Here is a 54,577-nt window from a genome sequence, read left to right as displayed (position 1 = left end):
CTCTCTCTCTCTCTGTCTCTCTGTTTCTCTCTCTCTCTGTCTCTGTCTCTCTCTGACAGTGTCTCACTACACAGCCAAAACTAACTTGGGACTCACTAAGGAGCCCCAGCTGGCCTGAAGGTCACAATCCTCACCATGATTCTCCTATCTTGTCTCAAGTACTGGGGTTGCAGGCATGCCCCACCATGCACAAGTGGGAACCCATATGGGGGAGGGGGAGGTCTGTGCATGTCTAACCTGCAAGTGCTAATGTTGAATTTGCAAATAAGTCTTTGTAAGAGGAAAAAATCAAAACCCAAAATCAATAAATAAGGCATGTGGACAGAACTTTATTCCCTAGGAGAAAAATAATTGCAGAGCCATACTGTAAATGATGTAGATAATGGGACTTTCAAACACTAGGAGAAATAGTATTAAATCTTGGGGCCCATCTTATACTTAGTGAATCAAAGTCTGTGCTTCAGATCCAGATATTCGTATGTTTGGTCAAGTCTGAGGATTAAGGCTCTTCAAAACCGGAGGTACATCCATGCCAACGCTGGAAGTTAACCTAATGGCTGGAAGTTGAGAGATTACAGATGATATGTATGTAAGGTGTTTGGGGGAGTCTGAAGTTCTACGGGGTGCTAGGACAACTTCTCTAAGGTGAAAGACATATTGTTGCCATCATGCATGCTTGGTGACAACTTTCCAGTGTGAATGCTTTGGAGTCACTATACTCCTTGCCAATAATTCCTCCTCCATGTTCTGTAGCTAAGCCCAGCCATCTCATTGGTTTCCCAAGGTAAACTTTGGTGGGATTGTATTTGGTTTGCTATTGGGATCTCATAAGGAGGCAAACATGGTTCATGTCTACCTAGGAAGAAATTCTCATGGCAGGTAGATAAGCATGTGTGTGGAGCATTAGCCAAGCAGTAAGAGGAGAGACACCGTGTAGAACTTCAGGAGTCTGGAGCAAAACAAGTTGTCGGAAATTCCTCTGGCATGCCAATCAGCCCCAGTAAAGACTGAGAATATAGCAAGCACCACAAGAGATGAGAAAACTTAAACTGCCCATCATAAGCCAGACATTGCCAGTCTTACCAAGTCACGATGTTAGGCAGACACTAGGCAGCCGATCGTCAAATAGATAGGAAATAGTCAAGGGAATGGAAAAGCCATCCAGGTATAAAAATAATAGCCAGAACATGTGTGGGAGAGTTGGATATTCCCCAAGAATCTCAGTATAATAACATTCCCCCCACTTCTTAACTAATCTCTCCCGAATTCCTTCTTTTGGATACAGAATAGTAATATGTCAGGTCAAAATTCTGGAGTCATGAATTTTGATCCTACATATCAAAAAGGATTGCTCCTTGTAATAGACCTTTGCAATCTGCATCTGCCTCTATGCTACCTTAATTTCTCTTTTGCATTTCCTACAGAGTTGATAAGTGGTATCTCTGCATACATGATCGTGCTATTCCCTTCCCCTTTGTGATACTGAGATGGAATCTAGGGCTTCATGCACGCTAGACAGGTGCTCTACCATTCTGCTACCTCTCCGGCACCATTCCTCAAACAGTCTTTGAGAATCCACTGTGCGTTGAGGCAAATCCTAAAAATGTGAAGAAAATGAAAATATTATTACATCTGGCATCCTAGAATTTAGTGTGATAGAGAAGGGACATTCAAAATGCCGCTTAAAGCCCTTCCGTTTGTATCTATTCTTAGTACATTATCTGGCTCATCTTTCGTAGTGGCTCCGCATTTTTCTCAAGCAAAACTGAGTATCTACTTATCACCTATATCGATCACCTGCCTATTATCTGTATCTCCAGCAGTGCAAAGCGGATAAGGGCAACATATCACTTCAGTATCCTCACAAAGAAACAAGAGGACCATAAATGCAAGGAGTCAACCTCTGGCTTGGCTGCCTTCTGAAGGCTAGCAAACCCGTGCCTCCCGCAGAGTGGGAATCCGTGACGCGCCCTCTAGAGTTCTGGTTGGCATTGCAAGAAGGTGAGAGCGCCTGCAAACACGCGGCCCAGGCCAGCATGAGCATGTAGCGCATGCGTAAAACTCGGGTGCTGCTGGGGCAGGGAGAGTCCAAGTGGGAGGGGAGCCCACTGTAGACCCTGGCTTGGTTTTTCCCATGTAGTAGGAAATAGTTCATGTTACACAGGTTTATCTTATGAATTAACTAAGACTCTAATATTTGAATGGCTCCTCCGTAGGAAGAGGCTAAGAGTCCGGGGTGGCGCAACTGCTTTTGCCGACCTCCCCCCGCGGGGTGGCGCCCGGATGGTTCCGTCCGAAGCGCGCGGGGGCGGAAGAGGCGGCGGCGGCGGCGGCGGCCGCTGTCAGAGCTGGAGAGCGGCCGGCGGAGCAGTCATGGAGGGTCAGCGCTGGCTGCCGCTGGAGGCCAACCCCGAGGTGAGCGCGGCCCGGGGCCGCAGCCGGGGCCCGAGCGAGTCGGGAGGCCGGCGCCGGTTCGCATGCGCGCGTCTCTAAACCCTCTTCTGTCTCGTTTCAGGTCACCAACCAGGTGAGTGCGGTGTCCGTCCCCCCCGGGACCCCGGAGTCCTTTCTGCCTTCCCCGCCAGCCTCCCCGCTGCTGGCCTTCGCCTGCACCCCCGAGGGAGGATTCGGGGATCTCCTCCCGGGAGCGCCGCGCGTCTGCGGCCGTGGGCGGCGCCGCCCCTCTCGGGCCACCACCTGGCTGCTGGAGATGCTCGTGCTCCTTCCTCTGTCCCCATTCCCCACCCCCGCGGGACCCCAGGTCACCAGCGCTGCCTGGGGCCTCGGGGTCCGAGGTTTGGTTGACTGTCACTCGGAAGCCCCTTTCCCCTTCCCTCTTCGCTTGTCCCCTTGCGTTCCATCACGTTCCCTGCCCCTGTCCCTTCTAGGTGACTAATTTGCCAACACTTCCTGACTCCCGGCTCTGTAAACTTGCCCACCCAGTTCTGGTAATTCCATCCACCAACCTGGGCAGTGCAATCAGCTGCCAGCAATCTTCTCTTGCCCCATCCAGTTGCTCCTCTTCCCCGCCACGCCCCCTTTCTCTAACCGTGGACCAGGGTGTAGTCGCCTTTTGTACCCTACAAAGCCCAGTTTAATCGGTGGCGTGCAATTCTTCGTCACCTGCTTTCTCTTAAAAGTTTGGTTTGGATACTGAAGATTGGGACTGTGGATGGCAAGTTGGGGATGCCTTTCAGTTCCCGAATTCGAAAAAAAAAAAAGCTGTTATAAGTTTTTTTTTATTATTTGCACAGGTATGTATTGTCTTAAGACTTTTTTTTTCCTGCTTTCAACGTTTAGTTCACCTTTGACCACGCTGTCGGTTTGTTATGTAATTTTCCTTCTTTCCTTCCATCTTTCTAATCACCAAAGGATAAAGATACATCATTTACTTTAAAAAAAATATTTTGAGGCCAAACATCGTGGCACATGCATGTAATATCAACGTGTGGAGGGCTGAGGTAGGAGGATTTTGAGTTCTAGCCCAGACTGAGACTGTGTCTCAAGCCTGCTCTCCACCCTACAGTTACTGGGTTTGTTTTGTGTTTTAATGGTTTTTCTTTTTTTTCAAAGCTTTCTAGCAAGTCCCTTATATAAAGCACGCAGATTTTTTTTTGGGTAGAGGTGACATCCTTTGTCTTTTTCAAAACATTTTTTATTACATTCATTTATTTTGTATGTGGACGGATGACCTGCCCGTGGAGAGTCAGAGGTCAGCATTCTAGACTCGGTTCTCTCTTTCCCCGGTGACTCCTTGGGATTAAACACAAGTCCTCATGCTTGATGGTGGCAAGAGCCTTTACTCACTGGCTCAAGTCCTTTTATGTTACTTGAGTTTATTGTATGTTTCTGTTACTGTCTCGGTTCTTACCTCCTTTGTGAGGTGGCTATGCAGAGTTTAAAACCCTGCACTTACCGTTTATTTTGTTGTGCTCAGTACCTTTTCCCGGGAATGTCAGCTTTATTTGTTCTCACCTCTTTGAAATTTGCCCATCTCTTTTCCTAACACATTTTATTTTCTTGGTCAAGAGAAAAAGCGCAAGTCTGAAGAAATCGGAATTTGTGACTTTCTGTACATAGAAAGAAGTTTTTTCCAGCTGTAATCCAGTTATTTTTATACTTTAATGATAAGTAAATATCTTTTGTTTCATTGGTCTCTCTCTTTGCCACTGTTATCCTAATTATTGTGACTTGCTAAGTGCTCAAATAGTATGAATCCAACATTGTACCTTTCACAATTGTTTAGGCTCTTCTAATTACTTTACCTGTCAGATAAATCTTTGAATCCTTGTCAGTTTCTATGGAAGTTGATGGTGAACGCGCCATGTGGATAGTTGTGTTTTGAGGATTGTATCTTTATTGCATGGGATCTTGTAGTCCCTGAAGGAGGTGTGTATCTCACTTAGGCCTTTGGTTTAGTTCATCAGTGTTTCATTGTTTGAGCACATCACATAGCTCTTGGAAAATCTTGTTAGGTGCCTACGCATTTGATGGTTCTGGGGTGCTCTTGTAAATGGTATTGCTTGAAATTTTAATTTTTGAGTTCTTTGCGATGTATAGAAATCTAATAAAACAGCCTTTACCTTGCTAAGCCCATGTGTTAGATGCAGTGAGTCTCTCCCTGTTTGCAGTCTCTCTGAGGCTCCTCTGTCTACGAAGACGGTTGTGTTCTTCAGTCAGATGCTTACTCCCATTCTGAACGCCTCTATTTCTTTTTCTTGTCGAATTGCACTTGGAAGTATCTTACATTTGAGTCTGAGGTGTCCTCTTTCCTATTTTACTCGAGGAAGCGTGTACTCTTTCATTCTAAACGGTGGCAGCTGTAGGTATTTCGTAGAGGCTAAAGAAGTTCCCACCTTTCCAAATTGGTAAAGATTTTTATTAGGAATTAATGTTCAATTTTCCCTGTGTGATTTTTTTTTTTAGCATCTATTGAGATGACCATGTAAAAAGGTAATACAAATTTTATATAAAAATAAAGGAGCAGACATAAGGCCACACTGGGCAAACCATAAGAAAATTTGCAGGCTTGTATTTCTTGTGAAGGTGACTACAAAAGCCTTCAAAAATAGATTATAAAAACATAAGAACATAACCAAGAGCAGCTTTTCCTTATGTTAGAATGATTACCATTCAAAATCAGTGTAATTAGCCTTATCACGTGATTAAAAAGACTCTAAAGTGATGATGTTTGTTGTTTTAAGCAATCAGTAAATAAGTTTATATAACTGGACTCTTAAAGTCTATATGACTCAGCTGATGTAGTACCTCATTCCTAGATGACTTTGATGAATTACAAAATGCATTTACTTAGTATTTTGAGGTTACCTTTGCATCACCAGTTGTCTGGAACTAGTTATGCTTTGGTGCTTAAAATATTCCTGTTTTTCTGTTTTGTTTTGTTTGTTTTTTGTCTGATTGGGGTGACCGCTCACACTCAGAGGCTTAGTCCCTTCTCACTGTGGTGGGAAGCAGGGCAGCATGCAGGCCTGGCTGGAGCTGAGAGCCCTTCATCTTGATCCAAAGGCAACAGGAAGTAAGGTGTCTCACTCCGCATGGCTTGAGCATATATGAGACCCCAAAGCCTGCCTCCACAGTGACACAGTGCCTACAAGACCACACCTCCTAATAGTGCCACTCCCTTTAGAGGCCATTTTCTTTCAAACCACCACATGAAGTAACTGCTATTGCAGTTTACTGGTGATCATGCTTCTGACGTACCCATGGACTGCCTTTTTGTCATTGTGTCTCTGGGCCTTCTAGTGGCATTGGAAGCACAACCCGTTCCATCCTTCTTGAAACACCATGCTTTCATTTTTACTTTCTAATAATTCTGGGTTTTCTAATTCCCGTTACTTCTTAGGACACCTCCCTTCTACCTTCTGTGGCGTTCCTCCCAGGAATTTCTCTGTGAGGTTAACCGTGGTTGGCAACTTGGTTGGTATATTTAAGATGAGGACTTTCTAGATTGGGTTTCCGTATAGCTTTGCTTTCTTCAGTTAGCATGTCTTCTACAGTGAATGCACTCCAAGACCATGGCTTGGGGTCTTTTAACCAGTGCAGGCTGCCATCCTTGACTTTGCCAGCTGCTGTGGACATCTAACTACCTGGGCTCATTTTTCTGCCCTACAATCCTTTGTGTGCTGTCATCTCCACTTCTGGTTGGTCTTAGAAGAGTGCACACTGGTAATTTTTTGCTTCAGACACTAATGACCTTCACTGCTTGTTTTTAGAATACAATTAAGTGCCTCACTGAGGCCAGATAAAAGGAGGGCCCACTTGTGTCTGCGCAGGCTGTGCTGCAGTTTTAAATGCCCAGTCTCTTCCTACTTCTGAGTGTTCACTTGTTTTATCCTTCCCTTGAGTTGTTTGACTTGAGATATTTCATGGCAGCTTTTTTTTTTTTTTTGTCATTTATGGCTCAATTTCAAGATGTACCAGTTTTTTTTTTTCCTTTGGTGGCATTCTTGTTTTCTTTCCTCCTCCTTCCCCACCTCTACTCTTTTCTTGTTCCTATTTTTCTTTTTCCATATGGTTTTGTGATGTAGCTGAGGCTGGCTTTGAACTCAGTCTTCTTGCTTCAGTTAAGATTGTAAGCATGAGCTACCATTCCAGCTAATTTACTTAAATTTTTTGCTACTTTGTGTGAAATTATCTTGTTTGTTTCTTTTCTTTTCTTTTTTTTTTGTGCTGTTTGTTTTTGAAACAGAGTCTCTCTGTGTAGTTCTAGCTGGTCTGGCACTCGTTATGTAGACCAGGCAGGCCTTGAACTCGGAGATCCTCCTGCTTGTGCCTCCTGAGTGCCAGGATTGAAGGTTTGTAACACCATGCCCAGCTATATGTATATTTTCTTTGCCACTAAAACCTAAGTCCTTTGAGAGTAGAGAGCTGTTGGAAGTGCCATGAGTGTTTTGTAGCCTTCAGGAAGCTTCCAGTACATGTCATCAAGTAATGAGCAGAGCCTATAGAGTCACTCACTTACCTGCTCTGGGACAGTTCCCTCAGAATTTAATGTGGAAATGCATCCTTTCCCCGAATGTCAGTGAACAAAATCCCGTCTTCTAAAGCACTTTAATTTTATTATAGCAATGAGAATAGCATTTAATTAGTAAAGTGACACTTATTCTTACTGGAACAAATTTTGCTGTCTTATAACTTTTAATTATTCATCACTCCTTCCATTTAAAGCATCTAGAACAAATCTAATTGTTCTTCCTTGGTAATACTAAAACTGAGGCCAAGGTTCGATAATTTAAGTCCTATCTGAACATGCCCATATGTATTAGTTACCTTTCTGTTGCTATGATAAAATGGCATCACCAAGACAACTAAAGACAAGTTACAGTTCCAGAGAGACGAGTCCTTTTGGGGAACGTCAGCTGCAAATAGCAGCATGGTGGCTGAGAGCTCACATCTTAAACCATAGAGCACAAACACGTAGGGCGAGAGTGGAAACACTCAAAGCCCACTTCCTGTGGTGCATTTGGACTGCACTCCAGAATCTCCCCAAAGTCACTGCCAGCCGAGGACCCAGTGTCGAGACACGTGAGCCGGTGTGGAGCATTCTTACTGGAACTGTCACACCATATCCTCTACGTTGATGTTTCTCTGAATCTTACTGTCTCTGGTCCTTGTCTCTGGGGTCCTCCTCTTGCTGTTAGAATGCTGTTCATAAGCTGTATCATCTTTGTTGGTATGGTGGGCTGTTGCTAGAATGATGATGCTTCTGAGACCAGCATTGTGTCTCCTTTTGGTAATTTGAACTTAGTGCATATTGAGCCTGTAGTGAAGTAAATCTCTTTTTTCACATAAAATACTTTCAGTGACACAGTTTGCTTTACTGCATGTGTACCCCAAACCAGTTCAGACTGGATTGGCCTTTCCATTCTTTATGTGAGCTGTGCATGCTAACAGTTGTTAGGTACATTGTTCAGAGAAAGGGGTATATGTACAGTGCACACAGTAAGGGTCTCATGCTGCCAAGTTTGTCATCTCAGGAGGGAGGGGATAGCCCGCCCTGAGTGGAGTCCCCGGTTTGCTGAGCTCTCCATGCTTGCCTGCTTTGGAGATGTCAGTCCTGTCAGGGTAGTATGTGAGTTGATGAAAGTAAGAGTGCAGATAAGGAGCTCAGTGTCCAATTTTCTTTAACTGGCAGGAAAAGGAGTATGCAAGTTAAGCCACTTGCAGACATATAGATGCCAAGGTTATCTAATAAAGTGTATTCGTTTCCATCCAAGCAGTACTTGGTTTGGCCACGTACAGCCCTTAGTTAGCAATGGGAAAAAAGATGAGAATTTCTTCCCTTAATGCTGAGCCTTTTTCTTAAAAAATTTTTTTCTTCTTTTTTTTTCTGTTTGTAAGTAGAATTGAATATTAAGACTGACCTAGAACAGTTCATTTGGAAGAAATGAAGAAGAGAAAGGGAGATATTCTCAACTATGCCTGTGAGCTTTACTAAATCCTGACATGGTTAGTAATGTGAAGAATGGGCATAGTGGAGAGACTTGTTTTCTGTAGTTCCAGACCACGCAACGTGGTGGAGAGGTGAATGTGATACATGCCATTCACTTCCCAAGAGAGCCTTACCTGCAGTTATTATTTATCTGTTTATTTATTTTATAAGTGCTTGCATGCATGCATGTCTGTGCACCATGTTGCTTTTTGCTTGTTGATAAAATGCTTAGCTATCTCTCTTTAAACTCCAGGAGTTACTTTTGGATGTCAGGATAAACTGTTGATGTATTAAAATAATTCAGTGTTTAATTGATGCAGTAAAGGCTGGAAGTAAGTTTTTAAGGTGACTTGTATGTATTATGTAAAGTCCTGGCTAACATATTAAATGCCAAAGTAATAGATTTTGAGAACAGATTTGTTGAGTATGTTATGATTTTTAACTGTTATGTGATACAAATTGCTCTTGTAATACCCTGTTCATTGTAGACTTGCTTTGCTGTGTCGTCTTTTCCCCTCTCAGACTGTGGTACACTTGACAGATAAGGATTATATGTATGTATTGTGTGTATCCTGTGGGTTGATAGTGCTGCCTTCTCATTCTTACTGAACATCAGTAATGCTTGATCTCAGTCCTTTCTGAATACTAGATATGTGGTGCACACACTTGTGGATCGCTCTCCTGTTAATATTCCACAGGTTTTCCTTTGCCACTTAACTTTTGCTGCTTTTTCTTTTGCTAGTTTCTCAAACAGTTAGGCTTGCACCCTAACTGGCAGTTTGTTGATGTGTACGGAATGGAGCCGGAACTTCTGAGCATGGTACCACGACCGGTGTGCGCAGTGTTACTCCTTTTCCCTATTACAGAAAAGGTAACTAGAGTGAGCCGCGTAGCTTCTGACCAATGCGGAGTTTGATACTGAGGAAAACTAGTCTTTGAAATAGATAATGACGTTGTTGCACATAGTCAGCAAACTAAGAAGCAAGGGAATCTTACTGTCATATTAAAAATAAAAGATTTAGATTATAGATTGACAATGAAGCCCTGTGTTGGTCTTTTACCTTCAGCTTTTTTCTCTTAGGAGATAATGGTTCGATTGCCTCAGCTTTAGTTTAATGTAGCATTTAATAGCGTTTGCATGAATATTCTTCAATTTTTGTTTTCAAGACAGGGTTCCTCTGTGTAACAGCCCTAGCTGCCCTGGAACTCGCTCTGTAGACCAGGCTGTCCTCAAACTCACAGAGATCTGCCTGCCTCCGCCTCTCAAGTGCTGGGATTAGAGGCGTGCGCCATCACTGCTCAGCCTTAAAATTATTTTTAAGCATAGATGCATTTGTTCTTAGAAGTGCTTATCTATTGTTTTTAGGTTTATTTTGATTTTATGTGTATAAGTGTTTTGCATGAATGCCTGCTTATGCAGTGTTAATGAGCCAGAAGAGGGCGCTGGAACTGCTGGAACTGGCGTTCCAACCACTGGTGAGCCACCATGTAGGCTCTGCGAATCAAACCCAGAACTCTGGAAGAGCAGGAAGTGCTCTCAGCTTCTGAGCCATCTCTCCAGGCCCTAAAATCACTTTTTAAACTCTGGATTTTCTGTAGATACTATTGGTATGCAGATCAGAAAAGATGCTGTAAAGAACTCCTGTAAAAGACCAAATGATAACATTTTTGCCTTTACTGTAGGCATCACAGTCTCTCACTTCTCACTTCTGGACGAACAGCCATATCAGTACATTAATCAATTTTTATTTAATGAAAACGGGAGGGCAGGTTTTGTGGTGTGTCCTGAAGTTTGCTTACCTCTACTCTCTTGGCTCTCCGAATTATAGAAGCTCAGTTAACAGAAGCACTCCTCTTTCTGCTTCTCACTCAGTTTTTAACATAAAATGTAGTCTTTTTGTTTTATTCAGTGTGCGTGTCTGTGTCTGTGTTGCTGGGAACTGAACATAGGGCTTCATACGTGCCAGGCCAGCACTGCTGTGGAATTACACTCCCATCGCTATTGTACACTTTAAGATTGTATTTTAAACCAAGCTATTACAAACGTAGTCGTTTGTTAGGCGTTGTGAACATTGAAAGTGTTAACACAGATGGCTCTGTGCCTCCTACTGTGGTGGTGACAATGACTACTTTTAACAATGGCATATAAAGCTCCAGACCAACCTGGGCCACACAGGGAAACCCTTGTCTGAAAGCAAGCAATGAGTAAAATAAATAATGCCAGGCTGTCCATTTTCTCATTGCTTTACCGACACAGCTACTATTGTCAGTCTTTTGTCAGGCAATGTTGATAATGTGGTGATCTTACTCTAAGTCCTGTCAGATTTTAATCTAAGTCTCCTCATTTCATAACCTTTCCTGTACAGACTTGAGTGCTCTTTTTAGTGTATGGGTTATTTTGCATGTGGACTGTTGACTTTTTTTCCCAATAGTATGAGGTGTTCAGGACAGAAGAGGAAGAAAAAATAAAATCTCAAGGACAAGATGTTACGTCATCAGTATATTTCATTAAGCAGACCATCAGCAATGCCTGTGGGACAATTGGACTAATTCACGCCATTGCGAACAACAAAGACAAGATGCACTTTGGTAAGTCCGTCTCTGTTCCAGTTTTTCCCCAGCTGTGTTAACTTATTGAACAGGAGGGGGTGCTCTAACTCTCCAACTGTAAAGCCGTGCGTCTCTTCTTTTGTTAGGGGATGTATGTGGAGCCAGGAGAGACGTTAATCCTTCCCATTTTTCCATATTGCTGATGAACAGGCTCAGCAAAAAACATTTGACTTATTTATCCCAGGAGTCTTAGATTCTTATCAGTTAAAGGACTTTTACCTAAGAAAATGCTGTACTGCTTTTGTTATTTTTTTCTGTAATAAAGTTAAATTTTTAACCATTTTTGACATTTTCAGAATCTGGGTCAACATTGAAAAAGTTCCTGGAGGAGTCCGTGTCAATGAGCCCTGAAGAAAGAGCCAAGTACCTGGAGAACTATGACGTCAGTACCTTGTTTCTGTCTTGGCCTCATCCATGGGCTGTGTTACAGGGTTGTGGGCTCTGTTTAGTGGTTTGTCTTGAAACTGTAGTTTGGGAAAACATCATTTGTCAGATCCTTTGCAAGGGCTTTGCTTTTTCAGGTAACTGTACATGAAATATCTATAATGTTGTTCTGTGTCCAGGGTAGAATGAACAAATAGTTTGCAAATTAATAGCTGCACTCTCTAATCCATTTTGCAATGATTGTTCTAAACATTTGAGTTTTGAAATTATTTTTCAGAAGACTTTTTGCCTTTTAGTAATATCAATAGATGGTGTTCTTTGAAATTAGAAAAACAAAGTATTACATGTATTAATAGTGTTTAGTGTTATGAAATACTTTAGTTGCTTTAAGTTTTACAAACTTGGAAATTTCATAAGAAATCTTTATTTTTCTTAAAAGTAAGATAACATGACAGTTGCCAATAATTCCACCAGTGAAAGGTAGCTACCATTGATATTTTTATAGGGAACATGTATGTATATACACAATATTTTTTAAAATTTGATCACACTGTAATACTGTTTTATAACTTGCTTTTTTCATTTATCACAAACGTATTAACATCAGTAAGTATATATTTAACATTTTTCTAATGGCTGAGTAGCTTTCTGTTGTATATTATATTTAACCAGTAAAATGTTAGAAATCTGTCTTCCCTCTTTTTTCACTATGTAAAATGATTATAACTTATATTTCTGTGCCCGAGGTTTTAGAACCATCTTTAATTTCATATAATCACATACATTAAATATATCAACATAGTAACTCCTAGAGGAGAAATTGCTGATCAGTTTGCATGTCTTTAAGGCTTTAATACTTAACCACCAAATTGCTATAAATAACAGTACCACTTTCACCCCTGATTTTCTGTTGTGCGCATTTTTCTCCATCTTTGATAATGACGGGTATGACTGGAGCATTTTGAAGTGCAGATAACTGAATTCTCTAGCTTCTCTCTCATAATCGCATGCCTTTTGCACCACGTTTCTAAGTTGCCTACTGAAATGCATGACTAAACATAAAGTAAGCCAGAGCTGCAGGAGCATGCACCCTGGAGGGACGAGATGAGGTGAGCTTCTTCAGCTTCTGTCTGTGAGCTGCTCACTTTATTCCAGTCTCAAGGGAATAAAGTGTTAAGTGTGGCCTCTAACAGTTAAGGAAGCTAAATGAGCCTCTACTTGCACTGTGCAAATTAGAAGCTGTCACCTAGTCGGTTTCCTAAAGCGTAAGCAATTTGTGAGGAGAGGGGACAGAGGCTCGTTTGCTTACCTAGCTACACTTTGGAAAGGTTCAGTGCTAAACTCCTAAATTCTTCCAGTTTCTGCCTCATTACAGGATTTTACATGGTAAAACTTAGCTGTTTTCATTTAAAAGTTGGGTATGATTGTTCTTTTTTGGAAACCGTTTATGTTCTTATTCCAGGCTATTCGAGTTACTCACGAGACCAGCGCACATGAAGGTCAGACTGAGGTATTCACATTTCTTTAAAACTGTTTGTGTGTACATTTGACCTTACAGTGTGGGACCCATGGCTTTGGAAAAGGTCTTGACTGTTTTGGTTTTTCCTTTGAATTTGCGTATGCAACTGCAGCAGTGATCAGCACAGGTGTTTTCCCCAGGCTGCTAATGGCTGCACGAATGTCTGCTTTACTTTGCCGGATCCTTTCCCAGGTTGCAGATTGTGTATTCTTTGTTTTACCTAACAGGTAGCCTGTTTCTTCCCTCTCAGAGTCCGGTGACTTCCACACACATCCAGATTTTAGCCTGTATGATTTTTTTCGGCATCACTGTCATGCCTAGCTTTCAGAAAGAAAAAGCCAGGTGTTGCTCAGTGACCGTCCGTGTTCTGGGCCATCAGATTGATCTTCAAGTTTATGCTGCAGCAGATTCTGCTGGGTCACTTCCGATCCTTCTCTTGTCTCTCTATGTACTTTATTCATTTCTCTTATCCGTCCCTTCTCTCCACTTTTCTCAAACCCTCACTCTCAAAGGAACTTTGTCAGAAGATAGTCAGAATGAATAGAATCTTGTTAATTTGGTTGGTATATTTACAGCACCAGGAAACAGGACATTTTCTTCATATGTGACTTGAAATCTCCTTTCAGCAGGGTGATTATTTTGGAAGAAGGGAACTAGCGGAAGGGAGGTGTGGGGGCAACGAGGGAGCGTGTGATAGGTACAGTACATGAAGTACTGTTGTGAAAATGTCATAATGAAACTCGTTCTTGTACACATTAATTTATGTTAATAACCAGGAAAAGTCACATTTTCACATATAGGATCACATTGCTTATTGGCTTTAAAATACTTGGGGAAAGTGCATAATTAAGAAATTGATTTTAGATTATTATTAAACCCTTTTTAAAGTGAGATACTTTGGTAATATGATATAGCTGTGATTATTCTTCCTTCAAACTGTATGACTGTGATGTTTGACTAATTGAAACACTAAGTATCCTTCTGATTGTCCCTTCTAAGCTGTTCTCAGTCTCTTCTTTCGAAGTTGTAGACTTGATTTTTACATACAGCAGGTAGCTTTGAAAATAGATGAGTGCTCCTGTTTTCATGCTTGTGATGCTAAACAGTGTGGGTTACAGTGTCGCTGCATTAACGCTGGTGATAAGGTGGGTCCGTATAAGATTACTTCACTTCCAGAGGATTTGCCTTTGTGGTACCTTTTTTTTCAAGTCCTGTTGGAACCTTCATCTGAGTTATGGCTTTACTACTTGAGTGGTAGTCATGTCTCTTTCTGTGCAGACTGAAACTTTGTCATCCTTTGTGACAGCGGATACCAGCTGGCTGTCGCGGGAGCCACCCACTGACATTTTAGAAGCACTGTCCCTGTTTGAGCATTACCTGTGCCTTCATTCCTGCCCTTCATTTTCCCAGTTTTAATTCCATTGCCTTTCCTGAAATGTAATTCAACTGGTGACTCAAACTTTTGTTTTCCTACTGCGATGATTCTTAAAGTATAGTGGAAGGAACGCAGCATTTTTAGAGGGTGTTTGCAGGCCTTACTCCCAATAAAGTTAATCTCTTTTCCCACTATGTCTCTCTCAGTTGAGAATCATTGTTAGAGCCATATCATTTATGTGCATTATGACTCTAAGGCTTAATTGTGTTGAAAAAACCAGTTTGAGGACCATTCCTCCAGTTCCTGTGTCAATTTCATTTAAAGCTTCTCCTAACCCTCACTGCTTTGGCTGTCTTTCTGAAAATGTTTCTCTCTACCAATCTCTTATTTTATTGCTATTTTTTTTCTTATAATTTCTCTTTACGAAGTAGTCCTCTCAGCATCCACTTTTCTGATTTCTGCTTAGCCTTCAAACTAACTTCAATGTGACCCTTTACATAAAGCACTTCTTATAACCGGGTTATATGTGATCTATTCTGTGCACTCTTCCATGTGACTGCAGTATTTGCATTGATTTCTTTTCATAATCTTTTTTAACTATTTAAAATGTATTTCTTCCAAGCCAAATGTGGTGGTATAAACTTAGAATTTTAGCACTTAGAAGGCTGAGGCAAGAGGATCAGCAGTTTGAGATAACTTGATCTACACATTGAGTTGCAGGTTCATCTAGGCTGCATAGTTAAGACCCTGTCCAAACAAACAAACAAAGATGTACATTTTCTTACATTTTAATAATTCTAGAATTAGGACCTGTTTGAACTGTTGTCGTAATTTACTAGCTATCATTTCTATCTTAGTGGTATATTAAATGCCTCCTATTAATAGATGGCACCTTAGTTTATGAGGTAGGGAATTTTATCTTTTGTTGTGGTTCTTAGGCCTAGGATTGATGCCTGGTTTATTTGCACATTTTAAATTATTTAGAACTGTTTTTTACACATAGGCTCAATACATATTTACTACTTTCAGTTTTAGGTTAGAAATGTCTTTGGTGATATAAAAACTTAAAAAGAGCAATCATAGGCTAGGGCTACGGCTCAGTAGTTAAGAGTTCTTACTGCTCTTCAGTCTTCCAGACACATACCAGCTAGCTCACAGCTACTGTTGCTACATTTCCAAGTGGTCTGATGCCTCCTCCTACCCTCTGTGGGTACCTGTGTGCATGTGTACAGATACCTACAGTCAGACACACACCTTTAATCTCAGAACTTAGGGGAGGTAGAAGCAGGGGAATGTCTGAGCATTCTAACCCAGCCAGGTCCACATAGCAAGCTCCAGACTAGCTAGGGATACACAATGAAACAAAACCCAAAGACACATTCTTAGTTGTTTTTGGAGTTCTACACTAAATATTTTCATTAGCGCATAGTTAACATTTTTATATGAGTTCAGTTCCTTGTTTTGTGCATTTTGGGAGTGGGTGGGGGTACAGAGGATAGAACAAGAGAGAATGAGAATGAATCTGAATGTATTTGGTGTCTCCTTCCTTGTAAGGATTCTAATTATACTATCCTGTAACCTATCTGTTTTAGTTTACTTTCTGTTGTCATGATAAAGACACCGATCAAAAGCAACTTTTGGAAGGAAAGGGCTTGTTTTACCTTTACAGCTTACAGTTGATCATGCAGGTAAGTCAGAGCCAGAAGTAGGGCAGCAATCTGCAGGTCCCATGACTTGCTCAGTCTGCTTTCTTAGACAGCCCAAGACCACCTTCCTAGTGATAGCACCACCCACAGTGGGCTGGGCCCTCACACATCACTCGTTAGTTCAGAAGATGCTTGATGACAAACAAACAGATAGAGCCATTTTCTCAGTTGAAGTTCCTCTTCTCAGATAATTCTATCTGTGGCAACTTGGCCAAAGACAACTAACTAATGAGGACGCTATCAAATAATAGAGATTTGGTAGGAGAACTTCAGTTTTAGAATGAAGATCAACCTAATGCCATATTTGGACCGTTTTTTATAACCTAGTAAACACAGGAGCCTTCTGGTACACCTCTTGTTGCAGAGGTGGTGTGGCCCTTTCTCATCTTTGAGATCTCATCTTGAAAGGCATCTTTTTTCAGGGAGGGCTTTGTTCGTCATCTACCTGTCTGTCTTTCTCTCATAAAACACCATTTTCTTCCTGGTCTTTTAAAGTAGTCTATAGAGTTTCTGCTCCCTTTTGTTTGTTTCTTCATTCTGCTCAGTTACAAAAATGTGAGTTCCATGAGACCGCACACCTTGTTTGCCATATATACTGACTGAAATAGGCTCCAGTAAAAAATAATGTAGGTTAGGACATAAGATGTAGGTTTCATACTGACTCATCTGCTTGTTAGTTTGGGCAAGGTATTTTCCTTGTGTAAACTACAGATAGTACTGCCTACCATATAAGATTGCTATGAAGCTTAATGAGTTGATCTCAAAAGCTGTCTTAGAATACTGCCTGGCATTTAATGGGCAGTTGGTAAATATGGATGGTGATGCTATTTTACTAGGCATTGAGAAAAACTAATCTGAATGACAATGAAAGTGAAGCCAGATCACAGGAAGCTTGGACTTTATTGGCATTTTAGAGCTGCCAGAGATGCTTCGTGTAGTGTTTATCAAATTGGGTTTATGAATTGGGTTCAGATCATGAAATTGTATTGACCTTATAGTGGAGTGGAGTGTTTTTGACCTGTGGAAGGCACTGAGCTTATATGTAGAAGTCTAAAGGTCGTGTAGTTTTAGTCTTTTATGTGTGGGTAGAAGCTTGTGAACTCTCGGGAGAATAAGGGTGAGGCAAAAAGAAGCTCCAGGGTCACGTAGGTGTTAAAGCGAAGAGGAGCTGGTAGTTAGTAATAGTGTACACTGAAGGTGATTTCGGACACCGATGGCATCCTCTCTACACTCACAGCATGTTGGTGGGAACAGAGGGGTGGTGGGTGGACCGATTACTGCATGCTGAGATTTTCAAATAGATGAGAAATCCATTACATTGAATTACTGGTATTCAGTGGTTTATCCAGAAGATTGGCTGTGGTCTGTTGCCACAGTGGAATTGTTACTTCAATGTTTTTCCATTAACTCATCATTGTTGTCAGTCAGACATTGACTAATTCAGAAATTTGGATGGTAGGCCCACTTCATTAGTTTTGTTTACTGATTGAATGATATTGATAAAAAAAAAACTAAACTTAAAAAAAAGTGGGATAAGAGTAATTTTCAGTAGAGGAATCTCTCTATCCTTTGAGTTTTTAAATTTGCTTCTTCCTCCTTTTCCATTCAACCTACATAGTAAGAATGAAAGTGTCGGTAGGTGAATTTCCCCTAATCAATGCTATAGAAATGTGTGCTGTTTACTTTGTAGGAGCTTTAGGGTTACAGGTATTGTCTCCCTTTACAGATGAAGCAGCTGCCGCACAGTGAGGTTCAGCTACTGCCCCCAAGGCTTAGCCAGAACTTGAACTCGGGCAGTCTCCCTACTTCTAGTCCTGCCAGCCAAGTGCTGGGATTGCAGGTGTGTGCCCCCGTACCAGGCCACACAGCGCAGTAAAGCGTCGGCAGGCGGACTGTGCAGCCATTTACGAGTTAAAGTGAAGATCATCCTACCTTGGGTGGAAATGGACTGAGTGAGAAACAGTAAATTGTCTTCAGTTGTACTTGAATTTCATCTCTCCAGTGATTTTGACTTTTTCCTTTAAAGTGCCTTGTTAGAAAAATTAATGAGATTATGTTAAACAAAGTTTCCATCAACAAAAGTGTTCTCCGTATTTGTTACAGTGATATGTGGCCCAATGCTAAGTACTGCTAAATATTTTAGTAGTTACTGATTTGAAATGACTATAATTAGCTACAAGCATTTTTACTTAATTGAAAAAGGACTCTTAGGTATCCAGTCTAAGTCCTTTCAGAATGCTGGCACAGGGCTCCAAGTTGATGTAGCCTGTGCATCTACCAGATTACCTGGTAGATTAAAAGATTCTGTTCAGACATGATGGTTTGGATATCATGAGTATTTTTAATTGGTAATGTGTAGTTCACAGTACAATAATGGAAGAAGTCTGCAAATCATACATGAAGGCAAGGAAGAAAAATCCAAGTGCTCTTTGCCTTCAAACTCTACTTTCATGTCATTTGCCAAAGAGCCTCCATGTAAATTATAATACATATTTTTACTTTTAGCTTGCAAAAGCATATTATTTTATTATGATTTTAAATAACATGCCAAAATTGAAAGTATATCAAAAAATACATTTAGCATTTAGTTACATACTTAATTCCAGCCTTTTAGCATAATGTAAACAGTAGAGAAAAAGGAGCTTTCCTTAATATTTTAGTATGCATATTTTCTTATTCAAAACTTTTTCAGAATAATTCTTTGCATACTTTCGGGTGAGTAAATCATAATTTACTTTCCAGTGCCTCGATTTTGATGTTTATATTTTTAGTTTTCCAACTTAAAAATAGGCTTTATTAAATATCATTTTTTATGCAAGTGTTTATTGCACTTTCTCCCAAAGAAGTTTCTCTTATGTGTGATTGAAGGGATGGACATTGCTAAGGGTTTCAGTTCATAGTGCAAATTGTCTTTCCTTCACTTGGCTAACTATGCGCTATAAGCATGAATAAGAAATAGTTTTTGGCTGGGAGTTGGTGGCGCACGTCTTTAATCCCAGCACGCGGGAGGCAGAGGCAGGCGGATCTCTGAGTTTGAGACCAGCCTGGTGTACAAGAGCTAGTTCCAGGACAGCCTCCAAAGCCACAGAGAAACCCTGTCTCGAACCCTCCCCTCCCAAAAATAGTTTTTGTTTACAAAGGTCTTTTATTTCAGTCACTAATGTATTTGAGCATAGCCAATAGTAGTATTAAATTCTTCAATGTTCCCTTTTAAAACTGATTTTTTAAGCAGTTTCATACATAACAGTATATCTTGAAACCAGTGTTAAATTTTTTTTTGTTGTTTTTGTTATTTTGAGACAGGGTTTCTCTGTGTAGCTTTGGAGCCTGTCCTGGAACCTCTCTCTCTATAGACCAGGCTGTCTTTGAACTCACAGACCTTCGTCTGCCTCCCAAGTGCTGGGATTAAAGTTGTGTGCGACCACCACCTGGCACAGTATTAAATTCTGTTTTTAAATTTTTGCTTTTTTGACAGAGGGAAATGTTTCTTTTCTAATGACTCTTGAAAAATCTTTAGTAAGTTTATGAAATGAATTTAAGTCATAAAATCAAATTTAATGTTTAATGAAATTACAATGTAATGTGGCCTGCTTTGTGTTATTGACTTTTAAAAGCAAATCTATTTAATCATTGGATAAGGTTCTGATTTCAAGTGTATAGTGACAGATAGGTATATATAATTAAGGATATACCACACACAGTTGTGTCTCTCAGTATTTCTGTTGGACAGATTGGTTCCAAGAACACTCATAGATAGCAGATTCCTTATATAAAATGTTTATGTAACTTTTATTCATTATTCATTTTATATGTCCTTTGAGTAGAATGGTTTAGTTGAATATAATATGCATATCCTCTTGTATTCTTAAGATCATCTGTAGATTACTTATTAATAGATATTTATGTTAGAAAATACTAAGAATATATAATAAAATTTTCAATCCTTGATCGGTTAAATCAACAAATGGAGTTCATAGCAACATAGCTGTGTGTGTGTGTGTGTGTGTGTGCGCGCGTGCGTGCAGACAAACCCAGTTAGGATCTTTTAACTTAGCCAGTTCATATTGTCAGTGTAGGAGACAAGCTTAATGTTATATGTTTATGAATTATGTAGAGTTTATGGCTTCATTACAGACTGGCGAAGATGATTATAGTTTTAAAATATCTTTATTTTTTTGGTTTTTCGAGATAAGGTTTCTCTGTATTGTTTTGGAGGCTGTCCTGTACTCCTGTCTCCTCCCCCTCCTCCTCCTCCTTATTCCTCTTTCCACCCAGCCATATCACTCCTGTCTCAATCCCATGTAGCCCAGGATGGCCTTGAACTCAGAGATTGATCTGTCTCTGTCTCTGAGTGCTAGGATTAAAGGTGTGTACCACCACTGTCTGGCCTCTGTGCCTAACTAGTGGCTTAGCTCTACAGTCTGATCTTCAGGCAAGCCTTATTTGGTATAGCATGAGCAAAATATCACCAGGTCACAACTCAAGCATACCTAAAACCCTCTTTTGGCCTCCTTGAGTATCCATACTCGCTTGTACACACCCCCACACAGGCATACACATACTAAAAATGAAATGAGTTCCTTTTAATGCTTGAAACTAATTTTCTGCTCGTTTTTAAATTTTACTTTACTTTCCACACACTGTTGCCCTTACTTTGACAAGGCTGGAAGTAACGTTTTGAAGGCAGTTCCATCGTGTTCTTCACGCCGAGAGACACTGGACTGCCAGCCTCGGCTCTTGCCTTCCTCGTGGTCTCTCTTTGCAGTCCCGAATGAAGGCCTCACGCCCCTCTCGCCTCCCTTGCACTAGCCCTCCTTCTTTTCCAGTCTCAGAAATGGGAATGCACAGCTATTCCTTTAAGGGAGACATCGGTGCTGACGTCAGCCGTTCTCTTCTCAGAGCTAGCGAGCCATGCGTCCTCCATCTAAAACTGCCCTGGGTATAGAGACAGACTGACGTATATGGAGATGGTAGGGGTTACTCTTCTGAGTTCTGATTTTACAGAACACAGGACAGTGGTAGAACAGGAATTCACATATTTGGGGCTACTCTCAAATCATATGAAAAGAATTTCTGAAACTTAGTTTAGGTGACTTGACAACTGCGAGTGAAAACTTCATGTGACATCAAAAAATCCAAACTGAGGTAACAACACAGTTGTTTGACCTCTGTGGGAGAGTGAGTATCAAGAAGGAATGCCTGGAGGCCGTGGGGCGCCTGCTCCATGTGTAGAAAGGTAACTGCGCATGCCTGTGGAGTCTGCAGTGCTAGTTTGTATTTTGTTTCTAGCTGGGCTTCATTTCATATCTTTGCCAACTGAACAGGGATAAGTTTATCTTTTGCATGTGTCTGATCTTTTCTATTTGAAACTCCAACTTCAGATTTCCTCTAATCCAGTCTATTGTGCTGAAATCTAACCTGAAACTTTCAGGAATTCACTTAGAATTAAGTTAAAAATTTGATTTTAAGGTTTAGAAGCTTTATATGAACATAGCTCCACACAGACACGTAAGTGTCTTTAGAGCATTATATATTTATAATTTTGTTTTTACTGTATTCAACATCGCCAAAGAGGTTTTGGGTTTTCTTTTCATGTCCTATTTTTCTAAGACTCAGTGGTAGTTCTAATATTAAAAGAACACTTCGTGGCTCAGAGTAGGTCAGAGGTTAAGAACACTTACTGCTCTCCCAGCGGACCAGCATTTGGTTTCCAGTAACCATATCTGAGGTCACTCCAATGTAGAGGACCAGATACCCCCTTCTGGCCTCTGTGCGCATTGCACACTCACGTGACATACACTCATACAGACCCACATACATGAAAATTAAAATAACATAAAAGAAAATGTTTTTTAAAAGTTACCAAAAAATAGCCTGTTATACTCAAATTATGGGCAAATGCATAGTTTATTAATGAGTCATAAGCATGATACAAGACTTCTCTGGAAAGAAATAAAATCATAAAAAGAAATCAGTGTTGGTATGTAACACAGTGGTAGAGCTTACCTAGCAAGGCTTTCAGTTTAGTCTCCAGTACCAAAAAGAAAAGCAAGTAAGTAAATAAGATAGAGGAGTAAAATTTTATTTCTTTATGCTATCTAATGTGTATGAGTGTCTGGTTTGCATGTATGTCTGGGAGGTCAGGAATGGGCATTGAGTGCCCGGAACTGGAGTTACGGATGGTTGCATGCTGCCATGTGAGTACTGGGAACCAAGCCCAGGTCCTCTGGGGAGCAAATGCTCAGCTCACAAGAATGAGATAGGAAGAGCCTGAGGCCAGCCTAGGGATGCATGTACTGAGACCCTGTCTCAGATTCCCTCCCCTCCCACCTCCTGCCACAGCACCCACAGGACTTAACCATAGTTCTTCAGTACTCATGTTACATATGCTTTGGAAAATAGTATTTAAGTAACTTTCAGATTCAGGAAAGGACATGGTATAACGTAATATAGACATAATGACAAGTTTAAGTGAACAAAATGCTTTGGCTATAAGCTAAGTCAACATATATGTATTTTATTGTAACATTTTATAATAATTTAGATGTCTTTCAGACATTTGGTTTTTAACTGGGAAGTACTTTTAGGCAGGTCCTCTGCCTCCTTTTAAAGTTCTGGGTAATTTCATTTTCGCCTTTGTAGCAGTTCTAATTACTTAGTTTTAAGCTATTAGAAGAATACATTTTTTAAAAAAAATGTGTATAGTGTGTGCACATCATCTGTTAAAGGAAATTTTCCCTTTTAGGACCTGGGATTTATGCTTTTATTTACCTCCTCCCTGCAAATAGTTATAAATTTGACAATCAGAAAGGAAATTATGTTTGGAAAATGCAGGTAGAAATGATAAGATGCATCTGTGAATCAGTTAAATTATTGACATTGATGAAGTGAGGTAGCTATTCATATTATGGAAAATATTGATATTGATGCCAGTGCTGCAAATTCAGTTTTGGGATTTGCCCCAGATAGCTTTGCCACCCATATAACATTGTTATTAGATTACCCAGAATTAAGTAGTTATAGTCGTTGTCAGGTAAATCATCATTCCTAGATTAGCCAGAATTAGAGTAATTCTAGCCATCATCATTACCCTTCTCTTCCTTTTCCCCTTAGCTGAGTTTAAATAAGAATCGGAATGTTTGTTTTAAAATCAAGTGTCCTTAATGCCATTCTGTTGGAGAAGTAGAACATTTTATCTTTATAAAGTCTTTGGATTTCTACAAAGTGTCTTCTGGAGAACTATAATTAAGACAGAGGTTTACAGGTTATACCTTGTTTCTCTCACCTTAGTGGTTTTTTGTTTTTTAACTAAAGGTTTGTGTCTGACAACATTGTTTCTCAACAGTTCAAATTATTGTTAGCATTTTCACCACAAAATATTTTAATTAGGATTTGTATATGATGCATTTAGACATAATGTTATTTGATACTTAATATACTATAGCTACTAAAAACATGACTTTACATGTACTGAACAATAAAAAATTGCAGGGTTTATTTTCATTTTATTATAGTAACCTGGAATCAAACTATAATATCTTTGAAGTATACATTATCCTTGCCTGTTCTATGTAGAGTTGTGTAGATAAAGTCTCATCGCACCATCAAGATACCAATGTAGTCTGCCAGTGGGACTTAGAGTTCTGTTAATTCTTTGTACACACTGGTACTGTTAGTACTTTTAATTTGCTTATAAGAGAGATTATCATGAGCTATAAGCAACTATAGAGTGAAAATTTAGAGTTATTGCTTCAGTATTTAAAATTTCAAACTTTTATTTATTAGCCAAGCATGGTAATGCATACTTTTAATCCCGGCACTCAGAAGGCAGAGACAGGATCCCTGAGTTCACAGGTCTACAGAGCAAGTTCCAGGGCACCTGGGGCTATACAGAGAAGCTCTGTCTCGAAAAATAAAACAAAAAAGTTACTTATTAAGCCCTTAAGGCTGGTATAGAGGCAGTAAGACCCTGAATAATAGCGTCACTGTCTCAGAGCAATTTGAAATCCTAATCCAAGTTCAGAATCTGAAATGGGGTGCTAACCAGGTACAGTTTCAATTTCAAAAGCTCTGAAATTGGAAACACTTTTGGATAAGGGATATTAACCTGTTGTTACATTATGGGAAACAAGGCAGTATAATAATATATTACATAAGTTTTAATACTGTAGAATATTAGTCACACATACAAATATAGACTTCTTGGTATTTGAAACATACTGTGCTGGGATTATGACCCCCCCACTCCTTCCTCTGTCACATATGCTTACACTGAAAAATATGTGCAGAAAGAGCTAAAATTATACATTAATATCATGGCAATGTTTAGGCAAAAAACTCTTAACTTCATGTTTAGAAATAATTGTAATTCCTATCTTGTGGGATTGTTGTAAGAATCCATAGCCTTTGTAGTTTAGGACATCTGGTATGCGCTATTGAATGTTAACTGTGGCTACTGGTGCCTGATCATTGTATATGGATATTTGTGTGAGTGCATTCATTAGGCCATGTTTATAGTTACAGAAGACCAGGACACTCTAAAAGTGCAATGTCTTCAAGGTGCATCATCTCAATGATACAGCTCTTTAAAGACTAGCATGTTGTATTGGAAAATGTTGTGGAAATCTTCTACTACTTAGGGAATCCTGTGCTTTGATGTACAGGAGCTAAGGAATTACCAAAACAGACATTGAACAAAAACAAAGAAAGACTACATCACTACCATTAGACAAAGCACCTTAAGTACTAATGTGAGGATAAGGGAGTAGCATGAACAAAGACCTCAAGCACAAGCTCTGGTAAAGGTGTAAAGCTTTTCATGGAACAAGAAGTGAAAAAGACTCCACTAACCCAGTGGTCAGTCTCAGCACAACAGAAATGCTGGATTTTAACCCACTGTTGTACTGAGGGCAAGACTATGGAAAGCAAAGCCAGACAGCTCAACCTCTGGACTAGAAGACTCATTCCTGGACGCTGACATCTTGATGAGGCATGCCCATTCCTAAATGTAGATACTGTTTATCTCTGTCTTTAGTACACTATATAATTGGATCAAAAATTGCAAGAAAAAGAAAAGGTACATCAACACTCTGTTAGGAGGCAAAACAATCAACAGACTGAAACTTAGATAAAATGTAGATGTTGGCATGTGTAATAATGACATTAAAGGTTCAAGTGGACAATATGGGAAACATCAACAGATGGAGATTTTTAGCAGAGTTGAAAACTATAAGAAACAATTAAATGGACATGCTAGTATCAAAAATCAGGGCCAGAAGTGAAGAATGCCTTGAAACAATTCTCCCGTAGTGTCAGAAAAACTGAGGAAAAATAAAACAAAACAAGGCTCATTGCATTTGGGCTGGCAAGATAGCTCAGTGGATAAAAGTACTTGCTCCTCAAGCCTGAACTCCACAGAACCCAGAGAGAAGTCAGACAGTCATCATGAGTCTAACAGTCCCAGTGCTCCTTGGTGAGATGGACGGCAGACAGGGGAGTCTCCAAAGCTCGTGAGCCCTAGCCTGGTGTACGGAACAAAATAACAAAATGCCTCAAACAAGGAGAAAGATGTAGACGGATGACCAAGGTTGTCTTCAGTCATGCCCATGCGCATCACAGCACGCATGTGTGTGAATTCACACGCATTTAAAAAAAGGCTCAGTGAACTAAAAGTTACTTAAGTACAAAAGTACTACAAAAAGAAATGAAAAGCCCATTGGGCAAGGAAAAACAGAAGAACTCTCAGAGCTTTGGGCAGTCTCAAATGGTTAATATGTGCAAGTGGAACTCTAGAGAAAGGGGCTGAGAGGTAAGAGAGAGACAGTGGGTGAGTGAGGACTTGAGATATAAAACATCAGAAGAATTGATGGTTAACTGTTTCTTCAAAAATAAGTGAAGACATCAAGAACTTCAGAGTTTGTAGAATAAATATTCCTGTCATGAGACATCCTCCCAGATAACAAATATTCATATATTCATACTTAGGAAAACAAAAGATAAGTAAAAAAAAAAATCTTCAGTCTACTCAGAAGACCCAGAAGAAACAGGTATATTAGATGTCAATAAGCAAATAATTATGGCAGATTTGTCATCAGAAATTATGCAAGTTAGAACACAGTAAGTTACTACTTTTAAAGTACTGAAAGAATTGGTGAAAAAAGCTTTTTAAATGGAGAAACAAAACCTTTGTAAGAAACAAAAATGAAGAGAACTTATTTCTAGTTTATTTCCATTATAAGAAATGTAAAAGAATTTCTCCATGTAGAAACATTGTGATAACAGGAAGAAATTTGGACCTATGCAGCAATTGGAGATGGGACAAGTAAAGGTAATTAAAAATGTATTTTTAAGGATTTATTTTTAACCCTGTGAGTGTTTTACCTCTGTGTGTGCACACACATGTGTGAGCATGCATGCCTGGTTGCAGGTGCCTGCAGAAGCCAAGGCATCAGGTCCCACTGGAACTAGAATTGCAGGTGGTTGAGAGCTGCCTGATGTGGATGTTGGAATGAACAAGAACAAGTAGGTATTACCACCTGAGCCGTCTTTCCAGCTACATTCTTCTTACTTTTAATTGTACTAAAAGGTAATTGTGCAGCTGGGCACAGTGGCACTCACTGGTATCCCAGCAGTTAGGAGCTGAGACAGGAGGATTTCAAGTATGATGCCATCTTGGGCTTCATAGTGAGTCATTAGCTCCAAAAGCAAAATTGAAGCCCAGATTGTCTAAATAAACAGTAACCAAACATTAGAAATTTATACCATATGTAAAAACATTTGATGATCGTACAAAGAATACGAGAAAACACTTTGATAGTATTGTGAGGTTAATATAAAGTATCAAGTTGTGTGCTGTTATTTGAAGAACACAGCAGCTGGGTGATGGTGCACACCTTTAATCCCAGCGTTAGGGAAGCAGCGGTAGGTGGATCTCTTGAGAATTCAAGGCCAGCCTGCTCTACAAAGCAAGTCCCGGGACAGCAGGGCTACACAACAACATAACAACAAAAAACACTATGACTAAAGACACTTAACTATAAATCTTAAGACAATTGCTAAATAGATTTTTTAAATATATAAATATGCCTATAGTAAAGATAAGTAGAAACAAAAAATTTTTTTTAAAAACACTGTAACAAAGAATAAATGGAAAAACAAAATTAACAATACAGATTGTAATCCAGCCATAGGGGAAAATGACATGCAATTAAAATGTGGAAGTCAGTTAAATGTAGACCTGTAAGTTGGAAGAAAGATTATCAACTTAGTTGAAATACATGACTCTACTATGTGTCTATAAGCGGGTCATTTTAAATAAAATGCACAGAAAAATGACAGTTAAAATATAGGAAAAGAAGGCTGGAGAGATGATGGCCCCATGATTGAGTGCTTACTGTTCTTTTAAAGGATTCTCAGTACCCACGTCTTAACTCTTGCTCTAGGTATCCAACATGCTCTTCTGACATCTGTGGGAAACTGTATATATGCCATGTACACTCACTCACATACATAATTTAAAATTACAAAAATATTAGCAAATGTTATGTTGTAAAGATAAAGACTTCTGTCTGGAAATCCTGTCTCACCTCCCTTCCCCAAAGTGCCTGTGCGATTTGCAGATATGTTTTCATTATTCTTTTTTTTTTTTTTTTTATTGTGTATAGTGTCTTCTGCCTGCATGCCAGCAGAGGGCACCAGATCTCATTCAAGGTGGTTGTGAGCCACCATGTGGTTGCCGGGAATTGAACTCAGGACCTCTGGAAGAACAGTCAGTGCTCTTAACTGCTGAGCCATCTCTCCAGCCCCTTTTCATTATTCTTTAAATGATGCAGTGCAATACCTTTCGATGGGTTGAAGTTGTATTGGATGTCATAAGAAGTAATTGAGGTGACTGAGTATGTGGGGAGATGCTTGCAGGTTATATGTAAGTACTATTATAAGATTTTATGTAAGATATGTGAGTATCCACAGATTTCTCTATACCAGCATTTCTGCAGCCATTCCTTCATGGATATGAAGAGGCATTTGTGCTTATGGGTGAAAATATTGGATACCACACCCATAAATGGGTACTATTTGCTCTCAGGAAGAAAAATTATAAGGAAAGACAGCGTAAATACACATGATCAAGCATATGATGTATCCAAGATATATCGATATTCCATGAGCCATTTGTGTTTTTGTAACTTCATAAGCTTGAAATTACTAAAATGTTTTTAAAAACAGAAGAATGAGGCTATTAATACCTAAAGGCGTGCATTAGTAAGCATCTGAAAGGAATGGGAGTGGCGGCCTCCAGGACAGGGTGCTTGTTTGCCCACTGCCTGCTGTAAAACGGTGGCTCCCTCCAGTGTAGCGATCCTCTCCTCCATGCAGCCTACTGCATGTGTAGCACCCTTCTGGGTCCTCTTTATTGTCCTCTGTGACTGCACATAGATTGTCAACCCTCCTTGTGCCATGAATGGTATATCTAACCTAGAAATCCCATGGCTTTGTCAGCACCCATGGAAAAATGACACTTGACTTACTAGATTGAAAGATAAAAATCAAATCCCAGATCTATTCTTGAACATGCTCTACTTGTTCCTGTGTGTGTGTGTTTAACATGAAATCTTGATCCAGAATTCCTTATTCCATCTCATCTCTGCCAACCTCCTATCATTATTTTAGTGTGTAATTGTGGTATGATACTCTGTTCTCCAGATTCTTAGAAGACAGTTTCTCTCCACCACTCTTTAGTCTCTACCTTCATCTGACTCTTTACTCCATTTCCCCTTTCACTAATTTGCCTTTTCTCTTCCTCCCTTTGCCTCTCATCTCAAATGAAGGCACCAGTCTGTGACAGCAAACACTTGTAGTCACCTTTCTTCCCAGATGTAGTCAAGTATGGGATTCTTGTATCTATTTCTGGTGGGTGGTTAATATTGTAAATGCTGGCTAAGATGCTGAACTTTTCTTAAACGTCAGTGGGAAAAGCGACAGTTTTGTTTTAGGTAGTGTATACCTTTACATAGATCAGGAGTACCAACAAGGATCATAGATTTTTTTTTTTTTTTGAGGTTCCGAAGAGTTGTAGAGATCATTTCAAGTTCAGGTCACTTTCCTAATGTCATGGCTGGTGAAGTGTTGTATCACCTAAGAACTGACAACTATTCTTTTTATTTGTTCTCACTGTAGTTACACTGGTAATGGCTTTGTTAGGCTAGAAACTCATATTGTTGCTGTCTGTTGAAGGTGACGATTATAAGATGACTGAATTACCAGAAGTTTTTTTACATCCCGTATATTTTGTGAACAACAGCATTTGGGAAGTTTTCCCCCGGTATCTATCCTTAAGACAATCACACCTGGCTCACTATGACCTAGTGTAATAAAAGCTGGCGTCAGACCCTTCCCTTGGCCATATGGGCTCTGTGCTCTAGAACCTCATCTCTTGGTTTAGCTGCCGTCCTCCCAGCATGCTGGCAGCATGACCTAGGTTCTGTCACTTCCCCCTTTTGTGCTCTGCAAATATAGTTGTAATGATCGCACAGGTTACTGGGAGATAATGAACTGATAGAAATGTGACCCTTCAGAGAGTACCTGAAGTGTTCACACTTTATATAACATTTACTCAAAAGATGGACAAGAGGCTGCAACGCCTTCTTTGTAACTTGTCCGCTAATGACAAGGATTACTAGTTGATTCAGAAGGGTTTTAGGGTTTGCTCCCTGTCATTAGAGTTTATACTCTAATTGTTCTAACCAATGCCTTTTATGGTTCAGTTTTCTTTCCACTTTTGTTCTTTGTGACTTGTCTCTGTTACATGGATTTCGTGTGTTACATTTTTAAAGCCAGATATATATAGTGATACTATTTTAGTGGCTTTTAAATCTTTAGTTTCCCCAGTCTGCAATGAAAATGAGGATATGTAAATACTCGGATGTGCACTTATGAAGTTATGTAACATGACCTTGTGCTTGATTATAAATTCCCACTTTACCCACTTTAAGCAACATTCATATGTGATCTTTTACTAGAATACAATTATTAAAAGTACTCGACCATATGAATACAAGAATGACCATACGTTGCTTTTAAGGATAAACGATCACCCAGTAACGTGGTCTAAGTAAAATATTCTCTCTTTTAATTATGTAGTCCTCGCCATCCTCATCACAGCCTCATTCTAGCCACTGCAGAACGAAGGCCTCATCATTGTGTCACCATGCATCCCTGCCCTGGGTCAAACGTAACCATGTAGGCCCTGCAAAGGCGGTTACCAGTCCATCTCTCCGTCTTCGTCGCTGGCGACCCTTCTTACGCCTGCCATCTTTGGGTCTCCATTCTGTTGTAAGTGTAGTCAATCTTCATCTCTTCTCCCAGTGGCGAGGGCAGTCTTTTTGTTTGTGTGTTTGTTTTTCCTTAAACGTCTTCAGTCTTTAAGGTGCTTTTCTCTTGGGTCACTTAACCATTAGCTTTTCCTATCCCAATAAGATTGCGAGCATACCTCCATGCTCTGCAGTCTAGATTGACTTTTGCCTGTGCCTTGGTGAGCATCCATCTTTCCACTCCATATCCTATGAATGTAAGGGCACGTGCCTGTTGATGAATACTGACTGGCATTTGTGATAATACTAAGTTTGATGAATTGTTAAAGTGAGTGTGTGTTCCTTACCCTTCAGCTTTCCGGCTTCACTTAGATAACTTAGGTCAACAAATGCTATGTGCCCTCTGAGTTCTTTGTCATCTGTTCCTTTATTATTATTTTTCATGTTTCTGAGCATGAATAGTCTCTTGCCATGCTCTGGGTCACTTTGCTTACTCTGTCCTCAATCTAAATCCTTCATGGTGTGTAGCATGTTGCATCTAAGCTATTTTATTCTTTGATGTGGCTCAGGTACTTGGTTTACTCTTGATCCAATCTTTCCTGTCAATTAAGTTTCTAAAGATAGATCTTTTCCAAGTAGGAGGTGGAGATTTGCTCCTTGTGTATTGATATAGGTGTCCCACAAATTTTATTTCTCTTGTAAGCTAAAAGTATCAGCTATTATATATGCATGTACATATGGCCTTAAATATCTAAGTTGATAGGATTCCAATAGTTCTCATACCTTAAAACACTGCAGAATAAAGCAACCATGCTCTTGTCTTTGTGATGTTCTAAGCTACTAAAGACAATGGCTGTGGTTTGACAGAGCCCATCTAGAAATGCAGTATCTGAAAGCTTTGTGTGCCGCACATCCATAGAAACTTGTTATTTCTATAAATCATTATAGTGTTTGAAGTGAGAGGAAGTCAAAATAAGCATACATTTCAACATTTAAAACCAGTTAAATGTCAAACCCCCTTTCTCCTTCCTCATTTACCTTTTTAAAGCTGCCTTCAAACTATCAAGTAAACAGTTTTCTTTAAGCAGTTGCTTCTACTGAATATCAGTGTGGCCATGACATAGTTTTCATTTGTGCTGAATATCAACAGACTGCTTATTACTCTCTTTCTCTCTCACTCTCTCTCTCTCCTCCTTCCCTCACCAGATTACAGCATTCATTTGCCATTTTTATTCATTTGATATTTGTGCTTCTCTGCTGTGCTATGTACTATTTGGCACGGTGAGAGATAAAGGTGAATTAGAAGAACAGAGTACAATCTGATACCTTCTAACTGAAGGACAGTAGTGTGAATAATTTCTTCTGTATTTAAAAATCATAAACGTAAATGAGCATCTTATTTGGCATTTCCAGTTTTGTTTTTGTTTTGTTTGTTGCTACGTATTAATTCCATTGCCTTATCACTTAAGAACTTGGACTGAAGCTACATTGCATGAGTTGTGGTCCAGGGGCCATCACTTGTTAGCCATTCAAATGTGCTACTTAAGACCTATCTTCTCTGTGTTCTTGAATGTATGATGTATATGAGCATATAAGCCTACTGACTGGATTTGTGGCACTAATTGGCCAATACAAATATAGCATTCCATCAGTACCTGGTGTAGATTAAGTGCCCTAGTTATACATTAAGGCTTTTTCTAGTGTAAGATTTATGCTTAGTAATTAATAAATGCATTGATAATTTACTTATTCCACTTTTTAATTCTTTGGAATTAATGAGAAACCTTCTAAGTTGAGGATTTAAAAGAAAAACATAGGCAAAACTTACCAGTCTATAGCTTCTGTTTTTCACGTGTGCTACAGTTATTTGCTATTTTTAGACAGGAAGACATACTGGAACTTGCTGTTTGCTTTCTCTTGGGTTTCCTGGAGTACTTGTTGGGCAGTTGAATGAATGATTGCAGATGTTAGACTCTCAGACTAATGGAGTTGGTCAAAGGATAAAACTCACCAGAAATAATAAGGTTTTGAGGGAAATTGAAACATCGACCTCTTATGACAAGTCTGAAGGCTTTTCATATACTGCTTTTTGTTTTAAGACAGGATCTCGCTGTGCATCTCAGGCTAGCCTCAAAGTCTTGATCTTCCAGCTTTAGCCTGTCGAGTGCTTCGATTATAGGCATGTGCCAACATACCTGGCTTGAGATTTGCATTTTAATGTTCACTTTTACTTAAAAGGGACATTGGTACATAATTTTGATACATTAGATTTGATGATACTTGCTTACATTTGTGATGATGTATTAATATTATAACAGTATATAAGGTTTGTATAGTATTATTTAACAGTTCACAAATATTCTCACAATCTCATTTAAACTTCGAGGGGGTGGGGCTGGAGAAATGGCTCAATGGCTAAGAACACAGGTTGCTCTTTCAAAGGATTGGGGTTCAATTCCCAATACCCAGAAGGTGGCTCACAACCTTCAGGAACTCTAGCCAGGGGATCAGATGCTCCCTTCTGACCTCTGTAGACACTGCATGCCCGTGATACACAGACATGCATGCAGGAAAAACACCCAGACAGGTGAAAGAAAAATAAAGTTAAAAAATGAAAATCAACAACTAAAAATCCCGTTGCAGTCAACTTCATCTGTAAGCTTAATACTCATTTAAACCTCAAAACAGATAAACAAAAACAAAAAGAAAAAACCCAAAGCTCCCAGGGGCTGGGTATACATTCAAGTCCCCAACTCCAGTTGAAGGTTTTTAACCTCTAGTGGCTTTGCACCTAAGTAGCAAATATGCAAAATGGAAGCTATATGATGTTTAGTTCTTAAAGGAAATTGTTCAGGTAATTCATTTATGAAAAAATAACCCAAAGGCTTCAGATACTTGATATTCTTTAAAAATTGTCATGTTGTCAGACACTAAGATTCTCAGTAAAGGAATTACTTGTAGCATTTCTATTTTTTAATGAATTTATGATTTGCCTTGGCTCAGCCTTGAAAAGATCAGATTTTCTTCTAGTCACTGATAATAAAATGATACAAGATTGAGTAATCACAAGTATTTTCTTGACCGGGAAGAAATTAGTTATGATTGACCTTAAATATTTGAAGAACTATTAGATTCAAGAAGAATTAGGGTTTTGTCTGACATAATGGAGAACATGAGAAATATTTTAGCACCAATGAGAAATGACTCTATAAAACTGTCAAATTAGTGGGATAGATTGTCTCAAAATGTAATGGCAGTTCTCTGTCGTTAGAAGGACTATGGTAAAGAGGAGCACAGTAGTGGAGTGATGATAAAACTATGTGACTTTGATTCATACCAACTGCGGAAGTCTTCAGTTCTGACTGGAAGAATGAGAGTTTGTTTGCATATCAGTTCATCAAGACTTTCTTTCACTCATAACTCAAGGGAAATAATTTCAGGAGAATAAGATTAAATTAGTCATGTCAGTAACATTTAGAAGCATTCTATATGCCTTACAAAATAGTAACAAATAAAAAAGTAATGGTTATTCTGTAACTTTAACTTCTGCATCAAAGACATTTACATTATACTATTGAAAAACATATAATTATTTGAAGGTGAAAATAACCTTTTGAGCTGTAAGATACTGTATTAAAATATATTTGGTAATATTAAGCATACTTTGATTTAAACTACTTGGATATTTTTGCTTCATATAATTGAAGTTTCATTTATATTTAGCTGTGATTGCACTCCATTTCAGTTTATTTAGATTTGGTAAAATAGCTAACACATTTAATATGTATCATAAAATGTTAGTTTGTTTATTAACTTTACCTAAGTGATCAAACATATAAGAAATGTGAATTTTGCCTGTTCATTAAAGAAAGAATTGTAGGTTATAGTTTATTATATGTTAATTTTTATTTTCTCCAGTTATAATCATTAGAACTATTTCCTTAGATCTATTCATTTATAAGCTGTTTGAATCCAGAATACTTCTTTACATTGCATTGTTCAAAACATGAGATTTTTAAGTTCAGGCAACAAACAACTCACTCTCTGGTGTCCTAAAATTTAACTTCAAAAGAGCTTCTAACATTCATGGATTGAAGTTTTAATTCAGTTCAGTCATTCATTTCATTGAATAGTGTACATTGTGCATATGCTGTGCACATGTACAGTGTCTTATACTCGACAGTGAGATTTCCAAGTTAAACAAAATGTTCAGTTTCCAGATTAGGTGAAACTAAAAGATGTATTGTCCTTGTTGATGGTGAACATGGTGTCACAAACATACAATGGCTAGTCTGTGCATCATATCAGTAATTGACCTTGATTTATATTGGGTAAATGTCTTCTGTTATTTGATATTATTTATATACACTTATTTGTACTTGATCGATTTATTTAACTACTAATGTACATAATTTATTTTTCCCTCCTATTCCAGGCACCAAGTATAGATGAAAAAATAGATCTTCATTTTATTGCGTTAGTTCATGTAGATGGGCATCTCTATGAATTAGGTAAGAACTATTTTTAATTTATCCTGGGGAGAGAAATAACCAGGCTCTACTTGTTGTGAATGGGACTGTGCCCACTTTGTTTACTGAAATTGATAGAGAAACAGTGAATACAGTATATAACCAGAGATTATAATATTGATGTTGGCGTTGAAAAATGAGAGGATTTCTAGAGAAGAGTAACATCCGAAGATGTGTGGAAACAACAGTGAGAAGGAAAGAGTTGTAGTAAGAACTCATGGGGACAGGGAATGCTGGAGAGAAGGTTCAGCAATTAAGAGCACTGGCTGCCCCCTAGAGCTCCCAATTCCCATCACCCACATGGTGGCTCAAAGGGGTCTGTACTCCCATTCCAGGGGACCTGACATGATTCCAGGGGATCTGACATGATACTCTTCTGGTTTCTGTGGGCACCAGACATGCAGGTGGTGCACAGAATACATGTAGGCAAAAGACTCGTATATAAAACAAAGTAATAATAAAAACAAAACCCCTTCATTTGGTTGCTCAAATTGCTCTCTGATCCTAAAGGCTTGTGAGGCAGTTGGAAAGAAAAACGTACATTAAAGGTAAGCTCAGGCTGGAGAGGTGGCTCAGAGGTTAAGAGGACGTGCTGTTCTTGCACAAGTCTAAGTCCAGGTCCCTAGCACCTATATCAGGCAGCTCACAACCTCCTTTGACTCCAGCTCCATGGGATATTGTACCTCCATCAGCCTCTATGTGCATGTGTTCATAAAAGCACATGAGCACGTGTGGGGACGCGTGCACACACACCAACATTTTTAAAATGTATAGGACTATCTATCTACCTATCTATATTGGAGACCTGTTGATATTAGAGTTTTAAAGTGAATTTAAAGAAATCTAGAAATGAAAGAGAGCCACAGTCTTGGAAGTATTGTAGAGAATTGGAATAGGTACTAAACAAATAAAAATTCACAGTTGCTGATTCCTTCAGCAGAAATTGGCTGTTACCCCAATGTGAATGACATTAATAGTCCTAATTCAAAAAGAATGTTGAGCAAGCTGAATAATTCATACTGAATTCATGAATAAAAATAGATTAAGAGAATACAATGTTTAAGAAAACGGCTATTTAAAAATAACTATTTATTGGTTCTTGGGATTGTACCTCATATATGCTAGGCAAGCAGTCTGTCCCTGAGTTCTCTCCATCCTGTAAAATCTTGTATTTAAGACTGTTTGTAAGATAATGCAGGTGATTCTTACAGGACAGTTGCTTGGCATTGTTACTTATTTACTCTTTACTAAGTTGTGAGGTTAACCAATGAAAATGACAAGTTATTTCTGGTTTGTAATGATCATTTCATTTCCTTGAAGCCTCAGTAAGTTCCTAGCATATTTAAAGATGAATCACTCCTTTTGGATAAATTTGCAAATTGGAGTTCAGTGGTGAATTCCAAGTAGACAGAATAAGCATACTTAAAAATGTTAACTGATGAATTTAAAGGTAAAGTTGAAAATATGTATTTTGGAATAATTTTGGATATTTGTGGAAATTAGAAGAATAATATATTGAGCTTCCATTTACCTTTTTCCTATGTTTGTCAGATCCTGTTATTATTTCTGAAACATTTGAAAATGTGTTATGTATATGATGCTGTAGTATCCTTGAATACCTCTTTATGTATTTCCTTAAAAGAGGTGGATACATTATTACATAAGGAGCTGGTTATACATTTATCACAGTAATGCCACTTAGAGGTTCAGAGGTCAACCCAGGATTATAATGGCTGTGTTCTATATCTTTGCTCCTTGAATCTCAAAAGTTCTTCAACCTTTTATTGTCTTTCCTGTCATTGACATTTATTTTTAAGAAGCTAGGACAGGTACTTCTAGGTTTTCCTTCTTTCTGGGTGGTCGGCTCTTTGCTCATGGTGTTTGCATTTTGGGACAAGAATATATCAAACAGTTATATTCTTTCTAGTCATTGGATCAAGAGGCCATTTGCACATTCCTGTCATTTTAACTTTTGTCACTTGGTTTAGATATTAGCATTAGATATTATTTTAGGAAATCCTTTGAGGCTATATAAATATGTAACTTCTCATCATGTTATCCCCTACCTTCCTTTTAGATATGGTCTAACTATATATCCCTGACTATCTTCAAACTCAGAGTAAATTTCCAGCTCTCATTAAAAGAGGATCAAGGATAGAGCTCAGTGAGAGAGTTTTCTATTATATTTGGTGCACTTGGGTCAGTCCCCAGCACCTCCTAATGTTAGTAACAAAATCCAACTGAAGACTGTCTAGCCCCCCCTTATCTTTGCTGTAAACTGATGTTAGAACAAGTGTATAGTTTCATTTTGCTTTTTTCTTTGACATCTCAAGAATACTTCTTTAATATTTAATATAACAATTCTTTAATATTTAAACTTCTGCATATGAAAGAAAATTATTCAGGAGAGTAAAACAATATAGTTATGTGGAATAGACCATAATGCATATAGTCTATTCTTACAACAGTAGCATGGAAGGGCTATGGAGGAATGAGCATCTGTCATAAAACTGCTTTATTATTGTGTTTATTTTTCTTTGTTTATTTTTGAAACAACCTTTTGTGGGAGGTTATTGATTTGGATATGGATCAGTTCACTTGATTAACAGTGGCTTTTGTCATTGTGGACTTTTTCATAATATTGAAAAGTACTAGCTTATTGAAGATGATTGTGAATTTACATAAATACTTTAGTCAGTAAATAGCTCTAGGTTGTTTTAATTATTGCTTTATGTTAGTTTCATTGATAGTACTCAATTAAACTAGAATAGTATAGCTTTTTCATTGATAAAATCATGCCATTCTTATATCAAACCTTCTGATTTAGCTTTAAAGGTTAAAAAAAAGTGTGTGTATCTTTAAAAGTAAAAATGATTGCAGGATGGTGGAGGAACACCTTTAATCCCTGCATCACTGAGTTTCAGGATGGCTGCCAGCAAGTTTCAGGATTTCCAGGGCCACACAAAAAATCCTGTCTTGAAAAACGAAAACAACACCAACAAAAAAGATTTACTATGGGCCAATTGGGAATTCTTTTGTAGAGACCTATACATAAAGCAGAAAAGGGATCTTTGACGATAGATGGACATACCTTAGTTAAAATGTGTACTGTAAATACCAGGAAACCACCAAGCAGTAACCCAGAGAAGCCCCACTGATGAACTAAGGAAAGAAAGTGCAGCCATGTAAAGTATTTCTTTGAAATGAAGAAATCCCGAAAGAGAAGCCTCTGCCTGGGGTTGGTGTTAACCCAAATGCATAATTACTTTAAATGTGAATGGTATAAATATACTAATTGTGATATATGGGGGAGAGCTAAAGCCATAGGCTACATATTTGAAAATCTTTGTTTTTAGATATATTACTTAAACTATATAACTCTTCTTGTTTCACTGTAAGAAAGGCAATGGAAGGTAAGATGCATTGTCTGGTAAAAACAAAGAAGAATTTACCTATTTGTCTATTTTCCACAGATGGACGGAAACCATTTCCAATTAACCATGGGAAAACTAGTGATGAGACGTTGTTAGAGGTATCAGTAAAAGAACTGGCCCGTTTAACCTTTCCTGAACTTCCTGTCCTCTATATACTTCTTGAAAGATGGCCGTGGATTTTCTCTCTGTGGATGCTTCTTGGTCCTTGATCTTTTCAGAAAATCCCCAAGCAAAATTCTGAATTGGTCTTAAAACTATGTAAACAAGAGGCTTCCAGGGCTCTGTGTGAACAAGCTTAAGCTTGAAAAAGATAAAATGAGTTACTCACTTACAGGTCATGTTCCATTGAGTCCAAGATAGCATTAGTTGTGGCTTGATCCTAATTATAGAGATCTTCTAATAAAACAAGTTGTGTGGCTTAGTGTCAAGGAATTATGTGATTTTTTTTTTAGGTTAAAAGTTGTTTTTTAAATTTTGTTTAGTTCTGAGACAGGGTCTTGCTATGCAGATAGAACTGGCTGGCCTGGCAGCCAGCTGTGTGGACCAGGCGGGCCTCAAACTGGCAGAATTCTACCTCCTGAGGATTGAGATTGAAGGTTGTACCACAACTCCTGGATGGGTGCAAAGGTTTAGAAAGTCACCCCAAGGAACAGTATTAATCATCTGGGTTTCATAGCAGAGATTAACAACCACAGCTACATGGAAAAGCTAGAAAGGAGGAATGGGAATTGACCTGCTTGACTACAGAGTGAGTGTAAGATCAGCTTGGGCCACTTGGTGAGACCCTGGAAATGGGGAGGGGACAGGACTTGAGCAAGACTCTGTTTGATCCTCAGTCCTGGAAGCAGGCAGGGCAAGGTGGTATTCACTGTATTTTATGCTAGACAAATTAGTTTACCACCTGTTTATTCCTTGACATTTTTAGTTTTCATTTCATATTGGAAAAAGAAGTATTCAGTATAATATTAGTGTGACTTAGAAAAACAGAATTTATAAACTGAAAACTTACACTTTCCCTCCCATAGGATGCCATAGAAGTTTGCAAGAAGTTCATGGAGCGTGACCCTGATGAGTTAAGATTCAATGCAATTGCTCTCTCGGCAGCATAGCGTCTGAGACAGAAACACCAAATACTGTATTTGCGAGAAAAAATTTCTGCTGCCATAACTCAAAATTTTTGATATTTTCATTAACTTGACTGTTAAACTTTATGTGAATAAACTTTGGCATTATCTGTGTTTTGTGTTGTTTTTGCTGAAACTTAAAGGTCAGTTCTTTGTTCCCTTTCCCCTATAATAGATTCATCTTGCTGCAGTACTGGCAATAGCCTTCTTACTCTATTAGGACAGCAGGCACCCTGTCCACCCCCAGTGTGAGTGTGCATTATGTCTTCTGTATTTCCTTATTTCTATGGAAGACAGTTGTTGAGCATTTACTTGTAAAAAGACAGTAACTGTTCTAGACCCAGGACTTAGCAGCTGTGAGCACTGTTGCCTGATGCCATAGTCATAAGGTCATATCCTTGCGATCAGAGTGAGGTAGCAAACGCATAAAGAGCAGGCAAAGCAGTGATAGAGGCTGGGCAGATCAAGTAGGGTTTGTGCTAGTGAGTGACTGAATGGTCTTAGAACTCCTGATAAGTAGGGTTTGTGCTAGAGAGTGACTGAACGGTCTTAGAACTCCTTGATAAGGGAGGTGTCTGTGAAAAGTTGACCAAAGCTGAGACCTGAGTGACAGGAAATTGTTGTGCAAATGGGCAAGAACAGGAAATAATCATTGCAGCATCTTAAAATTATGATCGGACGTGATAGAAGGATGATCTGACCTGCATAGAGGACGTGAGGAAAGTAGCAGGAAACGGGGTCAGAGAAGGGAAGGCGTTTGGATTTATTGCTGTTGTGATGCTAAGTCATGTGGGGTGTGGATGGAAGAGAGTGAGCTGATTTGAATTATAACTTAGAAAGATCATTCTAACTATAGGTGAATATGTGGGACAGAATAGTCAGAAAGACTTGTAAGATGCCCACAGTGGCAGTTGAGTGAAAGCTGTATGAGCTATTTGCGGTGTGCTGTGGGGAAGGATGTTTTCAGGAAGTTTTGAAAAACAGGTATTGGGCTCTGAAAAGGTGGAAGAGCGTTTATAGAGTTAGATTAAGGCCCAGGGTTACTGAGATAGAGTTTTAGATCTTTGCGGGGGAGCGGTACTTGGGTATATGTATTTACCAGAGCTTGTTGAATTCCACACTTGAAATGTACATACTGTGAAATATAGATTTATCTCAGATATGAGACAACAAAAACATTTAGGTTGGACTGGGTAAAATAGGAGAAAGGCAAGCGTGCCCTGAAATTCTGGGCCAGTGACTGAGTGTAGTTTATAGAGGATTCACTGAATTAATGTGGGTTCCTGGGGCAGTTACATGGCAAAAGTGTATTTAGCAAGTGTAGCATGGCAGTGCCTTGCAGAATGGATTGGATCTTTGTAACTTAAGGTCTAGTCACATAAGTACCTGGGAACTTATAAATGATGAGTTTCAGACTCTGCCCCACTACCTGCATTTTAAACTAGGTTCCAAGTGATTTGTATTACTATTTGGGAAACCTTTGGATTGGGGGAAAAAGTAGTTTAATTGGGAAATGCCCCTTTGGAGGATATTTAAGTATCCCAGTTTTCCATCATTGTAAGGAGGGTCTAGATAAGTTGATGACCATTGGAATGAAGTAATCTGAGATGCATTGTACACTGTGGCTGCATATGCGTGTGATGCCTTTGCTATGCCAGTAATGAGCCAAATGTGTCATGCAGTTCAGTCTGGCCTCTCTGGGTTTCTCCCACTGTACATAACTTAGTTCTAATGTAATGACACAGTATCCAGAATTACTCTTCAAAGATCACTATGAAGAACACAAAGAAAAAACTTAATTGGCTGACATGTTACTTTCTCTAAAAAAAAAGTGTAAGGGCAAAAATAGAGGATATATGCTTACTATGTTTCAATCATGTTAAACTGGAACCTTTTGTTTTCAGGGAAAACTCATCTCTTGATCTTTTTATCTTTAGAAGTTTGTTTGATTATGTGACATTTGGCATAAGTGACTTCATTTGGCATGGCCTCTTGGGGCTTAGGGCAGCAGGAGTTCAGTCTAAACATTGGCCTCCTATAATATTCAACAGTCCCTTATGAACCAACTCGAAGTTTTTCCCTTGCTTCCTTTTACTAAGTATGGCCACACCTGTTGCTCTGTGCCTTTCAGTGCTGTGCTTATTCACTTTCTTTAGAATTGGCACCTGTAGGACAGACTAATAGTTTTCGGTAGAGACTAAGTCAAAGCAACTTGTGGCCCTCTTCTGTGTAATGTGAGTCACCATGATATATCTTGGAAGAATGGTTCTGACATAGGGACTAAATGTATTTGCATGAAGGGCTTTGAGAGTTGACTAATCATCTTTTATTGGGAGTAATTGTTTGCTTTGAACTCCTAACCCCTTCATGTGTTCACACTTGGAAAAGGCCAGTTATTTAGGTCTATATTCTCTGCATTAATTAAATCCTTGACTGATGCTAAGGGAAAGCACTTGAAAAGTGTCAATCATTGTAAGGTGCTTTGAGAGCTAGTGTGGTAGTTTGAATAATTGGCCCCCATAAGCTCATAGGGAGTGACATTTTAAAGACGGTGGTTTTGTTGGAGTAGGTGTGGCCTTGTTGGAGGAACTGTTTCACTGTGGGGATGGTCTTTGAGGTCTCATATGCTCAAGTCAGGCCCACTCTCTCAGTTCACTTCCTGTCACCTTTGGATCAAGGTGTAGAATTCTCAGCTCCTTCTCCAGCACCATGTCACACCATGACGATAATGAACTACACCTCTGAAACTGTAAACTACTCCATTAATGTTTTATAAGAGCTGCTGTGGTCATGGTGTCTCTTCACAGCAATAGAAACCCTAACTAAGACAGCTAGTTTAGAGGGCTTTGTATACATGTGAAGTTTGATGTTTTTATCTTTTAAGATTCTCTGGTAAGGTTGTGTTCCTTGTACTTCCCAAGTATGGAATATGCTGTGTTCAAATAGCAGAAAATGGATCACCATTTCCTTCCTTTATCTCGATATAAAAATTTGACCACCTCAAAATATATAAATATTGTGATATCAAAAATTGAATACTGTTAAGGCATTGGGGGGCAGTGCCAGTGGATCATACCTATTTTGATTTCATTTCTTATATATTCTTACTTGCTTTTCATTTTAAATAAAAGTTTCTCTAAATATGTGTCTTTTGGTAATTCCAAACCTGTTATTTATAGCTGTATGTTAGGTGAAGGTCGTCAGTGTGACATTCCGACAGTCCACAACTATATATTCTAAAGAAGCCCACTAAGATAGTGGAATACTGGAAACTATTATAAAGTGAATTAAAAATTACCTAGAGAATTATAAGTTCTTTAAAGTTGTAAAAAACAAGTCCCTAATGTTACACATTCACCTAAGAGGTAATAATAAAAATTTAAAGATATTGTGTCTTGGATATGAAGGATTTGAAGCACAAATGAATGTTGTAAAATCAACCATTCTTTGTTTTGTTTTTAATCTAAAAGTGATGAATCTTGCTTATTGAGAATTTACCTATCTGGTGACATACAATGGCATGGCACTTTCGCTTTAGGACAAAGCTGTAGAAAGTAGTTTTATTGGAGGGACTCTTTTCACTGTTCTTGAACACTGGGTGCTTTAGGCAGGAAGTGTCTACTTCATCAGTCACCACTGATGAGCTTGTACACATAGGTCATGATGTGCACAGTGAACATGAATGCTGTCTGTGCTCTCCAGTTTTGTTAGTATGTTCTTTGTTTTTTAACCATTAAGACCAAACATATTTCATGGTCTGGGTATAATTTAAAAGATGCCTTTTGAGAAATTGACTTATCAATTACAAAGCAAACCACCTTCCTTTTGCCTTTACTGAGTATGAAGAGAATGTTTCTGTCGACTGTTTTCCAGTATGGCTTCATAATTGGGGACAATATAAAGATTTCAAGATAAGACAAGTGTTGATTTTGTTTTAGGAACTTTTGAAGACATGGCTTGTGGGCAAAAGAAATGTGAAATGCTTAGTCAGCTATTCACCTCACTTAGTGTGAACTGTCCTTAACACTTTCAGAGTGGAGCATGTGTTACCATGAGAATCCCAGTAAGGGCTTCCTGTTTCACAGGACTAATGGACACCTGGAATGTCTGGGGAAAGAGAGTAGGGTTAAAACAACAAGAGACACTTAAGAAAGTGCTCAACATCCTTAGCCATCAGGGAAATGCAAATCAAAACAACTCTGAGATACCATCTTACTCCTGTCAGAATGGCTAAAATCAAAAACACCGAAGATAATTTATGCTGGAGAGGATGTGGAGAGAGGGGAACACTCCTCCACTGCTGGTGGGAGTGCCAACTCATACAGCCTCTTTGGAAATCAGTATGGAGATTCCTCAGGAAAATGGAAATTAATCTACCACTAGACCCAGCAATTCCACTCTTAGGCATATATCCAAATGAGGCAAATCCATACAACAAGGGCATCTGCTCCACTATGTTCATAGCAGCATTATTTGTAATAGCCAGAACCTGGAAGCAACCTAGATGCCCCTCAATTGAAGAGTGGATAGAGAAAATGTGGTACATTTACACAATGGAGTATTACTCAGCAGAAAAAAACAATGGAACCTTGAAATTCGCAGGTAAATGGATAGCACTGGAAGAAACCATCCTGAGTGAAGTAACCCAGTCGCAAAAAGACAAACATGGTATGTACTCACTCATATATGTATTTTAGACATGGATCAGGATAGTGCCAGTCTGCACTTCCACTGATAGTCTGGGAAACAGGAAAGAACCTAAAAGATATGCATATATGCATAGTACCCAAGAGAAGAGGATTGAGACAAGATCCTCTGAATGGATGGGGAACACAGCGAGGGGTGGGGGGAGTGGAAGCTGGGAAGAAGAGAGGGGGTGAAGAGGAAGAGAGTTGGTCATGGGGGAACATTAAGTTGAGTGGGTGGGGGTAGAATAGGGGGAAGAGGGAATCATAGGATAGAAGACAGATCAGGCACCAGAGCGACCTCGAGTGATCTAAAGGGATAACACCAATTGGCAAGCTAAGCAATAGTGGAGAGACCACCCCAAATGCCCATTCCTGATAATGAACTTGATGTCTATAACCATCCGGGAGCCTTCATCCTGTGACTGATGGAAGCAGAGGCAAACACACAATTAATCACTGAACTGAACCCAAGGAACCCAGTGACAAAGAGAGAGAGGAGTGATGAGCAAATTGGCAAAGAATGGGCTGGCAAAACCAGTAGAGACAGCTGATCTGAACAGGGGAGAGCTCTTGGACCCCAGACTGACAGTGGGGAGGCCAGCATGGGACTGATCTGGACCCCCCAAATGTGAGTGTCAGCGAGAAGGCCTGGGCAACCTATGGGGCCCTGAGCTGTGGATCAGTGTCTATCCCTGGAATACAAACAGTCATCGTGTGCCTATAGCACAAAGAGGGATGCTCTCTCAGCCAGGACTCTTAGGGGGAGTGCCTCACCCTACCCAGAGTGAAATGACAGACTCTAGATATCCCCTATGTGGAAGGATTTGGCAATAGGGTGGGAGGGTGGGGGGGGAAGGGGAGTGCGGGAGGAGGGAAGGGAGAGGGAACTGGGATTGACATGTAAAACAAGCTATTTAAAATTAAAATAAAAAATGATAAAGAAAAAATATATATTACTAGTTATGGGTTAATAATTAAGTCAGAGGAAAAAAACAACAGGAGAGAGAAGTGCTTAGGACAAATTATAATATGTTTGCTTTTGCTTGCTTCTCTTCGTTCTCACTCTTCCCACTCTCCCTCTCTCTAACCCTCTCTTCCCCATCTCCTGTCCCATCTTTCTCCTTTTCTCCCTTTCTTGCTCAATCCCTTTCTCCCTCTCCTTCCCTCTTCTCTTTCTATTCTCCTTACCTCCTCCTTCCCATCTTCCCTCCCTCTCTCTGTATATCACCTTCTCCCTCTCCCCTTCCCTTCTCCTGCTCTCCCTCTCTGTCCTCCATCCCCCCCCTGTCCAGGCTAGTTTCACTTGACAAAAGCTAACATAAGAAAGGACAGAGCCTCAATTGGTGATTCACTGCTGGTACAGAATCCTTAAACCACTCAAGGAGGAAGATAAAACTAAGTGGGCTGTTTGTCTTATCCCTGGTATCTGTCCTCAGCACTGGGCACAGCTGCTGCACCTCTGGCTGCACTCAGTCTTTTTCTCTGAGAGGAAGGCTTCTGTCTTGGCTGTAAAAGCCCATCTCCCCATTCCTTTACCTAATGCCTTGACACAGGTATCTTTAACCCTACTCCTGAGGGGAGCCCTTGGTAACCAGCTGGTCTTTGCCTGCCTGCCATTTTTCCTGCCTCCATCTTGCTGGCAGAGCCCACTTCACTCTGAGATACCCCGTGACTTTTGTCCTCTCCCAGAGTAGTCATTTGAGGTGACAAAACTTTGGTTTCCACTGATGGGTACAGCCTGGCCACTGCAGTCCTTGGGCCTGAGAATTCCTCACAGTGGTCTGTCAAAAGGACTGAGCTACAGTAGTGATGGCTTAGAACCCAGTAGAACTTCGCAGGTTTGCTGTTCTGCAGTTTGAAGTTGACCTACAGCGTGTTCTCAGGAAAGAACTCCATTCCTCTCTACTTTGAACCTGCTCAGATAGAAAAGCATGGACTGAAAAAAGGTATGTTCCTTCCAGTTTCCTCCATCTTCTCGTTGTACTCTGAATTCCTCCCTCCTGCCACCCTCCTCTTTCCTGTACTCCCTTTCCTTCTTCCACCAGGCTATTTTCCAAATCTACATCACAGGTACCTCCTGACTTGGTAACCAATAGTGTCTGTCACTTCTCTTTTTGGAAACCCTGTAAAAACAGGGTTTCTCTGTATAGCTTTGGAGCCTATCCTGGCACTCCCTCTGTAGACCAGGTTGGCCTGGAACTCACAGAGATACCCTTTCCTCTGCCTGCCCAGTGCTGGGATTAAAGGCGTGTGCCACCAATGCCCGTCGAGAAACTTTTTCTTTGCAGGATGACTACAGAGCCATTTTAGGTAAGTTTTCTGTACCATTTTGAACTGCTGCTTTTTAAACAAAACATTAGCGTTAGGAAGGTTCTAAAACGTGTTCCTTGGCAAGTCTGCCCCAGGCCCTGTCCTTTGTCCTCCATCGTTCCCTCTGAGTACTTTCCTGTGCCCTCAAGTTTTGGTGGCTATCTGGAGTATAGAATGAGTGGCTTGTGATACTGGACCCATTCTGGCCTTGCTATGAGTTTTTCAAGATAGCTTCATTCCATCCCTTTTCTTTCTCTCCTCTTTCTCCGATTCCCACTGTCCTGGTACTGTGGTCCCACATGGTGATCCCAGAAGAGAGCTCCCTGATAGACAGGCTGATGCATCCATCCTCCTAAAGACAGCAAAGTAACCACTGGTGAACTGGGAGTTTCTGATTTTGTTCAATGCCCATCTAAGACCTCTTAGTAAGATTTCAGGTTGTCTTTGACTGGGAAAGAAAGCTGTTAGTAGTTCTTTTAAACCATGGAAAGACCCTATTCTGTGAAGCCTTTAGAAAGAGAGGACATCTGCAAAATGGGTCTGTTTTCCCATAATATTTGGGGATTCTTGAGTCTCCAAGTTGATAATCAGAAGTTCTTTGTTAAATGTATCTGTTATGTCTTTAATTAAACTCCAAATTGCATTTCATGGAGTTTTGGAAAAAATTAATTTGTGTTGCCATTGACATAAGCAACTTGTTCAGGACCTCTGTACCCTGGAGCTTCATTCTTCAAGAGCAAGACTCATGGTTCTTCGGGGTGGTGGCACCCTGTGGGTTCTGACTTCAGCTGAAGAGAGGAGGCATGAGTGGGCAGAAGGACATCCATTTCCTCATTTGAACAGCTGTCTGCAGCAGAGTGGCTTCCTTCTGACCCACAACTGGGAAAGGGTTTCAAACATAGGAGTTGAGTAGAACCAACAAACTATTTTCCTTTTCTTGTCATCTTAGGGAGATGTGCCCCTAAATCTAAGGTCATATTTCAAGTATCCCTTGGGAGTGTCACCTGTATAATACAGGAGCCTTCTGTCCTTGTGTCCTCTCTCAAGGCTACCATTACCCATTCTTTAATCTTCATAAATGAGCATTGTAAGATAATTGTACAAGACAAGAAATAAGCTTCCAACAGATGGCATCCTTGTACTGACCTGAGCCCTTTTCTAGTAAGCAGAATGGGGGAGGGTTCACCTCTGGGTGTTCAGAGGGTTTCACAGCTGGAGCCCTAAGTGGAGAATGCATCATCTGCCAGCCTTCCATCTGCAAGGCAGTTGTTAAAGTCTAAGTCACCATCTCTGTTGTTAAGAAGGACCATGTTCTGCACTTGTGGGGACAATGAGCCACAGCAGGATATCCAGCCAGCGGTACTCCTTCTCAGTTCCCAGCCCTCGTGTTCTGCTGAAATAGGTGTGACCCTCTCCAGGGCACAGAAGTGGGAAAGCTGGCTTTTAGGCAACAGTTCAGTGCTTCTGTTACAATGAAAGACATTCAAAATTATAAGATAGGATCTCACTTTGTAGCTCTGGCTAACCTAGGATTCTCAGTATAGCCCAGGACAAACTCCCAGAGATCCATCTGCCCCTGCCTCCTTAGTGCTGGGATTAAAGATCTGCCACCACACATGGTTTTATCAATGCTATTCAATACTCCAACAAGGCCACATTTCCTAATCCTTCTAAAATAGTACCACTCCCTAGTAGGTAAGAATTCAAACCTCTGAGCCCAGGGTGCCTATTCTTATTCAACCTCCCCTTCCATTTTTCTATATAAAAATAATGACTTTCTTTTAAAAGAGTGGTATTATAATATCTCACCTAAAGGTGACAACTATATTCATCTATTTGATAATGAAAATATATTGGGATTAGAAATTTAGGATATCATCATCAATCTCCGAAAGACCAGTTTCAGTGGTCATCATCTGAAGACAAGAACCACACAAGTTCATCTTCAGAACTTAGTTCCATGCTCACAGCCAGGTCCTCCTCTGTGCTGGGTTGAGAGGTGAATGGGAGAAGACTAGTGTCAGGGAGTACAGAAACTTTCCAATCACTTAGTTGAGAAAGGAAGAAAAGTGAGGTCATAGCTGGGGTGAGCACCAGAGGGACTTGAGTGTGCTTTAGGAAAGAGAGATAACAGAGACCCAGGGTATTCAGGAGCATTATTCAACCGAGCATTTTAAGCTTCAGTGAGCACGTGAAATCCTAGATCTTGTGAAAAATGCAAATTCTGATACAGCTGGTAGGTGCTAGAGACTGCTGTTTTGGTCAGCACACTGATGATTCTAAGGCTGTTGGAGGTTTCAGGACCACACTCTTGAGTGGTGATTTTTCTGGAGCCCAGTTGAAGAACTGAGCCTTGAACAGCAAGAAGAGCTTTGTCCCCCATAGACTTTGGAGATCATAGTTGATCGTCTTTGCAAGAGAGAAAAAGTTTTCTTAGTAACCAATAAGGACTATTTCTCACTGTAGTAATCTGTCCTACTTTATCAATAACACATTACCATGGCCTGTTTAAGCTTTGAGGAAAGAGATTTTGGTTCATGGTTCTGGAGTGCAAGGTTAAGTAATTGGTGATGGCCTTTATGCTGGCAGAGTCTGTAGGCAGAGTAAGGAATAACGTGGTATCAGGGTTCTCTAGAGGTTAGAAAATGAATCTCTATTTCTATATTCTACTCTGTAACATATGCATAATAATCTAATAAATTACACACACAGGGGGCTGGAGAGATGGCTCAAAGGTTAAGAGCACTGACTGCTCTTTCAGAGGTCCTGGGTTCAATTCCCAGCAACCACATGGTGGCTCACAACCATCCGTAATGAGATCTGGTGCCCTCTCCTGGTGCACAGACATACATAGAGGCAGGATGTTGTATTCATAATAAATAAATAAAATCTTAAAAAAAATTACACACACACACACACATATATATACATATATATGGATAAAATCACAGGTGACAGGCCAACTAATCAAACAATGACAGGATATGATCAGAAAGTCCAAGATTCCTGAAGTTGCTCAGTCCACAAGGCTGGATGTCTTCAGTGGATGCTGGAATTCCAAAGCAGTAGGCTCTAATGCCAGTGAAGGAATAGACTTGCTAGGATGGAGACAGCAAGAGACAAAGAGCAAAGGGGTTTCCTTCTTCCATGTCCTTATATAGGCTTCCAGCAGATGTAGTTTCCTTCTTCCATGTCCTTATATAGGCTTCCAGCAGATGTGGCCCAGATTAAGGGTGTGTCTTCCAGCCTCAAGATCCAGCTCAACGGTGTGTGTCTTTCTACCTCTAAGGTCAGCACTAGGAGTGGATTCACCAAGGCAAAAATGATTTCTCACAGGTGTGCCCTCCATTTCTGGATCGTAGTTCACTCCAGATGTAGTTAAGAACACGAGTGAGTGTGTCTAGTTTCTCTTCTTGTCCCTTGCTTATGAAGATACCAGGATCCAGTCATAGGGATGCCACGCTAAGGACTTTAATCCTAGTCACCTCATAAAGTCTGCACATCTGGACAGGATATTCAAATAGCAATTTACATTTCACAGCGGAGTTAAATTTCAACACATGAAGCCTCGGGGGCAGGTCTCGGCACTGAAGGGATATCCAAACCGTAACTCCACCTAAGCATTATGGGAACTTCATTCTAAAACTCCGACCTTTCATCAACAGAATTCTAGTGTTTTCCGTGCCTGACTGAAGTTTTGGTGCAAAGTGTGGTCCTGTGAAGAGTTTTTAGCATCTTCAGCAATGCTCTAAAACCTCCCCATCATAAAGAGAACTCAAGCTTTCTTTCCGTTCCTCCCATTTGCATCTATTTATCCGGTGAGGAAGCACACATGTACCAAAGGTAAGAGGACAGTGTGTGGAAATCTGTTGTCTCCTTTAACCATGTGCGCCACGGGGACTGGAGGCCTGGAAACTTTTACCACCCTGAGCCATATCACCAGCCCAGAGCTCAGATTTTTGGTTAGAGACCTCATCTCATTTTTGGCACTGAGTAGTCTAGGTATAATTCAATATCTTGAGCAAAAGTACTTTCATGCAGGTTATGTAAAAGAAATATAAATGAAGCCCAAAAGGCTGGCGTTTATCTGGCATTTATTATTATTCCCCTCAGAATACTACAATAGGCCACATTGAAGGCAGTTTCAAAGTTTATCTCCTGAATCATCAGATTTGCCTTTTAAAAGAGAATTTAATAAGGAGATGGAATGAATAGATCACCTTTCATTCCCATGCACAAAGGAGCCCTACGCACTTCTTTTGGATCTCAGAAATGGTTTAACTTTAAAAAAAAATCCCAAACAGCTGAAGTTAGCAGTCAGGCAATTTAGCAAGGATGATTAGAATTTTGGGCTTTCCTATAATAGTACTATACCTAAGCACACTGTTCATTTGGAAAGAACTCTTCTCTGAATCTTACACATTTGTAGGCCAAGGATGCCCTTCTTCTTTTTGGTAGCTGCATTTATAGTATTGAAATCAGCCTGAGCCATTTTTTAAGCTTCTTTTTATTTATCTTAGCGTCTCTCACATCGTGCGTCTCCGTCCTGTCCATCTTCCCATCCCTTTGGATGTGCGCTCTGCCTTTGCAAGCTAGCCCCATAAAATAAAATTTAAGAGGAAAAAGAAGAAGAAGAAAAGAAAAAATAGCTCAAAAAGGAAAAATCAGCTTGGCCATGGAAGCTGTAGTGTGACATAATGAGTCTTGCAGCAAACCCTTTTATCCATATATCTTTACTGGCAAGTATACATTGCAAAGAATCATTGGTCTGGTTCGAGGCCTCTGGTTCCTGCTACACTATTGATGCTGGGCCCTCACTGGGACTCCTCTTGGATACCCTGCTATTGCTCCTTGTAGTGGAGATCCTACAGCTTTGGGTCTGCAGGACCGGTCCTTCACATGCTCCAGCAGGTCACAGATGGGGTGGATGCTGGGGTGGGCCAACCCGTAACCCCGTTTCTGACCTGGGTAGTTCGAGGGTTGGTGAGCTCACCAGCTGTCCTCTGTCCTCACCCTCTCTTCACCATCAGGGTGAGGTCTCCTGCATTGCCCTGGCTAGTTCAACCCCTTTCAGTGATGAGCCAGGGGCGGGGCCAGCTCTCCTGCTGTCACACCCACAGGGTTCCTTGTCTCACACCTAAACCTTCGAGGCCAACTCTACTGTGTTGCTCAGGCTGGAGGAGGGTCTGCTCTTTCTAGTGCTGCAGCTAATGAGGAGTAGTGCCAGCGCTCCCACTCTTATGACATCAGGGTCAACTCTCTCACCTGTCTCAGGTGTTGGTGGGCACAGGGTGTAGAGGAAGGGTATCCCTCCCCTGCCCATGCTGCCACATGGCAGATAAGTATTGCAGACAACTCTCCCATGCTCACAGCTTCGGGGCTGGCTCACCCACACATCTGCCAACCAGATTAGCGCTATTGTGCTGCCCAGATGAGGCACGGGGCCTGTTCTCCTGAGTATTGCAGCTGGTGGGGGACAGGGGCAGACTACAGCTGAGCCATTATTTTAACATTTCAAGTTATTGATACTATTTATGCATCTTTTATGGCTATTTCAATTTGGGTGAATTTATTTTGGTATTGAAGTCGCAGGACAAGGTCAAGTTAGTACATGGGCGTGGGGTAAGCCTATTTTAACCTTTATTGAGTGCTTTGAAGACATGAATAATACATGATAGTCCTACTCTTTACAGTTGGACTTCTCATACTGAGAATAACATTCTGAACCAGGAAATTTGGAAGCCACTAACCAAGATCTGTGTCCCTGTAGGTTGTCTAAATCCCCATAACAGAGAAACCAAGAATAGTTCTTTGCATACCTTGTTTTAAAAGAATGAAGGCTTTTCTTCAAGAGCTCATGTAGATAGAAAAGAAGTTACCGGGAAAGCAAGAACTAAATTCTGCAACCAGAATAAAATCAAGTCAACCTTGCAGACATCCTGAACCTGAATTTTGATTGTCAGTAACCGTGAGACTGGCAAAGTTTGAATCCTCTGTTATTGGTGTGTAAACACTCTTTGTTTCCAGCCCTGGCAGGTGACAATAGGCATGCTGAAAGTCCTGGTAAGGGGCCCGCACAAATGCCCTAGGGTGACAAAGTCACTCAAAGCCACAGGAGCCCAGGTTTGTGTACCATTTATTATGTGGATCCTGCTAGATTTTCCTTTGAAAACTTTTTCTCATCCCATCTCTAAATCTTATAATTGTCTGTAAGCACACTTTCAAATTAAAATGCTCCCAACTCTAATCTGCTTTCTAAGAGCCCTAAGAAGTATAAGCCTGGAGCTCCTCTCAAGGGATCAAACAAGAAATGACACTTAGGGCAGGGATCACACTGATTTACAACCACTGTCCTAACCTGGTTTTAAGTCTATTTAACTGATACAGCAGTAAATAGAATCCTGAAGTCTGACTTTGAGTGATGTATCTATGCATAAGAGGAATCTTTCTTTCCATCCCATCAGATGAATATGCTTCTAGAACTTTACACTTCCCAAGCATCCTTCTGGGTACTAGTGCTTTATGGTTAAACTATTTATTTGGTATATAATTTTGGTGGCATAAGTTATTTCTATAAATTATTTTTCCAAAAGCTGTGTGTGGTAGCAAATGCTTTTAGGACCACCTAATTAAAAGGCTGACATAGAAGGACCTACATAATGAGTTCCCAGTCAGCCTGAATGTACAATCCTGCTCTCAAAAGAAAAGCAGAAAGACACAATGGTGATAGAGTTTAAGAAATTTTAAATCACTTAAAAAAATAAAAACTGTAGCCGGTCGTTGGTGGCGCACACCTTTAATCCCAGCACTGGGGAGGCAGAGGCAGAGGAAGGCGAATCTCTGTGAGTTCGAGGCCAGCCTGGTCTACAGAGCAAGTTCCAGGACAGCCTCTAAAACAATACAGAGAAACCCTGCCTTGAAAAACAACAACAACAAAAATAAAATAAAATAAAAACTAAAAACTGTAAAGTGAGGGATTGGAGAACCGACTTCCTGTGTAAGCACAAGGACCTGGACCCCCAGCCCCCACATACAAATCTGGGCAGGGTGATGCATGCCTGTGTCCCCAGTGCTGGAGAGGTGCAGAGAGAATGAAGGCTCCCTAGGTTTTGCTGGCCAGTCAGTCTAAGTCATCTGGCTCCAGTTTCAGTGAGAGACCCTGCTTCAACAATGAGGTACAGAATGATAGAAGAGTGTGCCTGATGTTGACCTTTGTCCCTACATATATACATGTACACAGTCACACAGGGACACCCCAATGTCAGCATACATACAAAACCCCAAGGAAAAAAACACAAATGTGAAGTTAGTCTTGCATTATAATGTTTACAACCAATTGGTTATTCCTCCTCTGTCTCCTTCCTCCCCCCGCCCCCCACCCCATTTCCCCTTAGATATCTCCCATGAAGTTTAGGTTTGACTCAGACTCAGTCTGTCTTTGACATCCCAAGTGCTGCACTGAGGTTACAGACTGTACTGCCACCTGGCCTTTCCTAATTGACCATCCCCATCTTCCTACAGCATCTCCAATCATTCTCAAGAGCACGTGTCTCCATTCTTCTCCTGGTTCAATTGTTTGCTGTTGTTAGTTTCTCAGGTTTGACTTCAGTCTCCTTATCTGTGGAGGCAGCGCCCTTTCTAGTGGTAACGTTGGGCATTAGTCACTCCTCAAGGTAACACCTCAGAAAGACTACTATACACTCCTTACGGAAAGTTTCTGAATCTGAAAAGGGCATTAGATTGTATTAGTGCCTTCTCCTACATCAGTCTCATGTTTTGAACATAACCACTGTCAAAATATGAGGCCAAAAAGCTAGACCACAGTTATGACTTCCCAGTTCATATTTGACCCTGGGATCCACCTTGTTGGATTTTATCTTGCTTATGTTTTTTCACATGAAAAGTTTCATAGGCGTTTCAAATAATAATCTATTTCTTCATTTGGAAAATATTCTACTTACTACCTCCAGGAGCTGTTTCTGCTCTGCGACTCATTCGATGTACGCAGAAGGCTCCACACAGGGGTACAAACTTCAGGGGTTGAGCTATGGTGGAGACGGTGGTGAGTAACCACAGCTCAGAATGAAATGGCTGTAGTGCTTGCAAGTGCAATCTATGCTCAAGTTCCTGGACCTGC

The 54,577-nt window shown here is 40.0% G+C and overlaps 1 protein-coding gene across 6 annotated transcripts; it reads left to right on the top strand.

Moving 5' to 3' along the window:
- Positions 1 to 2,287: 2,287 nt before the first annotated feature.
- Uchl3 (ubiquitin C-terminal hydrolase L3) lies at positions 2,288 to 39,552 on the top strand. Of its 6 annotated transcripts, XM_040751651.1 has the most exons (11): positions 2,319 to 2,415; positions 2,516 to 2,527; positions 8,365 to 8,469; positions 9,195 to 9,323; positions 10,885 to 11,041; positions 11,359 to 11,444; positions 12,909 to 12,956; positions 30,186 to 30,377; positions 34,791 to 34,866; positions 38,358 to 38,416; positions 39,344 to 39,552. In XM_040751651.1, the coding sequence occupies exons 3-11, from the start codon at positions 8,467 to 8,469 to the stop codon at positions 39,425 to 39,427; spliced, it is 834 nt and encodes a 277-aa protein (XP_040607585.1). In that variant the 5' UTR covers positions 2,319 to 2,415; positions 2,516 to 2,527; positions 8,365 to 8,466; the 3' UTR covers positions 39,428 to 39,552. The 6 variants fall into 6 exon arrangements, with proteins under 6 accessions (XP_021082921.1, XP_040607489.1, XP_005070387.1 ...); XM_021227262.2 differs by lacking the exon at positions 8,365 to 8,469 and having other exon boundaries at positions 2,288 to 2,415; XM_040751555.1 differs by lacking the exons at positions 8,365 to 8,469; positions 30,186 to 30,377 and adding an exon at positions 17,773 to 17,886 and having other exon boundaries at positions 2,288 to 2,415.
- The last annotated feature ends 15,025 nt before the right edge of the window (positions 39,553 to 54,577 follow it).

The sequence above is a fragment of the Mesocricetus auratus genome, unplaced genomic scaffold, assembly GCF_017639785.1.
Source record: "Mesocricetus auratus isolate SY011 unplaced genomic scaffold, BCM_Maur_2.0 Super-Scaffold_2245, whole genome shotgun sequence".
NCBI classification, from domain to species: domain Eukaryota; kingdom Metazoa; phylum Chordata; class Mammalia; order Rodentia; family Cricetidae; genus Mesocricetus; species Mesocricetus auratus.
Note: the sequence above shows the minus strand (reverse complement) of the source record. Positions and strands in the feature narration are given on the sequence as shown.

Coding starts and splice junctions, on each gene's coding strand:
- Uchl3 (XM_021227262.2), top strand. CDS start 2,374: ATGGAGGGTCAGCGCTGGCTGCCGCTGGAGGCCAACCCCGAG. Junction 30,378..34,790: donor CTTTGGGTCTCCATTCTGTT/GTAAGTGTAGTC, acceptor CTCCTATTCCAG/GCACCAAGTATAGATGAAAA. Junction 34,867..38,357: donor TGGGCATCTCTATGAATTAG/GTAAGAACTATT, acceptor TATTTTCCACAG/ATGGACGGAAACCATTTCCA.